At 42.4% G+C, this 72089-nt stretch overlaps 1 protein-coding gene and 1 long non-coding RNA gene across 2 annotated transcripts in view; both read left to right on the forward strand.

Annotated features, from left to right (window-relative positions):
* Positions 1 to 7389: 7389 nt before the first annotated feature.
* On the forward strand, positions 7390 to 34507 carry LOC142158537 (uncharacterized). Its single transcript, XR_012692793.1, has 3 exons — positions 7390 to 7839; positions 14484 to 14706; positions 34392 to 34507. It is a non-coding gene; the product is annotated as an uncharacterized LOC142158537 (long non-coding RNA).
* Positions 34508 to 47278: 12771 nt separating this feature from the next.
* EPDR1 (ependymin related 1) overlaps positions 47279 to 72089 on the forward strand; it is a 54639-nt gene continuing 29828 nt past the window's right edge. The window contains exon 1 of the mRNA XM_075212567.1: positions 47279 to 47599. Coding sequence (XP_075068668.1) covers positions 47334 to 47599 — 266 coding nt within the window. The 5' untranslated portion in view covers positions 47279 to 47333. The remainder of the gene's footprint in view (positions 47600 to 72089) is intronic.

A 72089-nucleotide genomic window follows, 5' to 3' on the forward strand; every position in this document is an offset into this window, starting at 1 on the left:
AGCTAGCACCTTAGTGTAGTATATAAAGCATACAGTGTGTGTATAAAGAATATAGTCTTGACCTGCCCCTTAGATTGGGCAGAACAGTCACCAAAAAGCAGGATTGTCCCACTAGACCAGGCTTGGCTAACCTGTGGTACTCCAGGTGTTGTGAAACTACAAGCCCCAGCATGCTTTGCCAATATATAGCAGCTTATTGCTGTAAGGGTATGCTGGGACTTGTAGTTTCACAACACCTGGAGTACCACAAGTTAGCCAAGCCTGCACTAGACTCAGAACATTTGACAGACTGTCCTACCTGTTGTTGTCACTTTTACCACCTGTGGCTGCTGGTTTCTTTAGTTGCGGCTTGTCTGGATCCAGGAATGTTGAGGGCCCTATTTGGAAAAAATAATGGGTACATTTAGAAACGCCAACCAACCCTGCCATTAAATCAACAGCACCCACATTCAATTATAGACCCAAACCACCTCAGCATTAAAGGTCCCATCACCCCCTTCCTATAGTGTTCTCTGTGCAGCCCCCCCTCACTATAGTTTAGTATAGTCAGCCCCCCTATAGTTTAGTATAGATAGGCAGCCCCCCTATACCACATAGTAGTGCCCCCAAAACAATGTTATGCCACACAGTAATACCCCAAAGTTATGCCACCCAGTAGTGCCCCAAATGTTATGCCACGCAAGTGACCACAATACACACACACACACACTATAGTATGAATAAATGGTTAAAAAATATACTGAACTTACCTATATGTTGATATTGCTGCAGGGCAGGCTCTGCTCCTTCTCCCTTCTTCATACAGCGGGAAGATCAGCTGACAGGGGGAGGGGGCGGGTCACATGATCATAGCTGCGATCGCAATTGAGCAGCGGGGACGCCGGGTCCGTCCACTAGTAAAAGGGGGTGTGGCTGTACGGTATTTGGTGGTTTAAACGGTAGTCCGCTGGGCCAGTCCGACACTGCTAATAAGGATGCATGGAAACAATAACAGTTCCAAAATCAGGGGAGGGCCCCCTCCTGTTGCTGCAGCAAACCTTTTTTTCCATCAGATATTTTCCTTTCAGTCACCTGTTTAAAGCACAGTGCAATAAACATTATTCTGATATAATGGGCCTACTGCATTACAGCATTGCGGACACCATTCCACTACTGGTGTTTGTGACTCAGCGGTGTCTGCTGCGTCACTACCAAAAATCTGTGTATAACAGGCTACTATACTATTTATGAGAGCACAAGTCTCATCATGGGAGAAATGGATATCGCAGCCAGACTTTATTATAACCTGGCCATTGTTATCACCCTGCTTCCTCCAGCACCTTCTCTACGACATCCTCTTCTACTTTCCTTTCTTTGGTTCTCCACACTCTCACCAGGAGCACTCTGACTCCCCCAACTTGTCCTAGCACCCACACTCCTTCCTCTCTCTATAGCCTCATTCCAACACAAAAAAAAGATAAAACTAACTATAACACCAGTCACATAAAACACACAAATAACACAGACAGGACTTAAAGTTTTTTTGTTTTTTTTTTAAAAAAGAAAACCCCAGTAAGGATAGCAAACAATCATGGGCTGGCAACATAAAACTTACATAATGGCGATGCTCCTCTGTGCGGCCGCGGGTACTGACAGCTCCTCCTCCCCTGCTGAAGTTCACAACACACTACCGCGCAGGCGCAGAGAGCCGTGTCTGGGCAGAGATCCCAAACACGGCTCTCTGCGCCTGCGCGGTAGTGTGTTTCTTACACTGCCGCCGCAGACGACCGTCTACGAGGTGCTCCCTGCAAGCTCCGCCACAATGTCGGAGGGGGCGTGGCTTAATTGCGCCCGGGCCTACCGGTCTATAGCCCGGCTGGCCAGTCCGAGGCTGGTTGCGGTGATTGGTAAATAGACCCCTATGTGTCTCACAAATTAATGCATTTTAGAATGCAAGTCGGTGAGGTTTGTTCTTTGCTTTATTTTAAGTAATACATGTCACAGCTATAAAATCACAACAATAAGATCAACAAATAACAGATATATCTGCCCCATCATCACACTGCTCACCCTTCATCACACTGCTACCCCCTTCAACACACTGGTACCCTCTTCATCACACTGCTCCCATTTAATCACACTGCAAAACCTTCATCACACTGCTGCCCCCTTTATCACACTGCTGCCCCCTTCATCACACTGGTACCCCCTTCATCACACTGGTACCCCCTTCATCACTCTGCTTCCAATTGATCACATTGTGTCCCCTTCATCACACTGTGTCCCTTTCATCACACTGCTGCCCCCTTCATCACACTGGGTCCCTTCATCACACTGCTCCTATTTCATCACACTACGCCATCTTAATCACACTGCACCATCTTCATCAAATTGCTCCCCCTTCATCACACTGTTCCCATTTCATCACACTGTGCCATCTTCATCACACTGTTCCCTTTTCAACACATTGCACCATCTTCAGTGATGAGGGTGCAAGGAGCGTAAGTGAGGCACTGTCTCATCGCACTGGAGGGGGCAGTGGCTTGTAGTAATTTACTCATGCAGGCTCAGCTGTGTGTGTATAGGTTGGTCCAATGAAAACATAACTAACTGACAATAAATTAAAACTTTTAAAAACAAGTGGGACTGTATTTCTTCATTTAAATTTAAAAGTAAATGTATTCCATAAATCATTTGTGTTTCTAATTGCAGGGGTGTAGTATTTAAATCACTCCTTCATATTATTGCATTGTTACATTGTTTATGAACTTTAGATAATATCTAGTTTTAATACTGGACATTCTGATGTGAATATTAAAAAACAAAAATGTATGTTCTAAAAAGTGCATATCAAACACAAATACAGCTATGTGGGAATATTTCTTGCTTGGAAAATGACATGGCTAAAAAGCCCTTGTGGGTTTGATATTCAGAATTCATCAATCATCATCATCATTTATTTATATAGTGCCACCAATTCCGTAGTGCTGTACAGAGAATATTTGTCATTCACATCAGTCCCTGCCCCACCCACACACCACACACTAGTGTTAATTTTGTTAGCAGCCAATTTACCTACCAGTAGGTTTTTGGAGTATGGGAGGAAGCCGAAGTACCCGGAAGAAACCCACACAAACACAGGGAGAACATACAAACACCACAAAAATAAGGCCATGGTTGGCCTAGGGTGCCACCCAGCACCCTAGAGGTGGGAGGCAGAAGGGCTAACCACTTAGCCACCATGCTGCCCACATCATATTTTAAAACCCCGGAATATCTGGAATAATTAATTGCTGCAGTCAATATTAAGTCAATGGAAAGGATGCAGAACACTATATATGTATATATATCTACGTCTGTTTTTGTTTATACAATGTAAGTCCCATCACTCTTGCACCCCATTCTTTACATTAATTAATTCCAACTTGTGTCAGATGAGCCCCAGGTCTCCCATGGCTGCTAGTGCTTGGGAAAGACTTACCTTTAAAAGCTGTGTGCAGGTAAGCCTTGAGCCTGGATAAAAAAGCATATCATTTGATCATGTTAGGACTGACCAGAATGGGAAGACTTTGGCGTCAGTTAGTCAGCTTAACATATATTGCAATATGTGGAACTAACATTCCCTGTTTTTAATACAGAAAAGTATTTAGTACAGCATTAGTTATGTGTTTGGAGAGTGTGGAGTACCCTGTTTCTATCTATCTATCTATCTATCTATCTATCTATCTATCTATCTATCGATATATATATAGATATACATATACCGTGTATATATATAGAAATCACAGGTAAATTTCTTTAAAATTTGCTCAAGCGATACAGTCTGTTCTACCATAAATTATATAGCATAGTTGCCGACAGGAGTAGGAGGGGTAGTGGTGACATCTTTGCGTCACCATAGCCACACCCACACTATAAAATGCCTAAATTCACCGCATTCAATAGCGGGGATCAGGGCTTAATGGCGCGATTAAGCCCCATCCCGATATTCAATGCCGTGAATTTTGGCATTTTTTAGGATTCGGGAGGGTTGCCTACTCTTCCGGCAGTCCGGGAGGACTCCCCGAAATTTGGGGGCTTCCCAGAAATTCCGGGAGTGTAGGCAAGTATGTTATATAGCAGGGATATCCACTTATAGTGCAGCAATTAGCTGATTAAAAATGCACATATGGCAATATAAAAACAGTGCAGGCTTTTCTATAGCACTAAGTGTAAAGTGTAAGTTCTTGCATCCTTTCCAGTTGTGAACCCCTACATGTAATTCCCTACATGCTGCATCCTTTTCAAGAGTTCATAAGGGTAAATTGTATAAATTCTTTAACCATCTCTCCCTTTAAATAAAGCTATTAACTGTTGGTGCATGCCTGCCTTCTATAGTTTGAAGCATCCCTGTTATTGTCACATCCCAGAAGTGATATCAAGCTGAAAAACTTCTAACTGACCTCTATTAGTTGTATAGCGTGTTTTCAGGATGATGTCACTTCCGGGTTACTGTTCATTCCGTTCCATGTCACTTTGTTCAGGCCAGGGCTTCAGAGACAAGAGTAAAAACAGGAGTCTGCAGTGTGCTAGGGGGGGCAATCGCCCCAACCCCCCCTGGACCTGGCCCTGTGGTTAGCCAGTTATGCTCATGTGCCATACCATAAAACTGAGCAAGGCAACCTGTAGCTGTCTAGGTATGTTGTGGAACTACAAGTTCCAGAATGCTGGAATGTTGAGCTCCACAATATCTAAGGGTTCTTAACTTTTTTTTTTTTGCAATGGACCCTTTTTGGCCATCTGGTGAAGCCTATGGATTCCTTCCCATAGCCTGCGCACCTATCTGTGCCAAATATGATATGAAAATAGTGATTTCTAATTGGGACAAAGTTACAGGCACTGGTCATACTACTGCTTTTTGTTGCCTACATTCGTAATTGAAGGAAATACTACATTTCACTTAGACGTTAAAGAAAATAAAGATGTTTGATGCCTGATTCATTAAGGAACTTAAATTAAGAAGTTTCTTATTTAAGTCTCCTGGACAAAACCATGTTACAATGCAATGGGTGAAAATTAGTTTTCTGTTTTGCACATAAGTTAAATACTGACTGTTTTTTCATGTAGCACACAAATATCAACTTTAATTTTCAGTGTACAAATAAGCGATCAAGTATTTGTGTGTTACATGAAAAAACAGTCAATATTTAACTTATGTGCAAAACAAAAAACTAATTTTCACCCCTTGCATTGTAACATGGTTTTGTTCAGGAGACTTAAATAATAAACTTCTTAATTTAAGTTCCTTAATGAATCAGGCCCGTAATTTGTTTTTCCATCCAAGTTCACGGATCCTCTGAAATCTATCTATGAACTCCAAGTTAAAATCCCCTGACCTAGAGGGCCAGAGGCATGTCATGCCAGCATGTTATGTTTAAACAAAACTCAAAAAAATAAACTAGAAACAGAATTTGATGGCAGATAAGAACCTCTTGGCCCATCTAGTCTACCCATATTTTAACCTATGGTAACCTCAAACTCTATTTGATCCTTAGTTCTGTCACACACCAGGCTCTCAGGTTCTGTCACTTACCTCTCCGCTGTCTTTCCAAGATGTTCCTGCGGTCCTCAGGCTCTACTGGTTTCAGATCTCTCTGCAAGCTGCTGCCCAGTCTGTCTCCACTCCAGATATCCCTCCAGAATCAGGGTACGGGTGCTGCCATCTTGGATTCAGTCACATGATTCCTCCCAGCCAATCAGGAAATAGAAGCCTCCACTTCAGATTTCCCTCCAAAACTAGTTCATGGGAGCTGCCATCTTGGATATTGTCACCTGATCCATCTCGGCAGGGTGCTGATTCTGCCCTGCTGACTGCAGTCTCCAATAAAGAATCATCAACTACTATAAAAGGACTTCCTGGAGCCCTTGCCTGTTGCCAGTGCAATGTTATTGTTTCAAACGCCAACCTGGTTCCCAGCAGTCTGCAATCCTTTCTGCTGGTCCAGTTCAGACAGTGTAGTCTGCATTCCGGCTGCAGTCTGGTTCCATTCCGGATCCAGCATTCCGGTTCTGGTTACAGTTCCATCATCCAGCATTCCAGTTCCAGCATTTCAGTTCCATTCCAGGTTCAGTTTCTCTCTTGTCTTCTCTGCTAGTTTATCACCACCTGTTCCTGACCTTTCACCTACATGCAAAGGAGCATAATCGGGCTACCAAGCATTGTGTACGTAGCCACCAGCCTAACTCCAGAGATACAACCCAGTCTGGGTACGGACAGATCCTCAGGTGTGACAAGATCTTTCTAAGGATAGCCTTTTATCTATCTCAAGCATGTTTCATTTGCTAATTTGGCCTACTGTATTAGCCTCTATAACCTCTGATGGGAGACTATTCCACTTATCCACTACCCTTTCTATGAAGTAATATTTCCTCAAATTTCCTCTGAACCTACTTCCCTTTAGTGTCCGTGCATGTCCTCGTCTTTTAATACTTCTCTTCTTTTGAAGAATGTTTCCCTCCTGTACCTTGTTAAAACTCTTGACATATTTGAAAGTTTCTATCATGTGGTCCCTTTCCAATCTTTGCTCCAGTCCATACATATTAAGATCTTCAGATAAATAACCAAAAACTCTGCATTCCAGTTAGACAATCACAATTTTTTAAAATGACCCATGCCCACTTTGACAAGAGGGTTTTATGAAAGTTACCTGTTCAGTGGATTTCTAAAACCAAAAACCTTGTTTGGCGAAGCTAAATACAATTGGCTTTATGTAAACAATCTACATTTGTACATTTGCCCTGACAAATTACTGACCCAAAATCACGTAACCCTTGAAAAATTAGCATTTCTTATTCAAATTAGTATAAATTTCTCATGTGTCCACTTTGCCATTAGAGTTAATGCAAAAAAATCCCTTGTTAGACCAGGATAAACATGTTTTTTTTAATGTAGGTAAACACACTCATTAGTTTCCACTGTCAAATTGTTAGCCCACAATAATTTAAACCTTCGAAAACTGCAGATACTTATTGAAGTGGAGAAGAATGTCTTGTGTGTCCACTTTGCCATCTTATTTGATGTCCAGGCTAAATACACATAGTTTTTGTTTGTAAAGGGGCCCCTTCTGTAGATTTCTACAATGTTTACAAAAACTCCTGAAAAACTACAGCTTGTTATCAAAATTGGTAAAATAAATTGTGTTCCCATTTTATCACCTATTTGATGCCCAAAACCTTGCAGGCTAGGCTAAATAAAAGTGGATTTTTACACACCCTCAGTGAATTTCCAGTGTCAAATTGATGGTCCAAATTCATTTAACCCATGAAAAAGTTAATTAACTCATTCACATTGATAACAAATAACTTTTGTGCCTACGTTGCCATCTATTATAATGCCCATAGCCTTGTCGGACCAATCTTTATATATGTAACGCCCCCTAGTGTCGTTTTAGGGAACCATGCACACAGTGACTTAGATGGGTTGCTATGGTGACAAACCAGCCCAGTCTGCTAGTAACTGGGAAAAAGGAGGGGCGGTAAAAAGAGGGAAAAAGAGGAGTAGAAAGTAGGAGAGACAGAGAGAGGAGAGAGATGATGTGAGAAGCTGGGAACCTCCCAGGCTCCCCCGGCATTGCCTGGGAGCGCGAGCTCGGTGACTGCGCCAGGGCAAGGAATGTGTGCGCTGAATAGGGAGAGTCCCCAGAGCAAAGAACCCTGGCGAGAGGGTTGTAGCAAAGAGGGGCAGTTGTGGAGTTGTGGGAAACCCAGAGAGGGGCAGAGAGAACACTAGTGAAGAGTGTTATAGCCCAAAGGATTTTACCCCTGTGTGCTGAGCTGTGAGCTACACAGAAAGAGGGTCAGAGCTATAAGTGTGTGCTGGAGGTAAGTCATCCTGTGATTCCTGCATGTGTGTACTGGAAACAGAGGCTGAACTGTGAGTAGCTGTGAAACCACTGTGACAAGGAGAACCCGGTATGTACTGTGACAACACCAGCAGTGTAAGATGTGTATAGGAGGAGTAAGGAGATGTACTTGTAACCATATTCATATTGCTCATTAAGAACTGTGCTGGAGAGAGTAAGGAGCTGTATATAGTTCTGTGTTGCAGCAACCATTAAAATTATCCTGCTGGAGGAAGAGGATTGTAAATAAAGAGTTCAGTTTGTTATAGAGATGGTCTGGAGCCCAAATTATTGCAACTCTTATTGCACTGTACCACAATGTGACATCACCTGTGTCCCACTAAATACACAGAAACACCTGCATGTGCAGGGAGCCCCTGGTCATTTACACCCATGCCCCTCAGCAAGCCAGTGCTTGAGAAAGAGGTGCAGTGTGTAACATTTGCACCCCACCCTACACACAGTGACAGGGAGTTACATATAAATGAATTATATTTTAGCAACATTTGTTTGTGCATTTCTACAGTCAAATTGCTAATCCAAACTGTTTCACCATTGAAAAACAATCGTTATTTTTTTAAACTGGTAAAATGGCTTCACTGTTCACTGTTTTAATGTCCAAAACCTTGTTGGACTAGAATAAATAAATAAAAATGGATTTCATGTAAAGAAGCCTCCTCTGAATTTTCACTGTTAAATTGCTTAACAAACCTAACATGGTACAAATACATGTGTATGATGCTCTGACAGGTTCTTGTGGATGGCAACCACTCTGTTCTTTTCTCTAGGGAGAGAGAGTGCTACCGACCCTGACAGAGAGAAAGGCGAGACCCAATTAGAACAAGCCTCCAAGCTAGCAGGACACACACTTAGCAATTGCTTTTTAGAAGGGTGACACAGGGGGACCCTGGATATTCACGGATCATCAATATTATAATCTGTATATTCTGTATAATCTGTGTATTATCTGTGTAGGTCATTATTTGTCACTCTGTAATACTTATTATCGTAGTTAGATTTCAACTTGCTATATATTTAGTTAAGAAATATTATTGAAATTCTTCTTCTGAGGCAGATGCAGATTGTTAATTCTTTGAAATTATTAATATCTGTACATATTACAACAAATAGAGTTTCATTAAATTAGACTCAATGGTAACAAATAAGATAAATCTAAGGGAAATAAATAGTATTTAGCACAATTTCATATCTATAGAAAAACATACAATATTTTATCAATGAGCAAATAAAGAACTCTGTAAACTTATAGCATATCCTAAAGTGACTACAGTCCAGTTTTAGTACTATTTATTAGAGATGTTCACTGACCCCCGTGTTTTGGTTTTGGATTTAGATCTGGATTAAGTTTGTGTTTTGGTTTTGGCAAAACCGCCCTTGCGTGTTTTGGTTTAGGTTCTGTATTTTTTAGAAAAATAGCTAAAATATACTAAAATCATTTTTCTCTTTTTTGTTGTTACATTATTATTAAACCTCAATAACACTAATTTCCAGTCATTTCCAGTCAATTTTGACCACCTCACAGGTCACAATATTATTTTCATCCATTTTTGGACAAAGACTACAGTGACCCAGCTGGATGCTAAGCGACAGAGTAAAGACACAAACACACGGCAACTCGTAGCACATCTAGGAAACATTTCCACACAGCAGTGGCAGAAAAGAAAAGTGGTGCAAGATGTAATTGTCCTTGGGCCCTCCCACGCATCCTTATGTAAGATATTGAAAAGGACATGTACATTTGAACAAAGCAAGCACTCCAGTGACAAGGAGTGCTTGGTTTGTTTGGGCCCCCACAAAAACAAGCTACCAATAGCTTAGCTGCCTTAAGCCCAACAGTGCTGTCAATGAACTCTACATTATTTAGCCATGTCTGCTTGTGCTGCATCTTTAATCTCCTTCTCTTCTCTGGATACCTCCCTCTCATCCCTGAAGAACTGCCAAACTTATATAGACAGAGGAATGGATATTACAACTGGAGTGGCATTAGACAGACTGTGACACAGAACATGTGGGCAACATGGAATCCGTTATCTTGGAATACGCTGCATTGAACAGAGATTTATACCAATATATAAATGCAGTTGAGGAGACCGCATTTAAATTAAAGCGTGACCCACCGGATGAGATCTCAAATTTAAGAGAGCTTGTCCACGAGAGATACACTGTGCATCAGAAGAATAATACAGAGGAGGCACTGAGGCAGAATTATATATATGTATATATCATGATATATATATCCAGATTAAAGAACAGCTAAGAGACCAGATAAAACACATGGGTGTGTGTCGCCCTGCAGACGAAGATTTGGAAGATGAAGTCAAGGAGATCGCCGTCACCCAGAGCACTCCTATAACACAGTTGAAGATGATGAACCCATTGAAAAACAAAGTATGTGGTCACTCATACGAGAGAGAAGCAATTGAAAAGATGACTGAAAACAAACTTCAGCACTTATAGCACATAGGTAACACTGGCACACAGCGGTAGCTGAAAGGAAAAGTGGTGCAAGATGGAATTGTCCTTGGGACCCTCTTACCTACCCTTGTAATCGATCTTAAAAAAGACATGCACACTTTAACAAACCAAGCACTTCAGCGACAAGGAGTGCCACTTTTGTGGCTGAAGTGCTTGGTTTGTTTGAGCCCCCCACAAAAAAAGATAACAGTGGACTTAAGGCAGCTAAGGTAACAGTGCTGTCAATGAACTCTACAGTGGCAAGTTGTTGTCATCATTGTCAGCCTCATCCTCACCCTCATCAGTGTGTACATCATTCTAACACAATTCAACTTTAATTGTACCCTGTAGGAGACCCCCATTACAGAAGTCTCTATAACATAAATGTCAAAAATAAAAATGTAAAAAAAAAAACTTTCACTGTTTTAAAGAAAAAAACACATCTTTAATAAACGTGAAACTTACTGTAAAAAACATAAAATTGCCAACGTGTCATTTTACCCAAATATTAATAAGCATTCCAGCATCAGCTAGCTTCCATCTCTCAGCTAGTTCCCAGCACCTGCAATCTACATTGTCACCATCCTCATCCTCATCAGTGTGTACATCGTTATCACTCAATATTAAGTAATCCCGGCTGGAATCCACCATTACAGAAGTCTCTATACTTTGATCTAAATGCTAGTAAAGGCCTTCCTCATGGAATTTGTGAATTTGTAGTTCATTTTACGACAGAGCAATTTTTGGGCAATTCTTTTAGACCAGACCAAATGTCAAAATGTTCTACTGAATCATCTTTGGTCTCTTAGAAAAGCTTAGTTTTTTCATGGCAGCAGTAGCCTGAGAAAATGAAGGAGGGGACATTGTCCTGTCATGTACCACTTCAGATGTCAACCTGCTCACCATGAGCTCATTGCATCTCTTGTAATCTGGGACAGTGGGAAATAAAGAGAATACATAGCTCTTAAATCTAGGATCAAGCATAGTCGCCAAAATGTAGTAATACGATTTTCATAAGTTGATAACTCTTCAATCCTGGTGAAGTGATTTAAGTACTTCATCTACAAGTCTGACATACTTAGCGTAATTTCTTTGTTTCATCTTCTCCGTCAATTTTTCAAGGTGCTTTCCAAAAGTCTATTTATGGGAATCACTTTGCTCAAGCTATCAATGTCTGAACTCAGTTCACAGGTGACTACTTTGAATCATTTCAGCACCTTGCACAACACGCAAAGTATTTTCCTCTGCGCTGGACTAAAATACATTCCCCCTCCTTTCCCAATGTCATGGCTTGTGGAGTAAGCGTTGATGGCTTTTCACTGTTCCTCCATCCTCACAAGGACATAAAGTGTGGAATTCCACCTTGTTACCACCTCTTGCTTCAGTTGGTGGCAGGGCAAAATAAATTGTTCTTGCAGCTGCTGCAATTTCCTACATGCTGTTGCATAATCCTGAAAATTACCCTAAATATTTCGGGACATGGACAGCATCTCCTGCATGTCATTGTCATTTTTTAAAAAGTTCTGTACCACCAAGTTGATTGTGTGAGCAAATCAGGGAATGTCATGAAATGCTCTAACAATATTGGTGGCATTATCAGAAATCACATATTCTCAGGAGAGTCCAAGCAGGATAAACCATGTTGCAATGACATCCCTTAGTTTTTCAAACAGGTTGTCAGCGGTATTACCTCTGACCTTGTCTCATCTCTAAGTAAACGCCTCTCACTCCCGCCTTCAATAATTCACCCGTGCTGCTCCCCACTTATTGAATTCCCTACCATGCTCAATCAGACTTCTCACATCCTTCAAATCTTTAGATGCTCTTTGAAAACCCATCTCTTTTTTAGAGTTGACCTTATCCTCGATAACACTATTCACACTAATGCACCCTCACAACTATCCCAATCTCTACTCTGAGCCATACTCGCTCCTTTTGTTTCAGCTGTGCCCTCTTCTCTTTAGAATTTATGAGGTAAGCTCTCTAATGAGCAGGGTCCTTCATACCCTTTGCTTTCATGTCTCCATTCATTTTGTCTGCCTTGTCTGTTCTTCGTTTACGTATATGTCTTGTTTTATGTATGTCCTTGTCTTCCCTACTGTACGGCGCTGTGGAGCACTGTGGTGCCTTGCAAATCTACGATAATAATAATAATAATAATAATAATAATAATATGCCTCTTAGTGAAGCAGATGATACACAGAGTAGCCTGCCTCTAAAAAAATGTTCTGTTCTTGGGTACATGCTGCTGCTTTCCCTGCTGGTGAAGGCAAATCACCAACCCAGTGGGCTGTCACAATCATATAATCTTTAGTGTGCCCAGTTCTGCTTGTCCACATATCTGTGTTAAGTGTACAGTGGGTAGAATGGCATTTTGTAGCCCAATAATTACATTTTTACGAACCTTCTGGTAGATGTGAGGAATAGCTTTTCTAGTAAAATGGTGTTGTGATGGAATTTGGTAACAGGGACAGAAGACGTCAAGTAACTGTCTAAACCCAGCTGCATTAATAGTGTATATTGGTCGCAGATCTAATACTAGTATAGTCGCGATTGCATCTGTGATCTGCTTTGCAACTGGGTGACAGCTTTCATATTTGCTTCCTTTTGCAAAGAAATGTTTAACAGTCATTTGTTGTTAACTACTAGTAGTCTTCTTCTTGGTCTGCTTCTGGGTTGAAGATCCACCCCCAGCAGCAAGTACAGCAGCAGTGGGCCTAACGCTCAAGGATTCTTCTGAAGAGTCCTGGATAGGGGAGGAGTCATCTCGTCTTAGAAACTTGTATGCAGGACTAACTCCAATCACTTGTGAAGATATTGATGATGAAGGTGTTGGGGGTGTAGATTGCAGGTGCTGGGATCTAGCTGAGAGAAAGGAGGTAGCTGATACTGGACTGCTTGCTGTTATTTTTTAGCATAAGTTTCTGATTTTCACAAAAGCTTTCCATGAACTCGCTTCAAATGGCGTAACATGGATAAGGTTCCTAGATGGTTAAGGTCCCTACCTCTACTGACTGTGGCTTTACAATGCTACAAATGGCTAGACAACTGTTGTCAGGATTTGTGTAAAAATAATTCCACACATAAGAGGCGGATTCTTTGGTTTTATGGCCAGGCATGACAATGGCCTTTTTCTTATCACTGACAAGAACTGCTGCAGTCTTTCTTTGAAAGTGTATGAAAATAATATTGTGACCTGTGAGGTGATCAAAATTGATTACAAATGACTTGAAATTAGTGTTATTGAGGTTAATAACAATGTAGGGAGAAAAAAAGCAAAATTATGTTATTTTAGCAAAAAAAATTGGGTTTTTAGAAAAAGACACAGATCCAAAACCAAAACACACAAGGGTAGTTTTACCAAAACCAAAACACGAAGTTAATCCAGATCCAAAACCAAAACCAAAAACAGAACGCGGGGATCAGTGAACATCTGTAGTAAAAATAATTGCACACATAAGAAATGGATTTTTTGGTCTTATGCTCAGGTATGACAGTGGCCTTTTTCTTATCACTGGCAAGAACTGCTTCCACTGGTGCAGGACTTACACAAACAACATCATCCTCATTAGCGCCGGAGTCAGCTACACAAATATCCCCCTCATCTTGTTGCAAATACAAAGTGGTATCCTACATATGTGTATCGCCGGCTACACTAAGAGGCATATCGCTGACAACCTGTTTGAAAAATTAAGGGATGGTATTGCAGCATGACTTATCACGCTTCGACTCTCATGAGGATATGTCATTTGTGATAACGCCACCAATATTGTGAGAGCATTACAGCAGGGAGAATTTCATCAGATTTCCTGTTTTGCTCACACAATCAACTTGGTGGTAACAAGCTTTTTTAAAAAAATGACAGTGACATGCAGGAGATGCTGTCTGTGTCCAGAAATAATTCTGGTCATTTTGGTATTCTGCAACAGCATGTAGGAGATTGCAGCTGCTGCAAGCACAATCGAATTTGAGGGGGAATGTATTTTAGTCCAGCATAGTGGAGAATACTTTCCGTTTTGTGCAAGGTGCTGAAACCACTCTAAGTAGTCACCTGTGAAGTGACCTCTCCTGTTTCTGTGTGAGCTATAATTCAGTAGAATATCACTGGAGACTTTTAAGAAAATGCCACCCCTCTTCTTTTTGTTTTAGGTATGACGCTGCCCAACTGCATTAGAGACTGCCAAGAACCGTGCTATCCCTTCTGTGTCTCTCTGTGAAATGGCGCCAGGTCGCTGTGGAGGGTGGTGCTTATAGAATTCAAAACTCGCGAGATATGATGATGCAACAATGATATTTTGCCTCGTTTTCACTTTTGAGGGCGCACGAAAGTACCGAGTCGGTTCGCCTCGGTACTCTGATCGGCGAAGTTTGGGTGAGCATCTCTACTATTTATCTGTTCCTTTAGTAGGGTGTAAGTTCAGTCGTTAAATTAAGGCACAACTGGGTAGTGAACCTTAATGTTCAGTTTAATTGCAACTTGTAATTCCTTACATGTCTTTATCAACTGTCTAAATGTTTGTAGATGCAAATATGTTGTTGAGTTTCAGTTGGCCAGTACTTTGGAGTGTGTAGCAATTAGTCAACTAGTGGTACCACATATTGTAAATGTTAGTGGGGTGATGTTGTTGGTTGCTGTCTCCTGGTCTTGGTAGGCTTGTCCCTGAATAGATTATATTAGGTAAACCACAGTACATTTTTGAAACATTCTCAGTTGTCGTTGAAGTCTCTCCTGGCATTCAGGATTGTTGCCATCCAGTGTCGGACTGGGGCATGAAGGGCCCACCGGGGGACTGCAACGCTAGGGGCCCATCAGAGGGTGTGTGGCCAGCCATCATAGAGGCGAGACCAGACACTAAAGGGAGAGTGGTCAGCCCACGAAGGACAGCTAGCACCATAGTGTAGTATATAAAGAATGTAGTGTGCTCATCCTTCTCTTTTAAAATGACAGGCTGACTGCGCACTTAGTTACTAACCTGCTCATGCTCCTCTGGGCGGTTGGATATCCGGAACTCCTACTCTCATCTGCCCTGCTCAAAGTGAAAAACACACTACCGCGCAGGTTCAGAGAGCCCAGATGCGACTCTCTGCACGTGTGTGGTAGTGTGTTTAACGGGAGTGTTTGGCAAAAACAGGGGGGGGGGGGGAGGAGTTGCGCTCTACCCCTACTGTTGCAAGAGCAGCATTAACACAGGTTATCCCTCTCTACGAACTAATAATATCCTGAAAGTTAAGCGCTCATTGACTTATGTATTATTCCAAGTGTAATGCTAATAATAAAATTTGTATTCTTTTATCTTGATTACAATTCGTATTTTTCTATATCTTGTATTAGGCTGTGAGCAAGAGGCTCGGTTCAATTATTGGGATAACAATTAATGTTAGTTTTATCACAATTTATTGAACCCTGGTTAAAATTAGGGATGAGCGCACTCGGATTTCTGAAATCCGAGCCCACCCGAACGTTGCGGATCCGAGTCGGATCCGAGACAGATCCGGGTATTGGCGCCAAATTCAAAAGTGAAACTGAGGCTCTGACTCATAATCCCGTTGTCGGATCTCGCGATACTCGGATCCTATAAATTCCCCGCTAGTCGCCGCCATCTTCACTCGGGCATTGATCAGGGTAGAGGGAGGGTGTGTTAGGTGGTCCTCTGTGCTGTTTAGTTCTGTGCTGTTTAGTTCTGTGCTGTGCTGTGCTGTTTAGTGCTGTGCTGTGCTGTTTAGTGCTGTGCTGTTTAGTGCTGTGCTGTTTAGTGCTGTGCTGTTTAGTGCTGTGCTGTGCTGTGCTGTGTTCTGCAGTATCAGTCCAGTGGTGCTGTGTGCTGTGCTCTGTCCTTCTGAGGTCAGTGGTGCTGCTGGGTCCTGTGCTGTGTCCTGTTCAGTCCAGTGGTGCTGTGTCCTGTGCTCTGTGCTTCTAAGGGCATAGTTATTTCCCCAATATTCCCCTGTGTTTAAAAAAATAAAAAAAAGTTTTTTTAAAAAATACCAAAAACTACTTTAATATTTTTTAATTACCACAAAATTTTCACAACCAATCCTGCAGTATAAGCCCATTGGTACTGCAATATTACCAAGTTCACACATTCAGCAGTAAAAGTCCAGTGGTACTGCAATATTACAAAGTTTACACATTCTGCAGTATCAGTCCAGTGGTGCTGTGTCCTGTGCTCTGTCCTGCTGAGTTCCGTAGTGCTGCTGGGTCCTGTGCCGTGTCCTGTTCAGTCCAGTGGTGCTGTGTCCTGTGCTCTGTGCTTCTAAGGGCATAGTTATTTCCCCATTATTCCCAAGTTTTTAAAAAATAAAAAAAAAGTAAAAAATAATAAAAAATTTAAAAAAAAAAAAATATATAATAATTATAACCAAATTTGCAAAACCAATCCAGCATTATAAGTCCATTGGTACTGCAATATTACCAAGTTCACACATTCTGCAGTATCAGTCCAGTGGTGCTGTGTCCTGTGCTCTGTCCTGCTGAGTTCCGTAGTGCTGCTGGGTCCTGTGCCGTGTCCTGTTCAGTCCAGTGGTGCTGTGTCCTGTGCTCTGTGCTTCTAAGGGCATAGTTATTTCCCCACTATTCCCAAGTTTTTTAAAAATAAAAAAAAAGTAAAAAAAAATAAAAAATTTAAAAAAAAAAAAATATATAATAATTATAACCAAATTTGCAAAACCAATCCAGCATTATAAGTCCATTGGTACTGCAATATTACCAAGTTCACACATTCTGCAGTATCAGTCCAGTGGTGCTGTGTCCTGTGCTCTGTCCTGCTGAGTTCCGTAGTGCTGCTGGGTCCTGTGCCGTGTCCTGTTCAGTCCAGTGGTGCTGTGTCCTGTGCTCTGTGCTTCTAAGGGCATAGTTATTTCCCCACTATTCCCAAGTTTTTTAAAAATAAAAAAAAAGTAAAAAAAAATAAAAAATTAAAAAAAAAAAAAATATATAATAATTATAACCAAATTTGCAAAACCAATCCAGCAGTATAGGTCCATTGGTACTGCAATATTACCAAGTTCACACATTCTGCAGTATCTTGTGCTACATATAATGGAGACCAAAAATTTGGAGGATAAAGTAGGGAAAGATCAAGACCCACTTCCTCCTAATGCTGAAGCTGCTGCCACTAGTCATGACATAGACGATGAAATGCCATCAACGTCGTCTTCCAAGCCCGATGCCCAATCTCCTAGTACCGGGCATGTAAAATCCAAAAAGCCCAAGTTAAGAAAAAGTGGCAAAAAGAGAAACTTAAAATCATCTGAGGAGAAACGTAAAGTTGCCAATATGCCATTTACGACACGGAGTGGCAAGGAACGGCTTAGGCCCTGGCCCGTGTTCATGACTAGTGGTTCAGCTTCACCCACGGATCTTAGCCCTCCTCCTCCTCCCCCCCCCCTACAAAAAATTGAAGAGAGTTATGCTGTCAGCAACAAAACAGCAAACAACTCTGCCTTCTAAAGAGAAATTATCACAAATCCCCAAGGGGAGTCCAAGGGTGTTGGTGGTTGTCAAGCCTGACCTTCCCATCACTGTACGGGAAGAGGTGGCTCGGGAGGAGGCTATTGATGATGTAGCTGGTGCTGTGGAGGAACTTGATGATGAGGATGGTGATGTGGTTATTGTAAATGAGGCACCAGGGGGGGAAACAGCTGATGTCCATGGGATGAAAAAGCCCATCGTCATGCCTGGTCAGAAGACCAAAAAATGCACCTCTTCGGTCTGGAGTTATTTTTATCCAAATCCAGACAACCAATGTATGGCAATATGTAGCTTATGTAAAGCTCAAATAAGCAGGGGTAAGGATCTTGCCCACCTAGGAACATCCTCCCTTATACGTCACCTGAATAACCTTCATAGTTCAGTGGTTAGTTCAGGAACTGGGGCTAGGACCCTCATCGGTACAGGGACACCTAAATCCCGTGGTCCAGTTGGATACACACCAGCAACACCCTCCTCGTCAACTTCCTCCACAATCTCCATCAGATTCAGTCCTGCAGCCCAAGTCAGCAGCCAGACTGAGTCCTCCTCAATACGGGATTCATCCGAGGAATCCTGCAGCGGTACGCCTACTACTGCCACTGCTGCTGTTGCTGCTGTTAGTCGGTCATCTTCCCAGAGGGGAAGTTGTAAGACCGCTAAGTCTTTCACCAAACAATTGACCGTCCAACAGTCGTTTGCCATGACCACCAAATACGATAGTAGTCACCCTGTTGGTGTTAGACGTGCGCCCGGTGTCCGCCATCAGTGGAGTGGGATTTAGAGGGTTGATGGAGGTATTGTGTCCCCGGTACCAAATCCCCTCGAGATTCCACTTCACTAGGCAGGCGATACCAAAAATGTACAGAGAAGTACGATCAAGTGTCCTCAGTGCTCTTAAAAATGCGGTTGTACCCACTGTCCACTTAACCACGGACATGTGGACAAGTGGTTCTGGGCAAACGAAGGACTATATGACTGTGACAGCCCACTGGGTAGATGCATCCCCTTCCGCAGCAACAGCAACAGCTGCATCAGTAGCAGCATCTACAAAATGGCTGCTCATGCAAAGGCAGGCAACATTGTGCATTACAGGCTTTAATAAGAGGCACAACGCTGACAACATATTAGAGAAAATGAGGGAAATTATCTCCCAGTGGCTTACCCCACTTAGACTCTCATGGGGATTTGTGGTGTCAGACAATGCCAGTAACATTGTGCGGGCATTAAATATGGGCAATTTCCAGCACGTCCCATGTTTTGCCCACACCATTAATTTGGTGGTGCAGCATTACCTCAAGAGTGACAGGGGTGTGCAGGAGATGCTTGCGGTGGCCCGCAAAATTGCTGGACACTTTCGGCATTCAGCCAGTGCCTACCGCAGACTAGAGGCACATCAAAAAAGCTTGAACCTGCCCTGCCATCACCTCAAACAAGAGGTTGTGACGCGCTGGAACTCCACCCTCTATATGCTGCAGAGGATGGAGGAGCAGCAAAAGGCCATTCAGGCCTACACAGCCACCTACGACATAGGCAAAGGAGTGGGGATGCGCCTGAGTCAAGCGCAGTGGAGACTGATTTCCGTGTTGTGCAAGGTTCTGCAGCCATTTGAACTTGCCACACGAGAAGTCAGTTCCGACACTGCCAGCTTGAGTCAGGTCATTCCCCTGATCAGGCTGTTGCAGAAGCAGCTGGAGAAAGTGAGGGAGGAGCTGGTAAGCCATTGCGATTACAGCAAGCATGTAGCTCTTGTGGATGTAGCCCTTCGTACGCTTTGCCAGGATCCGAGGGTGGTCACTCTTTTAAAGTCAGAGGAATACATTCTGGCCACCGTGCTCGATCCTCGGTTTAAAGCGTATGTTGTGTCTCTGTTTCCGGCGGACACAAATCTACAGCGGTGCAAAGACCTGCTGGTCAGGAGATTGTCCTCTGAAGAGGACCGTGACATGCCAACAGCTCCACCCTCATTTTCTTCCACATCTATGGCTGCGAGGAAAAAGCTCAGTTTTCCCAAAAGAGGCACTGGCGGGGATGCTGATAACATCTGGTCCGGACTGAAGGACCTGCCAACCATTGCAGACATGTCTACTCTCGCTGCATTGGATGCTGTCACAATAGAAAAAATTGTGGATGATTACTTTGCTGACACCATCCAAGTAGACATGTCAGACAGTCCATATTGTTACTGGCAGGAAAAAAAGGCAGTTTGGAAGCCCCTGTACAAACTGGCTCTATTTTACCTGAGTTGTCCCCCCTCCAGTGTGTACTCGGAAAGAGTTTTTAGTGCAGCGGGGAACCTGGTCAGTGAGCGGCGAAGGAGGTTGCTTCCTCACAACGTTGAAAAAATGATGTTTATAAAAATGAATAATCAATTCCTCAATGAAGTACAGCACTGCCCTCCAGATACTACAGAGGGACCTGTGGTTGTGGAGTCCAGCGGGGACGAATTGATAATGTGTGATGAGGAGGAAGTACACACTGTAGGGGGAGAGGAATCAGAGGTTGAGGATGAGGACGACATCTTGCCTCAGTAGAGCCTGTTTAGTCTGTACAGGGAGAGATGAATAGCTTTTTTGGTGTGGGGGCCCAAACAAACCAATCATTTCAGTCAAAGTTGTTTGGTAGGCCCTGTCGCTGAAATGATTGGTTTGTTAAAGTGTGCATGTCCTATTTCAACAACAGACCTCTCAACTGCAGCTCATCCCTCCTCTGCGGGGATAATGTCTCCTGTGCTCTGACACGTCACTCTGTGTACTCTCAGCCTCAGGATCTGACACTACAGCTACCATGCCTCTTGTAGCAGCCCTCACTCCAGGGCCTCTTCCATGTGCAGTGTCCCCCTCTCTCTTGGGTTCACTATAGTGGCATGGAGTTCTCCCCCTCATCCAGGGCACACATTCCTTGCCCTGGCTCAGTCACCACGCTCAGACTTCCAGGCAATGCTGGGGGAGCCTGGGAGCTTCCACCCCAGGTCCCCAGCTACAACTCTCCTCTCCTGTGTCTTCTCTCTCTTTCTGACACTTTAAAGATCGTGCCTTTAAATGAAAAAGTCAGTCTTCATTGCACGACTATGTGCAAGTGCAACAGGGACATTTTTTTGGGTTTACAAAGTCAAACAATAACACTACGACCCTGTCTGTCTGGGGTCTGTCAATGACGAATTGTCTGGAGCATGTTTGGAGGAGGTATTGTGGCCCCGGTATCAAATTGGGTACCGGGGCCACCCCACTATGCAGTCCAGATACTTGTTTGGTGGAATTCCGACACGTGGAGGGTTTTTAAATTATATTGTGGCCTCGGTACCAAATTGTGTACCGGGGCCACCACACTACGCAGTCAAGATACTTGTTTGGTGGAATTCAGACCAGTTGAGGGTTTTATTATTATATTGTGTGGACCACTCTATCTATACCACACTACAACTCTATACCACTCTATTTCCTACTTTAATTCTATTTAATTCTATTTCCTACTTTAATTCTATTACTAATTAATTACCATAAAGAGGAACAAAAAAAACCAATTTTACCAAAAGTATAATATGACTTAGACTTACAAACACTACACTTTAAAGATCGTGCCTTTAAATGAAAAAGTCAGTCTTCATTGCACGACTATGTGCAACAGGGACATTTTTTTGGGTTTACAAAGTCAAACAATAACACTACGACCCTGTCTGTCTGGGGTCTGTCAATGACGAATTGTCTGGAGCATGTTTGGAGGAGGTATTGTGGCCCCGGTATCAAATTGGGTACCGGGGCCACCCCACTATGCAGTCCAGATACTTGTTTGGTGGAATTCCGACACGTGGAGGGTTTTTAAATTATATTGTGGCCTCGGTACCAAATTGTGTACCGGGGCCACCACACTACGCAGTCAAGATACTTGTTTGGTGGAATTCAGACCAGTTGAGGGTTTTATTATTATATTGTGTGGACCACTCTATCTATACCACACTACAACTCTATACCACTCTATTTCCTACTTTAATTCTATTTAATTCTATTTCCTACTTTAATTCTATTACTAATTAATTACCATAAAGAGGAACAAAAAAAACCAATTTTACCAAAAGTATAATATGACTTAGACTTACAAACACTACACTTTAAAGATCGTGCCTTTAAATGAAAAAGTCAGTCTTCATTGCACGACTATGTGCAACAGGGACATTTTTTTGGGTTTACAAAGTCAAACAATAACACTACGACCCTGTCTGTCTGGGGTCTGTCAATGACGAATTGTCTGGAGCATGTTTGGAGGAGGTATTGTGGCCCCGGTATCAAATTGGGTACCGGGGCCACCCCACTATGCAGTCCAGATACTTGTTTGGTGGAATTCCGACACGTGGAGGGTTTTTAAATTATATTGTGGCCTCGGTACCAAATTGTGTACCGGGGCCACCACACTACGCAGTCAAGATACTTGTTTGGTGGAATTCAGACCAGTTGAGGGTTTTATTATTATATTGTGTGGACCACTCTATCTATACCACACTACAACTCTATACCACTCTATTTCCTACTTTAATTCTATTTAATTCTATTTCCTACTTTAATTCTATTACTAATTAATTACCATAAAGAGGAACAAAAAAAACCAATTTTACCAAAAGTATAATATGACTTAGACTTACAAACACTACACTTTAAAGATCGTGCCTTTAAATGAAAAAGTCAGTCTTCATTGCACGACTATGTGCAACAGGGACATTTTTTTGGGTTTACAAAGTCAAACAATAACACTACGACCCTGTCTGTCTGGGGTCTGTCAATGACGAATTGTCTGGAGCATGTTTGGAGGAGGTATTGTGGCCCCGGTACCAAATTGTGTACCGGGGCCACCACACTACGCAGTCAAGATAGATAGATGCGTATTGCGTATCATAGATAAAGTACATTCAGTGGTGTGGGGCAAATTGAAAAATATTCCAAATGCACTGACATTATCAAAAACAAGAGGTTGTCACACGCTAAAACTCCAACATGTATATGATGGAGAGGATGGAGGAGCAGCCGTATGTGTAGTGTAATGCAGATCTGTTGAAGGTTTTTTATATATTTTATTGTGGTGCCCAGTGCCCACTCCTCTACGCAGTCCAGATACATTTATTGGTGCGAATCATAAAAGTTCAGGGTTTTTAATATATATTGTGGTGACCCACTCCTCTACGCAGTCCAGGTACATTTATTGGTGCGAATCATAAAAGTTCAGGGTTTTTAATATATATTGTGGTGACCCACTCCTCTACGCAGTCCAGGTACATTTATTGGTGCGAATCATAAAAGTTCAGGGTTTTTAATATATATTGTGGTGACCCACTCCTCTACGCAGTCCAGGTACATTTATTGGTGCGAATCATAAAAGTTCAGGGTTTTTAATAGATATTGTGGTGACCCACTCCTCTACGCAGTCCAGGTACATTTATTGGTGCGAATCATAAAAGTTCAGGGTTTTTAATATATATTGTGGTGACCCACTCCTCTACGCAGTCCAGGTACATTTATTGGTGCGATTCATAAAAGTTCAGGGTTTTTAATATATATTGTGGTGACCCACTCCTCTACGCAGTCCAGGTACATTTATTGGTGCGAATCATAAAAGTTCAGGGTTTTTAATAGATATTGTGGTGACCCACTCCTCTACGCAGTCCAGGTACATTTATTGGTGCGAATCATAAAAGTTCAGGGTTTTTAATATATATTGTGGTGACCCACTCCTCTACGCAGTCCAGGTACATTTATTGGTGCGATTCATAAAAGTTCAGGGTTTTTAATATATATTGTGGTGACCCACTCCTCTACGCAGTCCAGGTACATTTATTGGTGCGAATCATAAAAGTTCAGGGTTTTTAATAGATATTGTGGTGACCCACTCCTCTACGCAGTCCAGGTACATTTATTGGTGCGAATCATAAAAGTTCAGGGTTTTTAATATATATTGTGGTGACCCACTCCTCTACGCAGTCCAGGTACATTTATTGGTGCGATTCATAAAAGTTCAGGGTTTTTAATATATATTGTGGTGACCCACTCCTCTACGCAGTCCAGGTACATTTATTGGTGCGAATCATAAAAGTTCAGGGTTTTTAATAGATATTGTGGTGACCCACTCCTCTACGCAGTCCAGGTACAATTATTGGTGCGAATCATAAAAGTTCAGGGTTTTTAAGATATTGTGGTGACCCACTCCTCTACGCAGTCCAGGTACAATTATTGGTGCGAATCATAAAAGTTCAGGGTTTTTAATATATATTGTGGTGACCCACTCCTCTACGCAGTCCAGAAAGATACCTTGTTGCAACGTTTTGGACTAATAACTATATTGTGAGGTGTTCAGAATACACTGTAAATTAGTGGAAATGCTTGTTATTGAATGTTATTGAGGTTAATAATAGCCTAGGAGTGAAAATAAGCCCAAAAACTTGATTTTTAAACTTTTTATGTTTTTTTCAAAAAAAATCCGAATCCAATACCTTAAATCCGAACCGAGACCTTTCGTCAAGTGTTTTGCGAGACAAATCCGAACCTCAAAAATAACGAAAATCCGGATCCAAAACACAAAACACGAGACCTCAAAAGTCGCCGGTGCACATCCCTAGTTAAAATACATAAAAATACATTAATATAGACAAATAAAATACTCCAATTAAACTACAGTATTTATATTATGAGGCATTGATTTCTATATACATACATATGGTATGGCATCAATTGAACATACATAAAAAATCAGACAAACCTAGGTATATAGACCTGGACTAGTCTAGCTACTGGGAGGCAAATGGCAGTGGGTATAAATGCTGCATTGATCCAGATATAACACAGTCACTGATATCTCAATAAAATAATGTTCATAGCATACAAGTCCAGTAGATGGGAATTGGTATTTCTTTCAGTCTCTGCTAGGTCAATATAAATATTCAGATCACTGTCCACATATATCACATGGTTATTGCTGCGATGCTTTCAAATTTAACTTTGTTTACTTGCAGTTTCAATGTATATAGAGATGGTGACCGGGTACCCAGTGTGCTGAAATCAGAGGATGTTTCTCGTGGTCCGTGCTTGTTACTGTTGGAGAGGAAGGTGCCTGCGTTCCACTGGGGAACGCATCTGTCCCTTCCTGTTCTCGCGTATGTCCAAAAGATGAATTGTATGCAAGTCGGGAGTCAGCTGTTTTCTTAGCTCCTCCCTAACAACGGAGGGGGCGTGGCTATAATGTGGCGGGGCCTACCGGTGGATAGTCCTGCTGCCCTGCAGGCCAGTCCGAGCCTGTTGCCATCTATGGTTTCACTCCTTATTCCTCCTACTGTTACCAGGAATTGTCACTAGTCTAGCAACACTCTTCTCTCTATATACACTGAGGGCCTGATTTTGAGTCAGGAGCAAAGCATAGAAAAGAAGCAAATTTGAACCTTGGCAAAACCATGTTGCATTAGAGAGGGAGTTAAATTTAAAATATAGGGACAAATTTATAGTTGGTGTATGGCATGTCATAAAACAACTTTCATTTCAGTGTAAATATAAAGCTATCATGTATCTGTGTGCCCTTGCATGCAAAAAATTAAATCAATTTGTACCCCTTGCATTTTAATATAGTTTGTTCAGATGCAAAGTTGCTCCTTTTCTTTGCTTTGCTCCTAACTCAAAATCAGGCCATGTCTTTCTTCTCCTCCTGTCAGTCGATCTCTTTATTCTCCACACTGCATTTTCCTTTTAAGCTGGTTAGTCTCTCTCTCAATGCACACTGCATCCTCTCTGTTTGTCTGTCAGTTTCTAAAAAATACTCACAATACTCAATGAACCCTGAGCAAGAAGTTCCATGCTTGTTGTGAGGACACCAGGGTTAGAACCTAAGTTCACTCGATACCTGGCCCCCTAGGTTCACGGAATCACACAGGGAAGGACAGTCCCAGTCAGGCCACAAATGAGTTATTCCGCAGGATGGCCAATAAGCTGGTCTCAAGTACTTGTCCTCCAATATTGATGATCTTAGCCGATCGGCCAACTCTCCACCATCTTAGTTCCTTCCCCTCCAAAAATCCTGGCGCACACATGTGGAGATGGTGCCCGCCGAGATGCCTCCAGCTCCTGTGCCCGAGAAGCGGGCGAAGATGCCCGCCATCGCCGCGTCCCTGGAGGGACAGAAGAGGTCCCCAGCTCCGGTGCCCAGCAAGAGGGTAAGGAAAGAAGAGAAATCTTACTTACTGGTCCGGCGATCCAGCGGTGAGTATACATCCTTCTTCTTTGCAGGTCCCGTCTGTGGAGGAAGGATGAGCCAATCAGGGCTCATCTTTCCCCGCTGGCCAATCAGCGGCCGGATACGCGAGCCAATTGCGGCTCGCGCCCGGCCATTCAAAAGAGCCGCAGGAGAAGAGATCGCCGGCGGGGAGCCCTTGTAAGGGCTGAGAGCGCCCCCGCCACCGGACCAGGAAGAAGACCCGCGCCGAAGAGGAGAAGAGGCGCCGCCGGCTGGAGGGTCTGGAAGACCCGGAGAAAGAAGAGAAAAACGGCGTGGCAAGCTGAGATTCCTTGGTCGGGCACAAGGCCCATGGGATGGAGTAAATTAGGGGCACAAGGCCCAGGGACTTGGGCACTAGGCCCCGATAAAGTTAGTGGGCCAGTAGGCCACAATACTTTTGTTAACGGGCACAAGGCCCTGTTAGTTAGTCAGGGGGCGTGAGAGCCCCAGGTGCAAGGGCACAAGGCCCTTAGGTAGTTAGTGGCCTAGAGGCCATAGGAAGGCCACAGGGCCTGGTTAGGGGCTGGTAGCCCGTAGGCTTAAAAGGGCACAAGGCCCTCCGTTAGTCAGGGAGGCCACAGGCATCAGTAGGCAGGGGCTAGTACCCCTAGGTAGCAGGGCACAAGGCCCTAGTTAGTGGGCTCAGAGCCCTGAGTTAGAGAGGGGGCTGAGGCCCATTAATCAGAGCACAAGGCTCTGTGTGCAACTGGGATAGAGGCCCATGGTGTGAAGGGCAGACGGCCCTGGTGGTGTGGTAGAGGCGTGAGAGCCTCGTGAGTGTAGGCGCGGTCCTGTGTGAGGTGAGCACACGGAGTTAGGAGGTACAGTAGAGCGGAGGCTCCTGTGGGTGCTGTAGCAACCGGCTGGTTGGCTAGCAGCAGTGTGCTCTGGTGAGTAGCGTGCAAAGTACTGTATACTGCATTTATTTTGTCTGTGCGGCGAGTATTGTTTGTATTACTGTATTTTGGGGTGTGCTACATAACTGTGTCCAGGGGCAAGACGTCAGGCCCCCATTAAAGGTAGGCTCTTGTTCCTGTGTTGTTCTGTGCTAACCCCTGCTGTAGGGGACAAGTGTAGTTACCAGCGTCACATAGTCAGGGGAGAACACACGTAGTTTTCCCGTCCCTTAGGTCCTCGGGGTCACACTGGTTCCCAGAGGGGGTGGCTAAGTGAGTTGGTGGCAGTGCAGCACACCTTAAGGCAGTTCCAGGGGCGGCCCGTGGTTCTGGTTGAGGGTCCCCAAGGCCGGTTCCGTGCAGGCGGACCTGTGGCTCCGGACGTAAGGACACGTGTGAGATACCCGAGTACAGGCAGTCGGGCGGTTCAGTTTCGATCAGCTGTTTCGTGCGGCAGTTGGCCCACGGGTTAGTGTGCTGTTCCACTGAGCCTCAGCCGGGCTTGAAGCAGCCGGTCCTTAGGGTCTGTGGGTGACCCCATAGCAAGAAGGCAGCTTCTTGGTACGACGTGGGTGAGGGGGTTAGGTACCGCCCTCCGGTTTAGTCCGTGAACACCGGCTGGTGTTCCCCGTAGTGGTAAGTGAGCAGTTCCGTTAGTGCACCACACCTAGGTAGACATAGTTGTTTGACGTAGTTGCGTTGCCGACCATTAGAACGTTGTTAGGGTCGGGTCGCTGTTGTAGTCAGGTTAAGTTTGTGGGTGCCATCTTAGTCTCACTGAGAGCGCAGAGGGAGGCTGTGTGTTCTTGTCATCCGCAGGAGTCGGGAAGGTGCAGGAGAACCGTATCGGAAGTGGGAGTGTCCCGGTGAGTATCACGCTCGATTCTTCCTTTCAGTTAGGCCCTCACCGGCAGGTGTGTGAGGTACTTGAGGCGGGATTAGTCCTCGGACTAGTCTTGGTCTTAAGTGCCTGTAGTCCCCCGCGTATTGGCAAGAGCAAAGCGAGGAGGCGGCAAGTGGGCTTGGACTGAGAGTGTCCTTGTTCGTTGCCGTATTCTCGGACAGCCCTTACCTGGTAGGCACGGCTGTAATCTTTGTCTCTTTCTTAGAGGGACGTGGTTGGAGGTGACAAGGGTTTCGGCTGCGGATCTGCTGGGATTGGATCGCAGCTGGAATATCGGAAGCGGACTGGAGGTGACCATCGTTTATAAGGTAAGTTTGTTTGTGTTGCGTCTGTCCCTGTTTCCCCGCAGGGGGCGCTACATTTTGGCGTAGTCGGCAGGATCAACGATGGCTCATCGGGGGATCATTCCGCGGTACGAGGGACCCAGCTGTGTCCTCTCTTGTGACGAAGTGGCAGCGTTCATGAAGCAAGTCCTGGAACGTTGTGAGACAAGGAAGAAGAGGAAGAACGGAGGTACTAAACTGCAACAGGTGGAAGAAATGTGGTGCTGGAAGTGTGGGTTGTCCGTACACTTCGCATACAACTGCCCAGAAGATGAGGAGGTCTTTGGTGAGTGGGAGGACGACGAAGTCTCCGATGAATGGGAAGATGAAGAAGTCTTTGAGTGGAAGGACGAGGAAGCCTTCCATCAATGGTCTCAAAAGAAGTCGGAGTCTGGAGGGAAGGATCGGCAGAGCCTGCTGACTGTTGGATCGCAGGTGATTGTCCCGTCCAAGCAAGATTCGCGACCGGAATACCCGCGGCAGACGGATGCTGGACCTGGGGTATTGGAGACGTCGGATACATCAGACGACTTGTCCGTGGCTGTGGAAAAGTTGGTCCCTGGAGACGAAGAGAGAACTGAGCAGACCCTCCACGGAGAGGCGTTGTATCCGGAGACATGTGAAGATGTCTGCCCGGTGGTACCTGAGAGGGTGGAAGCCATCAGTACCCCGGAAGAGAGAGCTTCTGAAGAAGTACTGCCTGAAGAAGACGGTACTTTAGAGAGCGCAGCTGGAGAGTGGTGGATGTTGTCACCTTCCAAAGAAGCTTTACTGCACAACCGAGGAGGTATCGGATGAATGGGAGGTTCCGGCAGACGCCGAGGAAGAGACCCCCTGGATACCGACTTCGGGCGAGGAAGTTGCCAGGATGGTGTGGATCCTGCGTGAGAGGGCCTTACCGCGAAGGATCCGGTGGACGCAAGTCAGGGATGCCGGTAAGCGACCCTTGGAGGTGGACGTAGAGGAGAAGACGTCGATTGTGGGGACCACAATGGAAAAAGGCGGCGGAAATGTGGAGATGGTGCCCGCCCAGATGCCTCCAGCTCCTGTGCCCGAGAAGCGGGCGAAGATGCCCGCCATTGCCGTGTCCCTGGAGGGACAGAAAAGGTCCCCAGCTCCGGTGCCCAGCAAGAGGGTGAAGAAAGAAGAGAAATCTTACTTACCGGTCCGGCGATCCAGCGGTGAGTATACATCCTTCTTCTTTGCAGGTCCCGTCCGCGGAGGAAGGATGAGCCAATCAGGGCTCATCTTTCCCTGCTGGCCAATCAGCGGCCGGATACGCGAGCCAATCGCGGCTCGCACCCGGCCATTCAAAAGATTGGCGCCGACACGAGCCAATCAGCGCTCGCGCCGGCTAATGACGTCACGCCGGCGACTATATAAGTCGCCGGGAGCCATTTTGTCAGAAGAAAGTCGGCGGCCGAGGGAGAAGGACGTCGTGGGACGTCCGGAGCGGCGAGTCAAGCAAAGAAGCCGCCGGAGAAGAGATCGCCGGCGGGGAGCCCTTGTAAGGGCTGAGAGCGCTCCCGTCACCGGACCAGGAAGAAGACCCGCGCCGAAGAGGAGAAGAGGCGCCGCCGGCTGGAGGGTCTGGAAGACCCGGAGAAAGAAGAGGAAGACGGCGTGGCAAGCTGAGATTCCTGCGCGGAGCAGGTAAGTTGACTCAGCGTTAATTCGGGCACTAGGCCCGTGGCCACGGTCGGGCACAAGGCCCGTGTGATGGAGTAAATTAGGGGCACAAGGCCCAGGGACTTGGGCACTAGGCCCCGATAAAGTTAGTGGGCCAGTAGGCCACAATACTTTTGTTAACGGGCACAAGGCCCTGTTAGTTAGTCAGGGGGCGTGAGAGCCCCAGGTGCAAGGGCACAAGGCCCTTAGGTAGTTAGTGGCCTAGAGGCCATAGGAAGGCCACAGGGCCTGGTTAGGGGCTGGTAGCCCGTAGGCTTAAAAGGGCACAAGGCCCTCCGTTAGTCAGGGAGGCCACAGGCCTCAGTAGGCAGGGGCTAGTACCCCTAGGTAGCAGGGCACAAGGCCCTAGTTAGTGGGCTCAGAGCCCTGAGTTAGAGAGGGGGCTGAGGCCCATTAATCAGAGCACAAGGCTCTGTGTGCCCATGGTGTGAAGGGCAGACGGCCCTGGTGGTGTGGTAGAGGCGTGAGAGCCTCGTGAGTGTAGGCGCGGTCCTGTGTGAGGTGAGCACACGGAGTTAGGAGGTACAGTAGAGCGGAGGCTCCTGTGGGTGCTGTAGCAACCGGCTGGTTGGCTAGCAGCGGTGTGCTCTGGTGAGTAGCGTGCAAAGTACTGTATACTGCATTTATTTTGTCTGTGCGGCGAGTATTGTTTGTATTACTGTATTTTGGGGTGTGCTACATAACTGTGTCCAGGGGCAAGACGTCAGGCCCCCATTAAAGGTAGGCTCTTGTTCCTGTGTTGTTCTGTGCTAACCCGTGCTGTGGGGGACAAGTGTAGTTACCAGCGTACACATAGCCAGGGGAGAACACACGTAGTTTTCCCGTCCCTTAGGTCCCCGGGGTCACACTGGTTCCCAGAGGGGGTGGCTAAGTGAGTTGGTGGCAGTGCAGCACACCTTAAGGCAGTTCCAGGGGCGGCCCGTGGTTCTGGTTGAGGGTCCCCAAGGCCGGTTCCGTGCAGGCGGACCTGTGGCTCCGGACGTAGGAACACGTGTGAGATACCCGAGTACAGGCAGTCGGGCGGTTCAGTTTCGATCGGCTGTTTCGTGCGGCAGTCGGCCCACGGGTTAGTGTGCTGTTCCACTGAGCCTCAGCCGGGCTTGAAGCAGCCGGTCCTTAGGGTCTGTGGGGAACCCCATAGCAAGAAGGCAGCTTCTTGGTACAACGTGGGTGAGGGGGTTAGGTACCGCCCTCCGGTTTAGTCCGTGAACACCGGCTGGTGTTCCCCGTAGTGGTAAGTGAGCAGTTCCGTTAGTGCACCACACCTAGGTAGACATAGTTGTTTGACGTAGTTGCGTTGCCGACCATTAGAACGTTGTTAGGGTCGGGTCGCTGTTGTAGTCAGGTTAAGTTTGTGGGTGCCATCTTAGTCTCACTGAGAGCGCAGAGGGAGGCTGTGTGTTCTTGTCATCCGCAGGAGTCGGGAAGGTGCAGGAGAACCGTATCGGATCAGCTGATCCAAGCTTCCTGTGACATCCTACCCCTCACTCCTGGGGCACATGTAGTACCGGATCTGTTCACCGGGTGAAATTTAGTAACAGTACAAGGGCACCGATATCCTTGGTCGGGCCCACTCACGACAGACCGAGTTGTTCCGATTTTATCCCAATGGGACCCGGTCTTGTCACACTTGTGCACACCTCTCATGTGATCAGCTGAATTGTATGTTGCTGGGGGATTTTTCATGTCATGTGAAAGAAGAGAAATCTTACTTATGCAGATAGTCCTTCTAATTGTTAAAATACTAGCTGTCTGACTTAATATTTAAAGCACACTTGGTGCATCGTGCTTATGTGGTTAGAGAGTTTCATTAAATATTTACATACATGTATCATATTACTCTTTATATCTAAGCCCTATATTATTGCTATTTACATTCCAAATGTTAGATCAGACTTTGGGGTTAACCAAACTATTATAAACATATGTTTATTTGCTACTGATGGATTTTTAGGGTGCTACATTCAAATTAGTACAAATGGCTCATGTGCTCACTTTGGGCCTGAGACATTAAGACACGTTGTGGCTGGATCACTTATAACTTATTTGTGGCTGGATCATGTAGAAATAATTTATTGTAAAAATGTATTTCAATTAGTGGTGCAGACACTAATGTATATAATTGCAAATGCACTTATCATGTTACATTGGGATGTGTTTTGTATGGAAATGTCTTGTTTAGGGTTTTGTAACTTTTCTATAGTAGTCCCAAGTTAGCATATTTGTGTAGGGCATGTGTTTTTGAAGCTGTGTAAAGACCGGTGAACTCGTGCTATTTAGACCTATTCATCGCTCAGTGCCCCAAATGTCTGTTTAGCCTGTATACACAACAGGGGGCCACTGCCTTCCTGTCTGGTGTGGCTGCTTCTCAATAATGCAAGCAGCAAGTTTTAGCATATAACAGAGTAGTGTAAATACTGTTAACTTTGCATTGCATGTAAATCCATGTTTGGGAAACATATTGTATCCTGATACTAAATATAACTCAGACGTGTTGGGGGCGGGGAGGATCAGGGGGCGGATATTCCCCCTACCAGGAGTTATGTCAGAACTGTATAAAAAGTGGGCTGTTTGAGCATGTAATGTTCATACCATCTTTCTGGATGCCACTAGTACATTCAACCAGTGACTGTGAACTGTCCTTGTTAGGACTACTTGAGCTAATAAACCATCTTTTGCTTCAAGAACGTGCTTTAACGACTACTTACCCTGCTGTAAATTTCTGTGACCTACAGATTAGACCCAAATCTAATCCATTCTCTGGATGTTCTGAGGTGGGCCCAGCATTCCAGTACTAACGCTCTGCCCGCTACCTGCTGCTCTGATAAGTGTGATAGGCCAAAGGGGAACCATCCACACCAACCCTGATCTGAAGGCGAGAGGTCAGGTATACCAGCCCAGGTGTATCAGCAAGGGAGTACCCTAGCAGCGAGAGCTACCCAGAAGGAAGCGGTTCTAGGTGTCGGGGTAGGAGCCTAGTGGTAGGAACAGCTTAAGCCCCTCCTACTGTGGTTAGAGGGTGCAATTGGGATAAAGAAAGGGAACAGTGATGATGATGATGAACAGTGGCAAAGTAAGCCCAGCCGGTTCCCAGCAACAACCAGGTGGCATAGGCGGTCCATCCTGTCACATTCGCATTTCTGTTTCTTTGTGCGTATTGCACACAAATCCCATCCACACATGCGCACAACAGAGCCACTTTACTGCCAACAAATACAAGTCTGCTGCACAGGCAAAGGACACTTACTACTGTTTATGATTTCATGGTGTGAACAGGCAGGTATATTGTACCTTTGATGTTGTGAAAGGTGTTGGGTTGATGTGAAGCTACTTCTAACTTAAGCAGGTTGCTGTTTATTGAACTTGGTAACATAGACTTGATGCAGGTACTCACAGTTGGTAGACACTACACTGCTGTACTGTACAGTACAGCAGCAGCAGGTTCATACATTCTAATGCAGTATGTATATAGAGGTTTCCTTATACACTCATATGCAGGCAGGTTATTGTATGTTGCACATCCGTGCAGGATTATTGTGGTCACAGACTCTCCTATAGCTATACTAGGGAGCCTCTGTGTCACATTCTAGAGGTTTTTAGGGTTTTACTAATTGATTATATGAAGCTACTATTTGCTGCGTCTGCTCCCTTTCACTGTTCAATGGAAGTGTCGGCGCGAAAGCAGAACTTTCCGGTTTGCGCTGTTCACGTTTGCATAGTAGTGCATATCGGAAGCGAGGCGTCCTGCCTCACTTCCTATCCCACTAGGCCACTGGGGATTACAGGTATAGGAGAAAGAGCGTAGCGCTCCTATTCTAATATGGTGAAAGGGCATGGTGCCTTAGTTAATGGACAATGACGGCGTTTCCGTGCACTAACGTCCGAGTCAGGTTTGGGAGAACGAGCTAGAAGCATGTTTCCCGGCGTAAAGTGTGCACCTCCCAGGAGTCTAGTTTAAATATGCAAGCAGCAACGTTCACATGTGTCAAGCTGTGTGTATTGACAGCAACACTTGACCGTCGGTTTCAGCTCACAGCTGGGTATGTTAGTAATGAAGAGAAAGTGAATGCATACAAGGCCATCTGCAGGAGGCTGCAGTTGCAGTTGGGGAAAAGGCGCTCAATCATGCAGCTCCAGACGCGATGGAGGGATTTGAGGTGGAGACAGACTAACCTCCTCCCTGAATTAAGGGCAGAGATAGCTACGTGTAAGTTTGCTATCAATTCCACTGTCCCTTCAAATCTAAGTGCCCCATCAATATAATATATTGATATATTTTCCAATCAAAAACAAGATAGCTTATAATAAATTTCATTGCTCCAAAAACCACCCTTGCTAGGTTTTAGTCATGGATGTAATTAGTTAGTTAACTGCAGGTCAAGTCCATCTGAACTGGTGTAGTGGTGTATTTATATGGCCAATGATGGACCATGTGTGGTCTTGAATATTTCACATTGTAAGCTAACATAATGTGCATGTATGTTTGAGACAAAAAAAATCCAAAAAATGTAACCGGTCATATTTATCCAAAAGGATGCCCTTGCATCCCCTGTCATGACCATGGACATGAGGAAGCACTACTTGACCAGTTGGCACAAGAGGAGGCGGCAGCCCAGGAGGGGGAGGCAGCGGAGGCCCTCATAGAGAGCGACAGTTTGTCAAAGTCTCCAGTCCTCTTCAGCAGTCAACCTGAATAGGCTGAGCAGCCACACGTGCTGGTGGAAGAAAGTAAGTACAGGGATATTGTAATGTAGTGGACTTTTAAAAAAACTAATTTGCGCCAGAAACACGTAGACATGTGAAACAGTTTTCCTTTTCTATAGTCACAATTTACAATACCAGGGGACATGCCAAGTACTCACAATAGGAAACCTGCTCCCCCCCACACTTTTTGTCTTGTGTGGAGCTGGCCGGTACAGCAGTGACTGGCTTGAAAATTGTTGCCTGGTTGGGTGATACTCTGCTTAGCAGCCTATTGGGAACATTTCAAATGAAAAAAAAATGCAACCAAACTAGCAAATTACACACTATTATACTATTGTGTTCAGCATAACATAAACCTTTGGCTTGTTTTTACTTAATATACAATTTGTGACCTCTACTGAGCTTGCAAAATGTATTGAAGTACACCCATAGAGCTAGCATTCCACCATATCAATGTATTAAGAGGGCATTTTCTACTTTTTTTTCATTTCCTTTTTTTCAGCTGGCGAGCAGTTGATGTCGCCACAATACAGCCTCATTCCAAGATGCTGCCCATCCCAAGTGTTTTTGTGGCAAATAAAAAAAAAAAGAAAAAATACTAATAATATAAAGAAAAAATTTACAAAAAGGCAAAATATGTAAATATTTCATGAAATTGCTATAAAAAATATTATTTTGTCAACAAAATGATTTATTTAGTTTAAAAAGCTTGTGTGTGTGTGTTTGTTTGTTTTATGTTTTAAAAATGGGTATGATGTGCCTCAACCCCCACTTACCTCTCTTAAACTGTATCCAGCTCCATGCTGATAGCAGTAGGACTCTTCCCACTCCCCTGGGTGGTGGGTGTGGGGGGGGTAACAGTGATTTAATTATGTCCAACAGTGGGTTAAAGGGGCGATGGGGGAACAGACCAGGCATGGTCTCTGAAGCAAAGGGCAAACCTCCTATTAGTACCAGGCCAAGTGGCAAAGTTTGGCAATTGTAGTAACATTGAAAGGAGAAAATCTCCTGACAAGAAAAAGAATATAATGCACTCCGGTCTGAAATGGATAAATTTATTATTTATTATGTGTATAAAACATAACTTTTATTATTTAATGATTAATAATGGTTCCTGGTCTAAAAAAAAAAGTGAAATATAAGTGATTGAAAATAATAATTATGGATGTGTGCCACAAAATTATACACATTAATCCAAAATTAGATTAAAAGTGTCTAAAGAGGAGAGCAAAGAGTCATGGTTATATAGTGTCTGCTCTAAAATTCCAGCTTGGGATATTTGAATAGGTCAGGGAAATTGTCCCTTTATAATTATATCCCCAAAGTTAAGGCAGAAAATATCACTATTGGCTGATGGTAGTCTCTTGTCACTCAAACTAGAGTGAGTGATCAACAAATGGTCAGAACCTGAAAAGGTTGGGAAGATGGCAAACGGAGCTTAATCGCCAGATTAAATTACAAAAACAATGAAACTAAAATTAGTATGGAGTCAGCAATCTATCTGTAAAAGCCCTCAGAAAGCTCTCATTGGTAAACGCTGAGTAGCCTGCTAGTTTCATTGGTTTTGTAATTTAATCTGGCGATTAAGCACCGTTTGCCATCTTCCCAACCTTTTCAGGTTCTGACCATTTGTTGATCACTCACTCTAGTTTGAGTGACAAGAGACTACCATCAGCCAATAGTGATATTTTCTGCCTTAACTTTGGGGATATAATTATAAAGGGACAATTTCCCTGACCTATTCAAATATCCCAAGCTGGAATTTTAGAGCAGACACTATATAATCATGACTCTTTGCTCTCCTCCTTAGACACTTTTAATCTAATTTTGGATTAGTGTGTATAATTTTGTGGCACACATCCATAATTATTATTTTCAATCACTTATATTTCACTTTTTTTTTTTAGACCAGGAACCATTATTAATCATTAAATAATAAAAGTTATGTTTTATACACATAATAAATAATAAATTTATCAATTTCAGACCGGAGTGCATCATATTCTTTTTCTTGTCAGGAGATTTTCTCCTTTCAAGGTTTTTCTTCTAATCAATAACTTCATTGAGGCACCCCAATGTGATATATATAATAATCACACATTTATTTATTGGATGGTCTGTTCATATCTGGTGCAGAGTCAACCTCCTTCTCTTTTCAATTGTAGTAACAACAAGCACCTATTTATGGCTGCCAGGGCAATGGGCATTCTGACGTTTTGGGATTCACAAGTGCCAGCATGCTCTGATACCCAAAGGCCACTGATGCCTATAGGTGAACAAAGTAGCATACAAAACATATTTTTATGTAAATTAAAAACACCACTACTCAACCCTCACTGTAGAATATTTCATCCAACATCCCTGTACTAACAAACAAGAATAGTCAATAATACATGAACACCTGAGAAGTCAACGTAAAAGTTTCTATTCCCATTCAAATTCATAGCATTTGCTGCTACATGTAGGCCCGGGAAATACTACGTGGACAAATACTGTACTAATACAGGCGGATTTGCACGGCGTGCCAGTGTACATGTAATGTAAATGCTGTTACTCCCAAAGTCATTAAGCAGCATATGTGACAATCCGTGCCGTGTTGACTTCAGGAGTACGTAGCTGACAGTTACGTGCAGTTGTATGCGGACGCACGATGCACCAAATATGTGTGACTTAATGACTCAGGCTCTTTGTATTGGACTAGGATAAATACAATTTGATTTTATGCATTCTCAAATTGCTGGCCTAAAATACTTTAATGTTTGAAAAACTACAATTGCCTATAAAAATGGTAGAAATGGCTTTCTTTCCCCTTTCATGCATGCTGTGTTCTCCCGTGGGAGCCGTTATGCACTCATACCTATTTGGTTGCTTCTCATTGTGGACTCTTGCTCTTGAACATTTTCATGTCTCCTTATGGCCTCTTCTAGGCTACCCCTGGTGGTGGGGCTAGCCCTGCTAGTACAACCCCATCCCTCTCCTGTGGGGCCTGCATCTGATGTTCCCTCTAGACTCCCTTAACAGGGTCAATACTGGTGCTCTTGTGGCATCCCCTTGGCATCCCCTCCCTCTCTCTGTAATGGGGCAGGGGCTTATTCTAGATATGTTATTATATAATGCAGACCTCATGGCTACCACCACGCTCTCACTCCCTGGAGTACTGTGAGAGCCTGGGACTTCCAGCTCACCTGTCCCGGATTCCCATGTGATCCCCTTATCACAAGTATTATGAGTTTGCACATCGCTGATCAAGCCCCCACTATGATGCAGTTGTTTGCTTTATCACATCAAGGGACAAATCTCTTCCAAATCTCCTAATAGATAGATTACATTTTCTAACTTGAAGCCATACCTCAATTACTCAAGAACTCCCTTTTGTCTTAACAATGCCCCCTCTCAATCTCCATCTGGAGTGCATCTGGGTTTGGATTAAAAATATTTTCTATAGGGTCGAAACTATGAGTGTGAAAAGAGAGAACACTTACCCAAACTGAAAGTTCAAAAGCATTGACAGATAATCTATTTCCTTTGATCTGGTGTCCCAGTGATGGAATAGAACTTTGGTATTTGCAGTTGACACCATCAGGTCTATTTGGGGAAGATCAAACTTCTGCACTAAATCCTGAAAAACTTTGTGCAAAGCCAATTCTCCTGAATGGATCTGTCATTGACTAAGGTAGTCGACTATCCTGTTGTCTTTGCCTGCCACGTAAAGTGCAGAATAAGATATTAAATTGTCTCCTGCCTACACCATGATCATATACACCTCCTTCATTATAGCCCTGCTCATCAAATTGGTATTGTCAGTAATAGTTTTTGGCTCTTTTTTGGGATTATGAACCAAATCAATCTGTCAATGAAGTAACTTTTGACACCCAAGAGAATCAGGGCTTTGGCCCAGAGGGAGACCTGCAATCCCCACACAAAGAAAATATGCTCTCTGGAACACATGGCTGTTTTCTTTACCTTACATAGAAAAATCCTAAATCCTTCTGAATATGCTCCTATGAGCTGTATTAGCAGTGACCAAACATATATTCATACACAGGAAGATCAATGGCAACTCATACCTCGAATAAAGCTGTCATGCAGGAAATGGGAGAAAATGTGTATTGGCTCAACTGATCAAATTTACATAGCTGTTTGGTATCTATTTATTGGTAAATTTACATTGTGTTGATTAATGATAAAAATGGGTTTGTATGATACTCACCAGAAAAATCTGCTACTTGTAAACTTTGTGGGACTAAAAGGTGAGTTGTAAAGGTGAGGCTGTTCAGTTCTGTCATCAGCTTAGCTGACAACCCTTTCAGACCTCCACACCAGCAGGAGGGAGGAAGGTGAGTAGCAGTCTTTAAAATACCAGCTCACCTATTAATTATTGTCAGTCTATGGGAAAACAATCAAATTGTAAGGCATACATTTTTCTTGCCAGTCTGAGGTACAGTATATATAATTTATATGTAAGTTTATACTCTAGATTTTTTACTTTTATTGTACACTTGTTTTACAGTACATGGCATCTTTACTAATTGTTTTTAGAATTTTGTAATCATTCTATCCTTATTTTGTATATTCATTTAAAATTTAATAAATCAATGGTCTTATTGCTCTAAACAAATCCATAGCCTATGTTCAAGGGATAGATTGCTTGGCTGTATTAACCCTGTAAATGCAAGTGTAAAATTTTAACTCTCCAAGTTATCAGAAGGCAAAGTGTGTGCAATCGGGTAATTAAGTTGCATGCTTCTATTGGCCTTATACAGTTAAATCTGCAGCCTTAGGGATAGGTGAGTGTAAATTTTAGTGCTGAAATCCTTTGTCACCCCTTACTGTAACTTCAAAGTCATGAGTTAAAGTTAGTGACAAATAAGAGAGGATAATTTGTTAGATTAGGATTCAGGAGATGTGGGTGTGATACATTTGTTTGACAGTTACATGACAGACATTTATAACGGCAACACCATAATATAGACAGGGTTGGAAAGTCGACAATAATGGCATTGACGGTAGTATTAGGGTGACAATTAAAATGTAGACAGTATTATAAGGTAGATAATTCAAAAGTAGACAGTATTATTAGGTCAACAATTCAAATGTAGACAGTATTTTTATGTCGACAATAATATCCTTAACCCTACCCCTAAACCCAATCCGTATCCCTAACCCTTAAACTAACCATATAATACTGTCTACATTTGAATTCTCAACCTAATAATACTGTCAACACTTAAATTGTCCCCCTAATGTTGTCCACTTTTTGAATGTCGACCAAATGAATGTCTAGCCATACCCTCTTGCTTCAGTTGGTGGCAATGCAAGTAATTTTTTTTGTAGCTGTTGCAATGATCTACATGCTGTTGATGAATGCCTAAAATACTTAGAAATTTTATGGGCCATAGACAGCATCTCCTGCACCGACCTCATTGTTTAAAAAATTCTGAATAACCAAATTTTGTGTGCAAAGCATGTAAGATGTATAGAAAAGACTGAGTATCAACCTGCGCTCCTTCTATAAGCAGCTCTACTAGTTTAAAACAGGTATATACAGTCAAGTCCATAAATATTGGGACATCGACACAATTCTCATATTTTGGACTCTATACACCACCACAATGGATTTGAAATGAAACAAACAAGCTGTGCTTTAACTGCAGACTTTCAGCTTTAATTTGAGGGAATTTACATCCAAATCAGGTGAACAGTGTAGGAATTACAACGGTTTCTATATGTTCCTCACACTTTTTAAGGGACCAAAAGTAATGGGACAAACTAAACAATCCTACATCAAACTTTCACTTTTTAATACTTTGTTGCAAATCCTTTGCAGTCAATTACAGCCTGAAGTCTGGAACGCATACACATCACCAGACGCTAGGTTTCATCCCTGGTGATGTTCTACCAGGCCTCTAATGCAAATGTCTTCAGTTCCTGCTTGCTCTTGGGGGATTTTCCCTTCAGTTTTTTGTCTTCATTAAGTGAAATGCATGCTGAATCGGATTCAGGTCAGGTGATTGACTTGGCCATTGCATAACATTCCACTTGTTAGCCTTAAAAAACTCTTTGATTGCTTTTGCAGTATGCTTCGGGGCATTGTCCAGCTGCACTGTGAAGAGCCGTCCAATGAGTTCTGAAGCATTTGACTGAATATGAGCAGATAATATTGCCCGAAACACTTCAGAATTCATCCTGCTGCTTTTGTCAGCAGTCACATCATCAATAAATACAAGGGAACCAGTTCCATTGGCAGCCATACATCCCACGTCATGACACTACCACCACCATGCTTCACTGATGAGGTGGTATGTTTTGGATCATGAGCAGTTCCTTTCCTTCTCCATACTCTTCTCTTCCCATTACTCTGGTACAAGTTGATCGTTGTCTCATCTGTCCATAGGATGTTGTTCCAGAACTGTAATGGCTTTTTTAGATGTTGTTTGCCAAACTCTAATCTGGTCTTCCTGTTTTTGTGGCTCACAAATGGTTTACATATTGTGGTGAACCCTCTATATTCACTCTTGTGAAGTCTTCTCTTGATTGTTGACTTTGACATATATACACCTACCTCCTGGAGAGTGTTCTTGATTTGGCCAACTGTTGTGAAGGGGTTTTTTTTCACCAGGGAAAAAAAATTTCTGTCATCCACCACAGTTGTTTTCCGTGGTCTTCCGTGTCTTTTGGCGTTGCTGAGCTCCCTGGTGCATTCTTTCTTTTTAAGAATGTTCCAAACAGTTGATTTGGCCACACCTAATGTTTTTGCTATCTCTCTGATGGGTTTGTTTTGATTTTCAACCTAATGATGGCTTGCTTCACTGATAGTGATAGCTCTTTGGATCTCATATTGAGAGTCGACAGCAACAGATTCCAAATGCAAATGTCACACCTAGAATCAACCCCAGACCTTTTACCTGCTTAATTGATGATGAAATAACTAGGGAATAGCCCACACATGTCCATGAAATAGCTTTTAAGTCGATTGACCCATTACTTTTGGTCCCTTAAAAAGTGGGAGGCACATATAGAAACTGTTGTAATTCCTACACTGTTCACCTGATTTGGATATAAATTCCCTCAAATTAAAGCTGAAAGTCTGCAGTTAAAGCACATCTTATTTGTTTCATTTCAAATCCATTGTGGTGGTGTATAGGGCCCAAAATATGAGAAAAGTGTTGATGTCCTAATATTTATGGACTTGACTGTACACTTCCCAAAATAAATAACCAAAAAAAAATATAAGTGAATGCATGTTCAAGCGCTAATAGTGTTTAAATACATATACAATAATAAATGAAAAAAATACTTATATGATAGGTGAAGATCCTATTCTCTCTTCAGTATGACATGTTGAGTTACCAAATAAAATGTTCATTCCCAGTGCAATTAAACATGTAAAAAAAACAAAAATACAAACACAAACATAGCGTGACTGTCACGGGCACTAGGAGTCTTTGCCCAGGATATCACCAGATGTAGTCTCACCAGAGTAGTGTATGCAGACAGTGGTCTTCTGGTAGCAGTGTGACTAGCGGAACAGGAGAATCAGCAGATGGTGAGAGGATGCTAGAGGAAAGTCTATGACTAGCAGCAACAGGTTATGAGTTAAACAATATGAACACGAGGATCTTGATGGACGTGAAGACGTGAGGAAAGTCAGTGGTCTGCGTACAGCAAGTTGTACCCTTGCTATAGTGAGAGGAATGTCCAGGGATAGATAGGAGGTAGTGAAGTCAGTGGTCTGCGTACAGCAAGTTGTACCACTGCTTGTAATGATGGAACAGGTTCCAGGTGCAAGTAGGTAACGGGGAAGTCAGTGGTCTGCATATAGCAAGTTGTACCACTGCTTATAGTGAGGAAACTTGTAACTGGTGCCAATAGGAAACAGGGAGTCAGTGGTCTGCGTTCAGCAAGTTGTACCACTGCATATATAGGTGAGGATAGGCACTAGGGTAGATGAATGGAGCATCACAGGTAATACAGAGAGCACAAGCAACTTGATTCCAATGGTATATATAATACAATAGCAAATGACTAGCGCTGCTTGGAGATACAAAGTCACTACTGAGATCCAGGACATATGAGACAAAGTCAATAGCATCTATAACTTCGTGAGATAGAGGACTCCGTAGATGAGCAGGACACAGTCCAAGCGGATATGCAATAAACTGATAAAGTCAATAAAAGATAAGCATACCGCGGTTCAGTTGAGCAGGCTGTCACGAGAGAAACACAGGGATAGCTGAGCGGCTGAACGCCGACACGAGAAGAGACCACAGGAGAGTGGTAGCGGTAATCCGTGTCTGTGAAGCACACAGACAGAGAACAGAACACGAGAGGAGCAATGATGATTCTTGCGGAGGTCAGCAGGAATAGTAGACACGATGAAACACAGGAGAGTTGAAGCGGTCTGGCAACCAGCAATGCAGTAGTCAGGAATCAGCTAGGACTGAAGACACGATGAAACACAGGAGAGTTAAAGCGGTCTGGAAACCGGTAATGCAGTAGCGAGGAATCAGCTGGGACTGAAGACACGATGAAACACAGGACAGTTGAAGCGGTCTGGAAACCGGTAATGCAGTAGCGAGGAATCAGCTGGGACTGAAGACACGATGAAACACAGGAGAGTTGAAGCGGTCTGGAAACCAGTAATGCCGTAGCGATGAATCAGCTGGAACTGAAGACACGATGAAACACAGGAGAGTTGAAGCGGTCTGGAAACCGGTAATGCAGTAGCGAGGAATCAGCTGGAATTGAAGACACGATGAAACACAGGAGAGTTGAAGCGGTCTGGAAACCGGCAATGCAGTACTGAGGAATCAGCTGGAGCTGAAGACACGAGGAAACACGGGAACACCTTCAGAGACTCACAGGGAATGAGACTCCAAGATCAGGCAACGAGGTATTGACCACAGGTGCTTTAGGGATTAAAGCTATAGGGAGTGTTGCCTGATCAGCCAATTAACTAAAAGCAACAGGTCTGAGGAGTTCATAGAGGCTGCGCATGCGCAGACCATCAGGATGGCGGGTGGCCACGGTTCCTAACAACGGGAGAAGAGGCACTCACAGTCCGGTGAGTGACAGTGACACTGTTAACATATAAATGCAAAATAGTGAATAAATATGTGTATTGATAGTAGATAATCTCCTGAAGATCAATTTGTAGTGGAATCCCATTAGGGACTGCACTTACTAAAAATAGAATTAATATGCGCCTTATAATCATGAATTTATTCCTTCAAATATGGTGACATCTTCTGTCTTCACCACACTCACTTGTGTTTGTACTCACAAAATTTCCTTATCAATGAGAGTGTTGTAAACACATTCTTGCGTGATCCTTGTTGTGATTGGTTGATACATCCATATCAGTATGTATGTGAAAAACATGAAAAATTAAACATCCTCTAGTGTGATACTGTTTGAAAAATGTATAGCTTTAATTAAAAATATTAAAAACAAGAATGGTTATCCAAACAAATATAAAAGGACTTCCTGGGCAAAATGAGAATAGACAGATTCCTACCAGATTACACAGGTGTTAAGCATGGTACAAATCATTGCAAATCCTAGGAAGTGCACAATGCTACATCCTTTAGGTTATAGATTTTGGTAGTAGGATTCTCATATGCACACCAGAGTCCACAAGCCTTTACATCCAATGCGTTTACACCTTTACATGAGGTCTTTTTCAAGGATGAGGCTCCCATGTTGTTTCCCTTCCTTTTAGTTCATATGGTGTGCATATGAGAATCCTACTACCAAGATTTATCACCTAAAGGAGGCAGCATTGTCACCTCCAAAACAGCCACATCAATACATAAAAAGAACACTGAGTCTGAAGAATAAATTGGGTGTTCACAGAATCCTGAGCAGAGTCTAACGGTGTCCATGAGTACTATATGTGACCCTGACATTTCAGATGCTGAAACTGTAATTATAGGGCAGCTTCCTTCTGAAATTTTACAACAATTTGAAATAATGACATCGTCAGTATTGTTAGGTTGACAATTTAAATGTAGACAATATTATTAGGTCGACAATAAAATCCCTAACCCTATCCTTAACCATATAATATTGTCTACATTTAAATTGTAGACCTAACAATAATACTATCTACATTTGAATTGTTGACCTAATAATACTGTCTACATTTTAATTATCCAAGCAATAATACTGTCAACATTATAAATTCTCGACCTAATGTTGTCAACTTTCTGAATCTTGAACAAATGAATGTCTAGCTATCAACAGCATACCAGAGATTGTGAGTTTTGACAGCTCTGGTGAATTATTTTTTACTATGTTTTGGAGCTAGTGTTCTAGGGCACATATTTTGAAATAAAACAACCTACATTCTGTTCCATGATGCTGCCGGTCCTCACAGCAGTCCGAACAAACATTATCACCATCATAGCAATTGCATGTCAGTCAGTTATACTGTCTGCCCTCATAGCAATTCCATCACAGTCTGTTACTGCATCAGTCCTCAGACACAACCTGGTTATGTGTCATTGTCCGTCAAACCGCCAATCCACGGACAGGTTGTGAGTCAATGTTTTTCTGATATAGAAAAAAGTAAATGTAGAAAGCAAATAACGTGCTCCTCTACAGTTTCTTGATGTGATACACTGAGGGTCTGATGCAAAATTGTACACAATTGCGCCTCAAATCAAAGCTGCAAATTGTGTTCACTAAAAGAGCTCCAATTGTGGGCATATGCAAAGCTGCAAGGTACATGTAAGTCTGTACCAGTTGAATATGTGCCATGTTTATGCCAGGAATTCTTTACATACACTTATGTCCATGTTTATAACCAATTGTTTGGTTTCTAAAATATGTATTTACCATTAGGCATCTATAAAACTTCAGAAACCTCTCTAATACTGGAGAAACAGCTTCCCCTCTCACATACTGTATGTGAAAAATAATTGCTTAAACACACACTCAAAAGTGTAACAAATGCACATCCAGCAAAGAAAGAACCTATCAACATCATCTGACAATTTACAAACAGCCAATCAGAAGCTGTTCACTATGGCTGGCAACAAATATCATTATCCTCTATTTACACCTGTCCTTCACAACCCACAAATAAAACCTCTTGGACAGGCGTATTTTTGTCTGTGTCCCACTCTGCATGTGTTTGTACACACCCTTACTGTACTCGCCCATTGTTAGAATGCCCCTTCACGCCTCTTCAGATGCAAGCTGACATGAGTGCCAGAATCAAGAAAATCTGCACAGGAGCATATCGGTACTGACACTTTGGCTTGACAAACTGGCTTGGTAGTCACTCTGCATCAGGCCCAGGGTGAGTATGCAACGTTAGAAACCAGTGCCAAATAGTCAGACTGATCAATTACAAAAACATAACATACTGGAAAAACCCAGACCCACCTCCTCCTCAGACTGTGATTAATCGCATATGGCAGGTTTATCACATGGAATATATTACCAGCATTCTGCGTCATACTCCTGTGCAATTCAACAGTGTCTGGAGTCCCTGGACTGAGTATTACTGGTCATCGTTTCCCCTAGCATTCTAAAGCATTTGGCCTTTTTGTGTTTCTTCAAGTCATGCTTTATTCTTCATGTTCATTATTCTCCTTCTCTCACTCCCTTGGCAAGTGACTCCCCCTCCCTTCCTTTCCCTCCTTCCTTTCACATTTCTCTTTCTCTACACTTAACTCCCCTTGGTACTAGGGGGCTATATTTAATAAACGGTGGGTTTGAAAAAGTGGAGATGTTGCCTATAGCAACCAATCAGAATCTAGTTATCATTTATTTAGTACATTCTACAAATTAACAGCTAGAATCTGATTGGTTGCTATAGTCAACATCTAAACTTTTTCAAACCCGCAGTTTAGTAATGTCTTTAGCTATGTGGTATCTCTGGAAACACATTTTTGTTTTGACTTACACAATATGTCAATTTCCCTTCCTCTGGTTTTCACTTGAAAAAAACAATAAAATGTTTATTAAAAAACAAACAAAAACATAACATAATATTAAAAAAGTAACTATGTAATAACAAAATAATGGCCCTCTACTTTATAATACATAATGGTGATAAAAACAATTGTGTCAAAATGTGTATAAACAGATATTATACTACCCTAAAAACATTGCTAAAATCACAAATATAACATGTTAATTTTATGTGCTGTGCAATTGTTTTTGATTGTGTTTTATTTTTGTGCCCCTATTGTGAATGCATACCGTGTTATTTAGAATAGCTGTGCTTTCCTATGCTTACATTTTTTACTGACATGATGCAGTTTTTATTGCAGTGTGGACATTTGCCTTATATTTTTTAGTACTGTTCGGTAAACTTGAGCCCTGTTTTGGGAAAGTTACAGCTTACACTACAACGAGCCAGTTCACATGCTAGAAATGGTAATAAAATAGATTTTTCTTTAAAAATGAAGCAGAAACACTAGCCTTCTAGAATTTGGGTCTCTAGGCACCAGTATTTCTATCCAGTATTTCCCTATGGTTACAATATATGTCCTGTACTTGTATATGATGAATGAATGACTTTTAACAACTATTTTAGCAAAACAATATCTTTCATAAACAGTGGTCTGATATGAAATATCTTATTTGAATTCACTTATCAGTATTTGTGCATTAATGTTACAATTAATACTGTGTTCCCTGCTAGGCTGTAATCAGGGCGTATTACATCACTGCATTCACTGTGTGCTCCTCCTCTTGCAGATAGCACAGAGCAGGGAAGGAAGGGGGAGGGGTGAAAGCTGCCGACTAGAAGAAGTGATGATGGAGACAGGACAAGTGCAAGGTTTATGTTGTTTCATAATCCAAGGTCTTTTGCTGCTCATTGTCACTTGTCATGCTAATGCTAAAGATATTTTCACATCACTTCCTGTGACCCCATGCCAGGCACCACTGCAGTGGGAGGGCAGGACAGTAGTGTACGATCATAACACAGGTAAAAACACCAGGGCCAATGTCACATATGATGCCAAACTGCAGCGAATCCGGATCTTGGAGGAGAGAAAGAGCCTGGTGCCCTGCAAGAGGTACGTTTTATTATATGTATTGCCCCCTGCAAACAGAGTACTATGGTAGTTGATGCTGTGACTGTCTATCATATGCTCAAAAGACGTCTGTCACATATCATTTATGTTAATTGGCCATTACTCAAGTTTTCAGATTCTAGTGTTTACACTATGCTATGTATTTTATATATCATTTATGGTACCTCTAAATTTTAGTCACTTAAAAAAGTAGCTGATATTATTTGTTAACATGCTAGACATTCTATTTACTAATAATATTTAATAATAATTGTTTACAACTACAAGGCTGGTAGAAATAGCAAAACAGGCTAAGAAATGCTGTCATCTGCCTACATGTTTTGGTGGTATATTTAAGGTTCACGTGTCTGTTTGGGTACTTGTCTGAAGATTGAGGTTCTCCCTTAGCTTTGGCAATTAAATTATGCTATTGTCATGAGAGAGGAGGAGATGTATAATTTTTATGATGGGCTCTGATCTTTTAGTCGCAATAATATCTTGTATCTATCAAAATATAAAACCTCTTTACAGGTAACATTTCATATGTCCAGTTATTGCAACTCACAGTAATCAAAAGTCTCATGGTCCCTAGTGTTGAAAAGAAATACGGATGGACTCCGCCGCCTGTATAATGTAAATCGGGCGGTGGGTCCAAGCATTGTCGATTTAAAAGCGCCGGTTTCAATCTGACCATTAGTAGTGACGTGATTTGTCACTCTACATATTTGGGAAAGTTGCCATTTACATCTGGAGGTCATTTAAACTGCCAGATAGACTGCCTGTCTATGATATAGTAAGTGGATATTTTCAGCTTATAGCAGTTATACTGATCATGATATTTGGGTCGTTTTAAACTGTGTCGGCATTATAAGTGTCGTAAATTCGTACCACACCCGAAGGTATAACAAGGTTTAAGTGTTTGAATGGGTTTTTCAGTGTTTTTGCATTTTGGCAGTGCAGGCTACCTCTTCTAAGTGATAGATAAATAAAAATGTAGTTTCCTTACATACTTTCAGCCTTATGGATGTAACTTTCATAAATTTCTATTAATGGATTTTGAGGTCAATCCAACTGACTGAATTGACTTGACCCATTAGAATATCACTCTACTCACCATCACTAAGGCAAATCCTTAAAATTTTAGAAACTGAAGTATGAGGGGAACCTACACAATATTAGGCAGGTAGATTTAATGCTGTGGCTTATCGGTGTGTGTATATATATATATATGTAGCAGTGGAGGGAGAATGAATTACAGGGCCCTCCCACTCCCCTTTAATTCGTTTATACTTGCCAGCTCTCCCTGAATGTCAGGGAGACTCTCTGAAATAGGGGTGATCTCCCTCACTCCCTGAAGAGTCTGACATTCTCCCTGATGCTGAGCCAGTACAAGAGGTGGTTGGCTTCACCATCTGTGACATGATGGCACAGTTCAGAAATTGTGTCCTATGTCCATGTATTGATGTCTATGGAGCTGGCCATTTTCATGGAGACCAAGATTTAAACAAAGACTGACAGGTAAGAAAACATGACTTCAGTAATGAAGACAGAAATGTAAAGGACACTTCCGTCTCTAGAGATTCATTAGCTGCTTTTCTTTAACGCATAGTTGCCTACTCTCCCGGAATGTCCATTTCTGGAAGGGCTCCCGGGAGAGCAGGGCAACCTCCCGGTTCTAGCCCCCGCAATAGATAAGTTGCAGGGGCGGTGCTTAATGACGCAAATATCACACAATCTTAGCCCCGCAACCTGCTGTAATTGGTCAAAATTGTGACAGTCGTTTAGGAGGTGGGGCCAAAATGATGCCATTCGTTAAGCCCGGCCCCCACACGCCCACTTCCCCCAGGGTCTTCCTGAAGCCAATGAGCAAAAGTTGGCAAGTATGAATTCGTTCTGCCTCCCCTGTATTTCATTCTCTCGCCCCTCCCTAGTAATTTGTTCTCCCTCCCTTGTAATTGATTATTCCTCCTGTGCCCTGTAATTTATTCTCCCTCCTCAGTTCTGTAATTTATTCTCCCTCCTCTGCCCTGTATTTCATTCTCTCCCCCCCCCCCCCTGCCCTGTAATTTATTCTCCCTCCTCTGTTCTGTAATTTATTCTCCCTCCCACCCCATGAAATTCATACCTGTGTCATTCCCTTTTCTACTAGCTACAAAATATAAGAAACAGTGGGGTAGGGGAGATAATGAATTATATGGTGTGGGAAGAGCAAATTCAATCCACCCTGCCTCTGTCCAACACTCCATATCACCCACAGTTTGACAGCCACTGTTCTAAAAATAACATTTAGCTAACATTGGTTCAAGTGCTAAATATGTACCCATTGTGAGCTTTAACCATAACTTTGACATCAGCCCAGCCCCTAACCACTGCTTAAATCCTAATAATAAATGTATTTAAAGTTCCTAAACTATCAAATTAGAAACAGATCTCTAGTCTTACCTCCCCAAATTAAAATATTATAAGACACCATGGGATATATTTACTAAACTGCGGGTTTGAAAAAGTGGAGATATTGCCTATAGTAAACAATCAAATTCTAGCTATCATTTATTTAGTACATTCTACAAAATAACAGCTAGTGGGTAAATGTATTAAAGTGCGATTTCTGCAAATTGCTGATATTCGGTGACTTTGACAGCTACATTTAAAATGGCAATGTCTTTAAGAGCAAATCGTGCCTTTAAACACATTGCCGTTTTAGAATTAGCTGTCAAACTCGCCGATTATCAGCAAGTTGCAAAAAAGCGCTGTTTAATGCATTTACCCCCTATAATCTGATTGGTGGCTATAGACAACATCTCCACTTTTTCAAACCCGCAGTTTAGTAATTATACCCCCATATCACATTATACAGTCATGGCCAAAAGTTTTGAGAATGACACAAATATTATTTTTCACAAAGTCTGCTGCCTCAGTTTTTATGACAATTTGCATATACTCCATATTTGTTAAATATAAGCATAGCTATCTCTATCAAGGAAATCATTACACCAACAACTATTTCTTAGTAATGCTATGCTATGAGATGGCTGCACTTTCGATCAGCGCAGTGCTTGTCTGTCCACATAATCATATTCTCACAAAAATAAAACCATGAAGACAGTGGCCTTTATCATAGCAATACCAAGGGGTTTCATCAGTTCAAGAATATGGTTATTTCGAAGACCCAATGGACCCAGTGACTTTAACAGCATTGGCTACCTACAGTCATGGCCAAAAGTTTTGAGAATGACACAAATTTTATTTTTCACAAAGTCTGCTGCCTCAGTTTTTATGATGGCAATTTGCATATACTTCAAAATGGGATGAAGAGTGATCAGATGAATTGCAATTAATTTCGAAAGTCCCTCTTTGCCATAACAATGAACTTTATCCCAAAAACAACATTTCCACTGCATTTCAGCCCTGCCACAAAAGGATCAGCTGACATCAGGTCAGTGATTCTCTCTTTAACACAGGGGAACGTGCTAACGAGGACAAGGCTGGAGATCACTCTGTCATGCTGATTGAGTAAAAATAACAGACTGAAAGCTTTAAAAGGAGGGTGGTGCTTGAAATCATTGTTTTTCCTCTGTTCACCATGGTTATCTGCAAGGAAACACGTGCAGTCATCATTGCTTTGCACAAAAAGGGCTTCACAGGCAAGGATATTGTTGCTAGTAAGATTGCGCATAAATCAACCATTTATCGGATCATCAAGAACTTCAAGGAGAGAGGTTCAGTAGTTGTTAAGAATGCTCTAGGCTGCCCAAGAACGTCCAGCAAGCGTCAGGACGTCTCTTAAAGTTGATTCAGCTGTGGGATCAGTGCAGAGCTTGCTCAGGAATGGCAGCTGGTAGGTGTGAGTGCATCTGCACGCACAGTGAGGTGAACGATGCCCCTTCTATCCAGGAAAAACATATTCTGCAAAAGGTACAGAGATTAGACTGATGAGGACTGGGGTAAAGTCATTTTCTCTGATGAATTCCCTTTCAGATTTTTTGGAGCATCTAGAAAAATGCTTGTCCGGAGAAGGAAAGGTGACCGCTACCATCTACCTGTGTCATGCCAACAGTAAAGCATTCTGAGACCATTCATGGGTGGGGTTGCTTTTCAGTCGAGGAAGTGGACTCACTCACAATTTTGCCTAAGAACACAGCCATGAATAATGAATGTTACCAAAACATCCTCCAAGAGCAACTTTTCCCAACCATCCAAAAACCGTTTGGTGACAGACTATGCCTTTTCCAGCATGATTTAGCACCTTGCCTAATCTAATCTGTAGCCTAGACCCATTAGAGCAATCCTGGTTGCATTCTATTAGTACTCTTGATATTTAGGGCTAGATTTACTAAGCTGCGGGTTTCAAAAAGTGGGGATGTTGCCTATAGCAACCAATCAGATTCTAGCTGTCATTTTGTAGAAGGTACTGAATAAATGAAAGCTAAAATCTGATTGGTTGCTATAGGCAACATCCCCACTTTTTCAAACCCGCAGCTTAGTAAATCTAGCCCTTAGAGTTTAATCTTGTACTTCATAAAACCTAATAACTTCACAATAGCCAATGAAATTGATTAAGCTTTTAACTATATTTGTATATATGTATAAGGCAATTGTTGGAGAAATGTAATTCTTACATTGTATTTAATATATTGTAGAACATTGGCTATAAATATATGTTTTTTAAAGTAATAAAATAATTTTAACTTAGATTATGTGAAGTTAAAGCTAGAAGTCAACAGTAACTATATACAGAGGCAACTGTACAAACCCTCTTACCCAGACATCCCAAAAGCTAGTTATGATGTAAGTCTCTCGCATAATTATCCAAGCCAAAGCTGTTAAATTTCAACCTGCCTGCATTCCTATCTGAAAGGAAAGAGAATTCATGTCTGCTTATGACATTTTCATTGCTATCACTACACATTAAAACAAATTACTCCTCTTGCTATGTAAATAGGATTGGGGACATTCTAATAAGATTTTTGCCCAGGGTTCTTGAACATCCTCAGTGGCCCTGCCTAACGCTACTAATTCACATACCTAGGAACTCCCATAGTTTGACTTTCATTTTCAATTTTCTCTAGGTATATCTCAGGAACTGATAGTTTATGACCAGAAACACGGAGTCACCTGCTGCCCTATTGCTTACCATATTTTGCAATTCAGATTCTTATTATAAGTGTCACGCAGTATGTTTAAAAGTACAGCCACCTGTAAGAATTCCCTGTTTAGTAGTTTGCATAAGCCAAGATATTTTGTTAGCCTGTGTTTTTTTTACATATTTATTCAGGGCACAATTCAGTATTAAGCACAATAGATATATGCCTAGGGCTAACCTAGAGGTTGACAATTAACTCTTCTTGATTAACTGCATTGGAAAAGATGGTCTGCACATAGTGATCTAGAACAAATTTTATTATAACAGTCTGCTGAATTAGTACTGACTTAACAACTCACTCCATAAAATCTGTGCAGACCAGTAACTCAAAAGTGAGAGAGAATTTTCAGTGTTTGGGACTTGTTTGAGAAATTAATTGTTAGGGCCCAAAAATGTTCTATCCTTGCTAGTCCAGCATTACCAATTCCAAAATATTACACACTGTACATTGGCAAATACTGCTTGTTCTAACACTTTTAACAGTACATAAAAAGGTAGTGTATGTTTTAAAGACTTACTACAAAACCAGCAATGACTCCAACAAACTTTAAATATTAACTGAGATTAGACAGTTGAACACAAGAACCTGGCAACTCTCCACAACAATAGTTCTTTGAAATTTGCTCATTTGATCAGCCGTCTAAATTTTTTAGGATGTGTAAAACCAACTATATCCCTGGGGTCATTGATGTACAGCTTACCATTATTACATGTTATAGAACATCTATTTCATTACTTGCAAAAGCAAAAATTTATCAGATGCTTACCCTAGAAATCTGGCAGGGTGGCTGGTTAAGTAAGGAAAATTTGATATAAGTTCCTGGGAACTTCATATCAACATTGATTTCAAAATTGAGTTTTGATCACACGTCTTAACTGTTAGTCCAAAGCAAATATTTGTATTTCCTTTTAGACTGTCTTTCTGTTCCATTTATTCTCTGAGCACACATTTGAGATTGACAAACTTAATCTCATATTTTCTTTTTCAATGCTTTCTCAGAATTATCCAAGAGAAAAAAGTCCTTGGACAAAAAACTGATTGTAGCTGAGAACTGGGTTGCTGCTATCGTTTGATTCATTTGGTATATTTTCACTTTTTAACAGGTCATGCCTTGGTGAATCTGTTTGTCTCTTCTGTGCTTCGACCCCATGCATATCTAATTATAGATGACATACAGCAAAGAACTGTAACACCTTACATATAAGCAAATTGAAATGTAGGTTTTTGCATTGCATTCTGGGGGGTAGCTGAAGAGATAGAAGACATAGCAATTGCTGCTGCAACCAAAGGTCAAGGGGGGCAAGATTGTAGGATATATTTTTTAAACTGTAGGGTTGAAAAAGTGGAGATGTTGCCTATAGTAACCAATCAGATTTTAGCTGTCATTTTGTAGAATGTACTATAGAAATGAGAACTAAAATCTGATTGGTTGCTTTAAGCAACATCTCCACTTTTTCAAATCCGAAGTTTAGTAAATATACCCCTGTGAGTCCTATGTGTTATTCTGCCTGTGGATCTTTCTTCACATTTTCCAAGTCACCACAGAGATTTAAAAGGAGGACAGCACCTTTAATTACGTTTAAATAGAATTAAGTTCATTAAGAGAAGCACCCCAATGCTCCTTCATTATATACCACCGCAGCTTGATGGTCTGCCCAGTGCACATTAACATGCACCTAATTTCTATTCTCAGGAGGCACCTCTGCGAACTAGAAGTCTAACCTCCTCCCTAACCTAGTAACACTACTGTTGCTCAGTTTAGCCTATAATATGGATTAATGATGAGAGGGTGGGGCTCTCAGTACTGTATTTATTACAGGAGACAATTTTATGTATGAAGAATTACTCAAGAGTGCACCTGAAGTGCAACATGTAGATTCAAAATGTATCCCATTAAATTTATATGACAAGACCTGATCTCCACTAGTTCAGGCAAATCTCAAGCTGTTTTGCAGTGTAAGCTGTAATGCCGTCTCCTTATATTATTATGAATGCCATCTCTCCTCCCAGCTCCTCTCTCTTCTAACTATGTAAGTGCAAACTTCAGCTAAAGCATCTTTAGGCTGCCTTGCTATGTACATCTATGCAACATGGCAAAATCAATGGGCATAGCAGGTTCAGAGTAGCTTTTGCGGCTATTGTGTACTTTGTAAATGAACTCCAGTGAGTCTCTCTCTGCACCAAAGTTGACACAAGTAAGGAAATTACCAAAGTTAAAATGTCTGAGTCATGTTCAGTGCCAGCACAAGAACTCACTCAATGAGTTTTTGCAGAGACAAAGACTTAAGAAGTATACTTTTACCATACTTGATTTACCTTGGTGCACCCATTTATTGAAACATAATTTAATGAAAACCCTGAAGTACATAGGGGCACATTTATCAATATTCACATAAAGTGAAAAATAGTTTTCAATCCTTATCGCAATGATAAGGATTGAACTATTTCTCAAGTTTATGTACAACCCAGCACAGAAACAGCAGTTCCAATAAACTGCTGTTTCTGTGATTAAATAAATCACACTTACCCCGCCTCTTCGGAACACGGTGTCCATGGATCTCCTCCAGGTCCTCTTCACTTGTCTTCTTACAGCAATTGCGCATGTGCAGTTCGAAGAACTGCACATGCGCACAGACATTCCTGCTCTGCCTCTGCAACTATAGTTGCAGAGAGAGCCGTGGAGAGCAGTGAGTGACAGGGAGGGATAATGTGATCCCTCCACACATGCGCTGTCCAGCTCTGCTCTTCGGAGCAGAGCTGACAGCACTGAAATTGTTACCGGAAAAAACTTTTTTTCGGAACTTGTTAGATTGCGGCCAGGAGCAGTCACCATACTTTAGAATGGTGACTGCTCCCAAAAACGAAAAGGAGTGCAAAGCAGCAGATATCCACGATATCTGCTGCGATGCCGTCTTCTTAAATATGCGGGACACACGGAGGGACCTGGATGTCATGGTAAGTGCACAATAGTGCACTATCACTATTTCTTAAATATGCCCCATAGAGAGGATCTTTGCTAAGGTTAAAAAGTGGCATTATTAGAATAGTGTATTGACATATACTCCTCAGAAATTACATTATTGTTTGTTCCAAATTTGTGAATCTTGTTTAATTTCAGAGATTGCAATTTGGCAGTGCTCCAATTCTCCAATTTGGCAGCCCTAATCATTGACAAGTTTTAAAAATGTGTTTTTGCGTATTGGAAATTGATGTCTGCCCTTCCACAAAACAAAGCAATTTGGAGGAAAACTATGTGGACTAATACAAATCAAGTATCACCAACCAGGATTTTCACCCGCAGTACTTAACATATGTTCATAGAATATAAACATATGTATGGGCAGAAAAGTGTTTATTAGTAAATTATGAAATGGCTTATTTGATATTTTTGGATTCTTCATGAATTTTCTCTTTCCATGGGAGAACATTTTGATGGCAGTTTGCTGCATTTCATTATTATGTTCATATATCTTCCAACATTAGAATTTTCTGCATTGGGACACCTCCAGGAAGGGGGCATGGTCACATCACAATTTAACATGGCCATATCTTGATGTTGTTACTACAGCCATGGGGGTGTGCCTACTGTTTTTGTTTTTAAAGGTAATCTGCCCCCCACAATCCTCCTGCCCTCTCCTTAAACAACCTACTTTGCTGTTCCAGCACCAGGTGTGCAGCGTACCTGCTCACAGTGGTGAATGGGTCATACCACCCCCAACAGTCAGTGCAATAAATAGGAGTCTCCCACCACTGACATGAGGTTGTTGAGAACACAGTAATGTATTTTTTCTCTGATATATTTCTTGTTATCGTATGTGTAACACCAACTCTGTCATTGTTATTCACAAATCCTGGAGACTGAATGTGTGGCCCTGTGACTAGGACCCAGAGGAGACACACCAGGAACGGTTGTTTAGCAATACAAGGCTGGTATGAGCTGATCAGAACCTGGGTGGTAAGAGTGTGACAGCCGGGGACCTGGGACAGAGGGGAGGAGGTCCTGGGGTCTCTCTTGCAAGCTTGGGAGTGGGTCCATGGCCTGCTTCCACAAGGGCATAATTACATCATGACTTCAATATGAGTGAAATGGGACAGATTTGAGGGAGAAATTACCTCAGAATGTGGCTGTGTGACAGAGGGGATAACACAGTCAAGGCGAATATACCACAATACCTAATAATATAAAAGTATGACTGAGAGACATAGCATAAGGAGCAGAGCTGGATTGAGGCCACAGAAGAGGAGGTGGGCACAGACATGGGGGAAGAATTTGAGGAACAGATTGTATGATCTGTGGTCACATGATGAAAGCTGGCCAGCCATCCGTAAACATACAGGGACCCACTGATGGGATTACCAGGTCCGAGAGGTCCCCTGAGAGAAGGGGCCTGGGGCACATGCCTGGTGTCAAAATTAACAGACATTGCTGTAAAAACTGCATGTGTGGGAATCCACTGGTCGCGTATGCACACACCCAAGAACTAGCCAGGCCAGAAGGAAGCGCAAGCAAGGATATACAGTTCATACCCATTTACCACCCCCAGGCCGGATATACAGTTCCTACCCATTTACCCTTTCCAGGTCTCACATGGGGACAGGGGTTTACATATATATATATATATATATATATATATATATATATATATATATATATGTATATGTATGTATGTATATATATATATATATACATATATATATATATATGTAAGTATGTGTATATATATATATATATGTATACTGTATATATATATATATATATATATATATATATATATATATATATATATATCTGAAGAAGTTGTGTAAGTGTTTCTTGGTAACATTCAATAATCGTTTTCTTTTCAGATGTCGTAGCAAAAATTGCTAATTTTCCTATTGTAGTTGTTTTAATAAATAATTCTGGTTTATATCACATTGAATTGCATTTGTATTTCTATACCTAGAGAGCTAATGACAAGTACAGACATCAATAATGATTTGTTTTTTTGGACAGTGTGTAGCGTGGGTGTAAAATGTGTAATTAAAACAAAAATGGAAAAGATAAATCAAACAGGCAATGCTGCAGTACTATTTACACTGCTATGCACCGAATACAGTACACACACACACACACACGTGTGTATAGTAGTAGTAGGCATTTGACTATGATGCTATAATTCAGGAAGAAATAGTACCCTGGGGCTGAAAGCTCCTTTGATATGTACATATGTGACACATGTTTGTTGAAGCTTGATGATTGGCTTCTTTATATTTTATGGCTAACCTGATTGGTGTTATTTATTATGCTAATTTTGGACAAATTGAGACCATTTTACTGCAAATAAATCTCTGTGATTTAGCCAACTAGAAACACTGATTTCTATTTTTGTGATGCGTTTCAAAGTTTCGTGTCCACAACATGCAAAAGTAAGACGTGTTAATTGAAAGGCTTGGACCTGCAAGATATTTAAATGATCTCAAAACAAGCACAGATATATGCGTACTTTAAGTGCTCACTCACACAAGGATAAGTAGGTCAATCAATGATCTTCTTACATGTGAGCTCTTCGCAGCAGTGGATATTACTCACAAAAAAGAGGAGAAAACAATAGTGGAGTGTAGTATTTAATATTTCAAGTATCTTTCACCAAGAAATGAACCCACAATGTCCCCAAGATGGAAATCTTTCTTGTTATATAGACCAAACTCCACTTGTCAAAGATGGTGTAAAATCATAGCACACTCATCCACCATGTGATTATGTGAAAAAAGTCTCCCCTTTTGTATTATGTTTACTGGACTCTTTCTTTACTCCGTGCGCAGGGCCGCCATCAGAAATCGTGGGGCCCAGTACAATGAAGCAGGCAGGGCCCCCCCCGATGACCCCCCCCTTTGGAGCAGGGCCATCTTTCCGACTGGGCAAGATGGGCAGGTGCCTGGGGGCCCAGGGGGAAAGGGGGCCCAAGGCAGTGGGAAAAAAAAATCCTGTAGAAAAAAAACAAAAAACGTACCTTTTGTGGTCACGATCCGGCTTCCTCCCTGGTACTCTCTTCCATGAAGGGGGTCAGACATAGACGATTGAAAGGTAAGCTAAGGGGGGCCCTAATATATATATATATATATATATATATATATATATATATATAAAAATATATGTTTTATGTAAAAAAAAAAGTGATTGTATATATATATATATATATATATATAAATATATATATCTATATATATATAACCGACTATATCTCCAAAAGATGGATAGTTGCATCTACTATATGGGACATACTCTCTTGTTCAGCTTTCAATATCCTTATAGCATATAATTATAGATCCTTGTGAAAGTTAGTATCAATAGACTAAAGGTATCCATGTTGTTTTCTATGATGGTTGTTTGCTCACAGCACACACTGCTTACTGCATTAGTTTTACAGGAAATAGTTGGGGGTTTCTATTGCTAGCTAAGTGCAAGATGCTTGGATGAACTAACTTATTTTTGTACTATGTATTTTAAATTTACTTGCCAACATGATTCTCCAGTTCTATATATGTCTAATAACATATCTGCTTGCCTCTATTTAAAATTAGCTCATGTGTCCATCTGGAAGGACATCTCACATTTGGCATAAATAATGGCAAAAATAATCAGAAATTTATTTGGTTATATAAATAATCCATATCAGATGTGGGGATATTTTTTACACAATAAAGGGAACATTAAAAGTGATAAGCCAATAAACAATATCCAAAACTATTATGTATAATAATGTGAATTATGAAGGTATTTAATGATGCAACATATTAATTTAAACTATTTGTTTATACAGCTTAAAAATAAACTGCATTTTATAAACGTTTTGGTTGACATTTTAAAATTTATATCTGTTTAAATTAATGTGTGTGTGCAAACTAAAACTAATACATATATATATATATATATATATATATATATATATATATATATATATATATATGTATTAGGGGAGAGGGAGGGAGAGAGACACTTCTGGCCTTACCTCCTGCAGTGGAATGCATATGTGTTCCACCAACAGGAAGTTCAAAACGTACTTCCTGTTGGTGGAACACATATGCGTTCCACCAACAGGAAGTTCGGCATTTGGAAGTTCGCACTGCGGAAGTTGAACCCTGGTGTCATCGCTGCTGTCTTCAGTCTGGCTGTCACAGTGACAGCCAGGCAGAAGATAGGGGGCCCCCTGGTAAGAGTGTGCTGCCGGGCCCCCTGGTGAGCCCGGGCCCGGTACACGGGTACCCCCTGTACCCCCCTGATGGCGGCCCTGTCCGTGCGTTTAATTTAATTGCAGACTTCCAACTCTGATATATCTTTCACTGTATCAGCTACCTGAGCGGCGAGCTGAAATTCCGCGAGTAAACTACCGTATTAACGCTTTTCGCGCGCAATATTACCGTATAAACGGTAATATTTTTTGAGCGCTCGTTTTTTTTTTCGTTAACGCTAACAATTGAATACCCCCCTAAGTATACGGTTTTACTTGTAACCCAAAAATGAGGCTTAGTCCTCAATGAACATATCCGTATATTAAATGATTCCTAACATACACAGCGATCGATCTTATAATATAATATCTCATACAGGTGAATATTATGCCACATTATGATCTTCATAGATGGATACCTGATATAGCACATTACAATGCAAATAAAAACAATCTGTTACAGTAAATACATGCATAACGTTATTAAAAACAATACAAAAAGATAATACCCAAATGTCAAGATGCATATTATATCAAAATCCATAGTAATCGCCATATAAATGCCAACTCCATCTTCTGTGTCCAGATGTAAATAATATGGAAAAGAATAAAAAATAATTAAAACCCATAGAAACACAACAAGGTATACCAAATTGTACCACTTTCAAAGAAACCACTTGAGTTTAAAGTCAGCATTTAATCCTCCTGGAATTAAGGTTTTTAATCCATAAATCCAGTGCATATCAGCTTTAATCAATCTATTTTCAATATGTTTATTTCTCCAGTGATGATCAATTTTTTGAATGGCCCAGAAATTATTTATGTGACCTACATTGCATGCATCTGTGTTTTTTAAAGTGCAGAGATAGGACATGGGTTTCCAAACCTTTCTTAATTTTATATATATATATATATATATATATATATATATATATATATATATGTTCCCTAATATGGACCTTAAGTGGACATGATGTGCATCCAACATAAAGCGAATTGCAGCTACACTCAGTCAAATAAGTGGCATAGTTTGTGTGGCATGTAATAAACTGTTCAACCTTATATAAGTTATTATTGACCTTAAATTCCGAGATGTTACTTTTTTCTGAACTAACAGTCCTACATGGTAAACGCATTCCACATTGATGAAATGCTATAGGTTTAATAGTTGTATTGGAGATATCTGGTATCAAACTCTTTACAAGTTTATTTTTCAAATTAGGGGTCTTTTTTATATATAAAAGACAGTTGGTCTGGTATCACCTTCCTGATGACTTCATCCTTTAATACTTCTATGTTTATTAAAAATATTCTCCACTTGTTTATGATTTTGTTAAACTGGGAAATAAAAACTTGTTCTGTACTTTACTTTTTTTTTTAGGTTTAGGTTTAGGAAGGGTGTCTCTAACAACTTTCTGTACCTCTTCCTTTGTTTTCTCTATACATATCTGTTTGTAACCTTTATCTTAAATAATTTCTTAATCTCCTCCATCTGACTCTCCAACACTCCTTTCTCCATACAATTCCTTTTTATTCTTTTCACTTCACCTAATGGAATATTCTTTAACCAACTGTCGAACTGTATGTAACTATTTGTATCCGTAGGTCTCTTAAATGTTTTCATATGGAGAGATTGATTCTTAATCTACAAGGCAATGTCCAGAAAATTAACCAAATTAAACCAAAATGTTACTGTAATCAAATTAAGCTGAATATAGAAATCATTAGTGTTGGGGGCGTGGTTTGGCAGCCATCCTGGAAGGACAGGAACTTCCAGAGCTCTTCCTTGGCTCCACAATCCGCTAGGTTTGCAGCGCTTTTGGACCCCCAAATACACTGTGTGGCACCATCGGGATCCAGGGGCTTACCTGTGCCTAGCTGCCGCCACATAAAGCTTCTTCATCTGACCCCAGATGTCCAGAGCGGCGTGAGGGGTGCTGGCGCGACCACCGCGCGCTGGCCGGATCCTGCACGGGCTGTTGCCTGCTCCCTGGGGCCCTCCCTGGCTGCCTGGCGCTCTGCTATACACACCGGAGCCTCCAGATCGTGGACTCGCGCGGGCCGGAAGTGCCTATACCTCCGCACTTCCGGTTTCGGCGGCAGTAGCGGAGACAGGCTGTCCCTGCCTAATCCAGCCGGCGGATATAAGCAGTGAGTGGGGGCAGACTGTGGCTGACTCGGGGAGCCTCTCTCAGCTCTGGGGGACATTGACTGGTCTTCAGTGTTCCGGGGGTCTAACTTCCGGTTGGCGGGGAGGAAGACTTCCGGTTCAGCGGCTGCCGTGGGCTGTGGTGCCATCACAGGTAATTGCCTGCCCATCCTCTTCCCTTCTGTATGACCAGGGAGAGCCTGGCAGGGATTGAGGCAACAGGAGTGTCACTTCGACCCATCTGTCCCCATTGGCTGCAGACAGAGCACAGGTCTGGCCGGATAGTGAGGTGCACCTGCTACGAGTTGTCCCCCCTTGTGACCCGGACAGGGTTGTGTAGTCCAATGGAGGCATTTTGAAGTGTTACAGCGCCTTCCCACCCGCGGAGTACCCTTTTGAAATTCTATCTACGCAAAATCTATCTACAGATCTTGAGGTCCTGAAGCTGTGCCTAGGCAATCATGCCTCCTAAAAAGCTTAAACCTACTACTACTGCTTTGGCTCCTCCGATCAAATTCCAACCAAAACCGAAATCAACAACGACCTCGCCTTCTACACCAAAAGGCTCGTCTCCGTCACGACAGACACCAGAGCCGGCAGCCTCCGCCCTGGGCGCTTCGCTGCCTGACCAGGGCCTTGATACAGCTCAAGACGCACCTCTAACAGTTCGTGCCTTACATCAGATGCTGACTGCACTAAGGGCGGACCTGACCTCTGAGGTTAAAGCAGCGATCGGTGGTCTGAAAACTGATGTGACAGAACTAGGAGATCGAACAGACCATCTGGAGACGAAGATGGGAGAACTGGTCTCTTCGCATAACGACCTCTATTCCTCACACAACGCTCTTAGCTCTTCGCATAACTCTCTACAAAGCGAAGTCCTGTCTCTGAGAGAAAAGGTCGCAGATCTGGAGGATCGCTCTCGCAGAAATAACATTAAGATAAGGGGCATACCGGAATCTATTGCAAATCCTGATCTTCAGAGCTATGCTGTTTCTCTATTCAGCAGACTTCTTCCATCATTGGACGCTAATGACTTTTTGATAGATCGTATACACCGTCTCCCGCGTCCACGTACTGCTCCAGGGAATGTCCCAAGAGACACTTTGCTCAGGGTCCACTTCTACCATGTCAAAGAGGCGATCCTTAGAGCGGCTCGGGATCCGAGCAACGAGGCATCCCTCGGAGATCTTCAGCTTTTCCAGGACCTCTCACTTACCACCATCAACCAAAGACGAAGTCTACAATCAATCACGTCAGCCCTGAGGGCCAACAACATCACCTACAGATGGGGCTTCCCCGTGAAATTGCTGGTTCGCTACGAAGACTCTACTTATGTCATCTCCTCCGTGGACGCAGGCATCAAGCTGCTGAAGGAGTGGCGTATCCCCACACCGTCTGGATCTTCTGCAGCCAGGCCCCCTCCACAGGCTGAATGGTCCCAGGTTTCCAGAGACTGAGTTGTATTCCTATCTTCTATGTTGAAATCTCATGGGACCTAATCCTGATTTGATAAGTATAACTATAAGTAATATCAGCAATTCCGCTTAACCTAGATATGCTTTCTCGAGTTTCGTGAGTCTAGGGTGTGGCTGCCGGGGTGCCCGTGGAGGTAGAAGCTTAGTTCTGTGCCCAGGGGCAGTTACCCCTGGTAGTGGCCCGCCCGCTCGCGGGAGGCTGGTCCTCTCGCGGGGGGGATGGGTCAGCAGTGGACTGCTTCCATGGGGGCCCCGAGGTGGTTGTACCCCATAGAGTTTGTGCTAAACCTATCTTTGAGGCTGTCGTAATGTTACAATGCTATGTATAAATTCTCTTGCTGTTCTTTATTCTTAAGTTGTTTTTTGTTTGTTATTGGTTTTTGTTTTATATATTTGGGTGTTCCGCGGGTGGGAATGTGTTCCAACTACCCCCCACATGTTAAACAATTTGCCACACTCTTACCCATGTGGCAAATACTCTGACCCAGTTCCTCGGGTCAGTCCATCCCACTATTTCCCTTGTTCCCTTTTTCCCCTCCCTTTTAATCCCCCCCTTCTTCCTCCCAGTCACTCCAGAACTAAATTTCTAGTGCAATACTTACTCTCGCTCTGTCTATCGTATCACCATGACCCTTTAGAATATGGTTAAGTTCTATACCTTAAACACTAAAGGTCTTAACTCCCCTAACAAACGGCGCCTAGCGCTCACCACATTCCATAAACAAAAAGCAGATGTTGTGGCCCTCCAAGAAACCCATTTCTCCTCCCATGCCCCACCGCAGTTGAGGGACTCGAGATATCCGTTAGGTTACTTTGCAAATGGCCCTTTTAAAAGAAATGGAGTTGCTGTCCTTTTTAGCGCCCGTGTACACTTCCAACTCCATTCAAAACTAGAAGATAAGTCGGGGAGGTACATCATCCTGACAGGCCTCCTAGAGGACAAGCCAATAACTATAGTTTCATTATATGCGCCAAACTCCCGTCAAATTCCCTTCTTGAAGGCCTTGTGTGAGGAGGTACAAAAAGTCCGAAAGGGCCACTTGGTGTTATTGGGAGACTTTAATCTGACTTTGGACCCGAAGGTTGATAAATCCAGGCCCCAGAGGTCATCCGGTCCTGACCCTACCCTTGGCCCCTCTACTACTTTCCGTAAGCTACTAGCGGAATATGACCTTTACGATATTTGGCGGGCGCAGTGTCCGGGTGCTCGAGAATATACCTTTCACTCAATGGCCCACAACACCTACTCTAGAATAGACATGATTTTGTCGGATAAGTGGACACTCCAGCATACTGACTCCATCAATATCCTCCCTATTACGTGGTCTGATCATGCCCCGATGGAATGGTCCTGGAGCCTATGTATTGCCAGAGCTCCTCCAAGACCTTGGCGTATGCCGGCCTACCTATTCACTTCACTGGAGGCTAGGACTGCTCTCTCGGAGTCATTGTCACAATACATTCAGTTAAACGACCCAGCTGACACTTCCCTCTCAACACATTGGTGTGCCCTGAAGGCAGTAGTTAGAGGTGCTGCTATTCAAATTGGGGCCCGTTTAAAGAGGCAATACCTCCTACGCCAACGAACACTTGAGTCTGACCTAGCGAGATTAGAGCTCCAAAACCAAACACGCCCATCTAAAACCTTACAAAAAGAAATAAATGAGGTGAGGAAACAGCTGAATAATATTTTCATTACTCGCATGAAATCCTCCTTACTCAAGTTGAGGCAAAAATTCTACACAATGGGTAATAGGGCCAGTCGTCTCCTAGCCCGAAAATTAAGAGGCAAGCAAGCTAGAAATCGTGTTAAAGTATTGCACGGTCCTAGAGGTAACAAGATATATAACCCAGCGGCCATAGCTAACCAGTTTGCCAAATTCTACTCTAAACTTTATAACCTCCAGGACGATGATAATGTTTTTAAACCATCTGAGGCCTCCATTTCCGCATTCCTCCAACACTTAGACCTTCCCTTGTTAGACGCCGATAGCTTACAATTGCTTAATCTCCCGTGGACCCAGGGAGAAGTTGAGAGAATCATTAAATCCCTTCCAAAAGATAAGGCTCCCGGCCCGGATGGTTTCATTAATGCATTCTATAGTGCCTTCGGGACCGAAGTTCCCCCTCTCCTTACTAACCTGTATAATAGTGTTTCGGAGGGTGGGGGCTTTCCAACAGAGATGTTGGAAGCACAGATTATTACTATACCAAAACCGGGCAAGGACCACTCAAACTGTAAGAATTATAGACCAATAGCATTGCTTAACACAGACCTGAAAATTTACGCTAGATTGCTTGCTGATCGCCTGAATCCCCTCTTACCACAACTGATACACCCGGACCAGGTAGGCTTTGTAGTAGGCCGCCAGGCCTCGGATAACACTCGACGCATATTAAATGTCGTGGACCTCCTCTCTGGGTCCTCGGAGGAAGTTATTTTGCTCTCTTTAGACGCAGAAAAGGCCTTTGACAGACTTCACTGGAAGTACATGAAGGAGGTCTTGTGTAAGTTTGGTATACAGGGAAGAGTTCTTCACTCCATATTAGCCCTATATCAAGACCCCTCCGCTAAAATCTTCAGTAACGGTTTCCTATCATCCTCATTTCCCATCACTAATGGCACGAGGCAGGGGTGCCCTCTTTCCCCTTTAATGTACGTCTTGGCTATAGAACCCCTGGCCCTCACAATCCGGCAGGCAGATAACTTCCCAGGTATTGACATCCATCCACATAGACAGAAGGTATGCCTATTTGCTGATGATGTCCTACTGTTTGTAACCAGCCCGGAGACCTCATTGATAACTTTGAAGCACATCTTAGACAGGTTTAGCGAAGCATCATTCTATAAATTGAACGTTACAAAATCTGAAGCCCTTCCCATTAATATACCACAATCTTCCCTTTCAAGCTTACAAAAGAAATTTCCTTTTGTGTGGGTTAAAGACTCCCTATCTTATCTAGGTATACATATCCCGGCAAACCTATCTGCGGTGTTTGAAGTTAATTTTTCCCCGATCTATCTTCACCTCTCCTCACTGGCTAAGAACTGGATTGATTTTGAGGTCTCTTGGTTGGGGCGCATAGCGGCTTTTAAGATGATGTTGCTACCAAAACTTATGTATATTTTCCGTACCATACCCTATATTATACCAAAACGAATGATGGATAGGTTCCACACTCTGATGATGTCATACGTCTGGAGGCAGAAACGCCCCCTCCTTACATACAAACGTATGTCTTTACCAAAGTCAAGAGGCGGCTTATTGCTTCCCAGCTTAACACTTTACCAGGATGCCTGTGTTTTGAGTCACCTCCGGGACTGGTCGCTACCCCTTGCAGCCAAGCCGTGGGTTGATATCGAGAGGGCTTTATATGTAGGATTCCCCCTGCTGGATCTTCTTTGGATTCCTAGGCCGGACCGCCCACCGGGTGCCCGTAAATTACTCTCTATCTCGGATGCCTTACGGGTATGGGATAAATTTATTGGGTCGCACAAGGATGTTGTACTCCCTTCTCGCAATCTTTCCCTCCAAGCATTGTCGAAACTCATACCGGATATCAATATTACTGTATGGAAAAATAGAGGGATAGTTTCTCTGGCGGATATGTTTGCGCAGACCCTTTTCCTCCCCTTTGACGTGCTTAGGGACAAATACAATCTGCCTCAGTCTGAGATGTTTAAATATATGAGAATTAGACACTGGGTGGGGGCGGCTTCCAGGACCCCCCATGCCTTGTCCACACTTCCAGCTCAGGTCCTAGATAGATTAACAAAGGCGGGTAGTAGGGGAGGAATAACATTCTGGTACCGCTATTCCCAGTCCCTGGTCCCAGTCTCCAAGACTCCGATTCAGGCACGCTGGGAAGCAGATATTGGTATGACTCTCTCCCTCCAGCAGTGGGAAAAGATCTACATTTCCTCACACCGCATGTCTAGATGCATCAATCACACCGAAATGTATGTTAAGCTCCTCAATCGGCTCTACCTCACCCCGGATCGCCTTCATAAGATATGGCCAAGTCAGTCTAAATTCTGCTGGCGTCAATGTGGTCAGATAGCAGATGTTTATCATGTCTTTTGGACATGCCCGGTGATCCAGACGTTCTGGGGCGAGATATCCGCTTTGATTTCGGAGGTCCTGCGAGTTTCTGTCACTCTTGACCCGAAGGTAGCCCTCTTACATATTTATCAGCCTGGGGTTCCTAGCTATAAGCGCTATGTATTAGGACACATACTAATAGCTGCTAGAGCAGCAATTGCTCAGAACTGGAAGTCCCCTGCTCCCCCCAGCATCACCAAGGTCGTGCCTAAGATCCAGTATAGTTTTGAAATGGAAACAACGGATATGCCCTATACGTCATCCGCCTCCAATCCAATTTTCAAATGGTTTAGCTGGCACGAATATGTTACAGAGGGCTCCGGTAGAGCACGAGTAGCTTCAAATACTTCACCCTCTCCATCCCCAGCAGCCCTCATAGAGGAACCCCAGCCTAACGATTAGGCTCTGCCTGTGTGCTATCTGAGCTACCTAGGTATTAACGTCTCCCCATCTGGCATACTATGAGAAAGACCAATGTGTATATTTTATTTATGCTTCTTAAAGTAACGTGCATGCTATAATATCGTTGTTTCAATTGAGTGACCCCCCCCCCACCCCCCTGCGTGGGGGTGTCCCCTCTTGTTCCTTTTTTGTTTTTTTCATTACCCTTTTGTTTGTTACCTCAACTGTGTTTGTTACCCTTTCTTTTTTCTGTACCCCATTTAACTTTGAAAAACTCAATAAAAATTTATTGAAGTAAAAAAAAAAAAAAAATCATTAGTGTTCAAATTAGTGCAAAAACTGACTGGATCCATCTATGGAAGATATTTGACAAAAGGGGTACTGGCCCTTTTAGTCTAAAGATAAAGCTTCTTTTCTACCCTTTATGGCTTATCATAGCATTCTTATTAGTATTATCCATTATTTAAAAAATGCAAACATATTATGTAGTTATTATTATTATTATTATTGTTTATTTGTAAGGCGCCACAAGGTTTCCGCAGCGCTGTACATGGTACAAACAGTAGACTATACAGGGTAAGACAGTACAGAACAATAAACACATAGTACCAGTACTTCAGAAACTCCAGGCAGGCAGATACAGTAGAGACGGAGCAGAAGAACAGGTATGGAGACAGGAGGGAAGATGGGCCCTGCTCATACGAGCTTACATCCTAAGGGAGGGTAAACAGAATCAGGTACATGAGGGAACCAGTAAAGCAACGGGGAGAGAGAAAGGGGGCAGGGGAGAACCAGAAGAGGTGAGAGGTTAAGTGGATGGTTGGTAGGCCTTAAGGAACAGGTGAGTTTTAAGAGCTCGCTTGAAGGAGCACAAAAGGGGTTCTGTACACTGAGGGGATTACAATACAATTAAATAACATAGAATAACAGGAAACTAAAATAAATTTGACCCTGCACAAATAGGCTTACAGAATTAGAGGTGTTGAGGGACAATTGATATGTTAGTGGAATAACTATAGCTCTTGATAGGAATAGTATGTGTGGCTTCATCTCCATAATCACTTTATCAGTTATTACTGCAAGGCACCATTCTGTGCCTTCTACTTGAAGCAAAGTGTTCAAATTCTGGTGACAATTTGTGAATCATTGTCTAACGCTGAATCAATATTCTCCTTGCCAAATTTATAAATTCAAGCAGTACAACAATTTCAACAATAATTGTAATTGCAGTCTAATATGAATAGAACTATATAACTGTTACAAATCAGTGTAATATTATATAGTTGTCAGCCACCAATATTAAAGCCGCCATTGTTGAAATGTTAAGTCTGCTTTTGACAACCATGAATGACCTTCATTTATTTTAACTGAACCTCTTTTGGCTCTGGAGAAGGCTTTTGAGTTTGTGCTGCATGGCAAGTCTTGTGGTTACCCACCAGCTCGGAGTAGCATTGTGCCTGTTATTTTTTCTTTGGCTTTATGCACACTGTAGACACAGAGCTAGGACACTTGCTCCCAATATTTTCAGAAATTGTGTACAGGCATGGCAAAACGTTTTGAGAATGACAGAAGTATTGGTTTTCACAGTTTGCTTCTTCAGTGTTTTTAGACTTTCTTCTAAGATGTTACTATGGCATACTGAAGTAAAATTTCATAAGTGTCAGAGGCTTTTACTGACAATTACATTAAGTTTATGCAAAGAGTCAATATTTGCAGTGTTGACCCTTCTTTTTGAAGACCTCTGCAATTCGCCTTCGCATGCTGTCAATCATCTTCTGGGCCACATACTGACTGATGGCCGCCCATTTTTGCCTAATAAATGCTTGGAGCTTGTCAGAATTTGTGGAGTTTTGTTTATCCACCCGCCTATTGAGGATTGACCACAAGTTCTCAATGGGATTAAGGTCTGGGGAGTTTCCTGGCTATGAGGCCACACATGAATGGTCTCAGGATGCTTTACTGTTGGAATGACAGAGGACTGATGGTAGCACTCACCTCTTCTTCTCCAGGCAAGTGTTTTTCCATATGCCCCAAACAATCTGAAAGGGAATTCATCAGAGAAAATTATTTTACCCCAGTCCTCAGCAGTCCAATCCCTGTACCTTTTGCAGGATATCAGTCTGTCCCTGATGTTTTTCCTGGAGAAGTGGCTTCTTTGCTGGCCTTCTTGATACCAGGCCATCCTCCAAAAGTCTTCGCCTAATTGTGCGTGCAGATGCCCTCACACCTGCTTGCTGCCATTCCTGAGCAAGCTCTGCACTGGTGGCGCCCCTTTCCAGCTGCTGAATCAACTTTAGGAGACGGTCCTGGTGCTTGCTGGACATTTTTGGACACCCTGAAGCCTTCTTAACAACTATTGAACCTCTCTCCTTAAAGTTCTTGATGATCCGATAAATGGTGCTTTAGGTGCAATCTTACTAGCAACAATATCCTTGCCTGTGAAGCCCTTTTTTTGCAAAGCAATGATGACTGCATGTGTTTCCTTGCAGATAACCATGGTTAACAGAGGAAGAACAATGATTTCAAGCACCACCCTCCTGTTAAAGCTTTCAGTCTGTTATTGTAACTCAACCAGCATGACAGAGTGATCTCCAGCCTCCAGTGATTCTCTCGTCAACACCTGTGTTAACGAGAGAATCACTGACCTGATGTCAGTTGGTCCTTTTGTGGCAGGGCTGAAATGCAGTGGAAATGTTGTTTTTGGGATAAATGTTCATTGTCATGGCAAAGAGGGACTTTGAAATTAATTGCAATTCATTTGATCACTCTTCATGACATTATGGAGTATATGCAAATTGCCATCATAAAAACTGAGGCAGCAGACTTTGTGAACAAGCCAGTCACTGGGTCCATTGGGTCTTCGAAATAACCATATTCTTGAATTGATGAAATCCCTTGGTATTACTTTGTCTTCATGGTTTTATATTTGTGAGAATATGATTATGTGAACAGACAAGCAGAGTTCTGATAGAAAGTGCAATCATCTCATAGCATAGCATTACTAAGAAATAGTTGTTGGTGCAATGATTGCCTTGATAGAGATAGTTATACTTATATTTAACAAATATACCCTAAACACAAGAAAATTATACAATTTGGACAAGTAAAACAATACTAGTTGCCCATTTTAGGACAGCCGAAGCATACCTTGAGGGATCAAATTCTTTATGCGAATAGTGCAGAAGTCTTTTACCTTTGAACAGGAGCATTAGGCATAACCAGGTGAAAGGGAAAAGCCAATACCTGCATTGTGCAATCCAGCTAGACTGCAGTAAGAGAATGTATTTCTTGTATTATTATCATATGTATTGTTGTAAATATGCAAACAACACAATAAGCCAGCTAGGGAAGATTACAACGTTTATGCCCTCCCCCATTTAAAAATATGCTTTATTGGAAATCAGAAAAAAATGTTCATCTGTGCAATTTGTGGCAAACAGGAGGTAAAACAGATTCAAAGCTTTCAGTGTCAATAAACCTTGCAAAAAATTATTTCTTTCATATAGTGTTGTAATACATGGTTGTGCCTCCGGTTGCTGGCTAAATCCACAACTATAGTTTTTTCATATTGCTTTTGTTTTCAAGGGGAGTCCAGTTACCCCGTGTCTTTTGTGAGGGTGAAGTTTAAGCTATTTGTAGAAAGTGATCTAATATGAAATCTTGTAAAAATGCATGGGTTAAATGGGATTTTATTTATTATTTCTTGTGTTAGAGAATTTTCTGCAGGGAGGAGGGCAACAGTGTTGTACATACCATATTATTATTATTATTTCTTTATAGGGCACCACATGAGGTCCGCAGCACCATACAGAGGGAAAACAACAAGACAGTACATGGTATAGCAGTACAGTAAACAAATAACACTAAAACTCTCAACACAGCTACTGGGGTGCAAGGGGTATATTCAGCACAGTCTAAAACCAGTGCCCATTAGGATGGGCATAACCAACAGGTTTAGAGTCACTGAAAGAGGTGGCAAAGATAATAAATCTAGTTACATGCCTGCACA

The sequence above is a fragment of the Mixophyes fleayi genome, chromosome 5 (assembly GCF_038048845.1).
Source record: "Mixophyes fleayi isolate aMixFle1 chromosome 5, aMixFle1.hap1, whole genome shotgun sequence".
In the NCBI taxonomy this organism is placed as follows: domain Eukaryota; kingdom Metazoa; phylum Chordata; class Amphibia; order Anura; family Limnodynastidae; genus Mixophyes; species Mixophyes fleayi.